Source organism: Rhamphochromis sp. 'chilingali', assembly GCF_963969265.1.
Source record: "Rhamphochromis sp. 'chilingali' genome assembly, chromosome: 10".
In the NCBI taxonomy this organism is placed as follows: domain Eukaryota; kingdom Metazoa; phylum Chordata; class Actinopteri; order Cichliformes; family Cichlidae; genus Rhamphochromis; species Rhamphochromis sp. 'chilingali'.
This window is the reverse complement of record NC_137937.1, coordinates 36328581-36400511: the sequence shown is the minus strand read 5'-3', so window position 1 is coordinate 36400511 and position 71931 is coordinate 36328581. Positions and strand designations below refer to the sequence as shown.

The 71931-nt window shown below is 41.6% G+C and overlaps 1 long non-coding RNA gene across 1 annotated transcript; it reads left to right on the top strand.

Moving 5' to 3' along the window:
• Positions 1-36880: 36880 nt before the first annotated feature.
• LOC308403479 lies at positions 36881-70642 on the top strand. Its single transcript, XR_013972913.1, has 3 exons — positions 36881-37215; positions 60008-60055; positions 70595-70642. It is a non-coding gene; the product is annotated as an uncharacterized lncRNA (long non-coding RNA).
• The last annotated feature ends 1289 nt before the right edge of the window (positions 70643-71931 follow it).

The window sequence follows — 71931 nt, the reverse complement described above, 5'->3', positions numbered from 1 at the left end:
ACTAACAACCAACCACACAACCAAAAAAAAAAAAGAGTCCACCAAACAAACAAACCCAACCAACCAACAGCTGAACACACTAATGAGCAAACTTGAACAATCATCCAACCAAACCAGACTAACAACCAAGCAACACTCAGGACCCACGCTTACATAAATGTGGGTGCTGATCTTTTAAATGTAAATTATATTTCTTCCAATAACTTTTAAACATGTATTGTTTCAGGAAACAGATCCTAAGCACAGCGGGATGGTGGCGCGGTGGTTATCACCACTGATGACTTCCTCTACCATCTGGCTGGGGCCTCCCTGTGTGGAGTCGTTGGTTGTCTCTCTGTTTGTGGGGTTTTTGCTCACAGACCAAAGACATGCGGTTGTTGGGGTTAGGATAACTGGTGATTTTAAAATTAACTACAGGTGTGAATGGTTGTCTTTTCCTCTGTGTTAGCCCTGCATCATACTGGCGTACAGTGGTCCCTCGCTATATCGCGGTTCACCTGTCGTGGTCTTGCTGTTTCGCTGATTTCTTTTGTGTACAATTTTGCATGCTTTCTTTCTTTTTTGTTTGTTTGTTTTTTTACAGCGCATTGTGTCCTCGTCCTGACTGGCTGTAGACCACTGTCAATCAGTCTCGTGCCGTATGTCCTGTACAGTACGGAATGCGTTCAGCTTGTCAAATTTACCTAAATCTTCGATCGCTAGCAGTGTGACTCTGAAGCGCTGTGCTGTATGTTTGTACGTTTTCTCCCCAACAAACACAACAATGTCGATGACACGTCGTCACCTGCGTGTGCCTTTGGTTTCATTCTCTAGTACTGGACTCATTTTTCTACAAAGGTTTGAACATTGAGAGTTTAAACAAGAGAGAAAAGTGTGAAAATGTTCACGCCTGTCTGAGAAAAGTGTATAAATGTGTGTAGTGAGGAGTTTTACAGCCTTAAAACAGCTACAATAATTGTAAAAAATAAAGCTGGCTACTTCGCAGATTTCACTTATCGTGGGTTATTTTTGGGACGTAACTCCCGCGATAAACGAAGGACCGCTGTATAACACACCTGTCACCCTGAGGCATAGGGGGATAGGCTCCACCTATCCCTACCTACCCCCCAACCCCCCCATGACCCTGATAAGGATACGTGGGAGAGGATGGAAGAATGGATATTCTATTAAATAGTAAAAAATGAGTTCCTGTAAATACAATAAAGGTCAGCGTGACCAGGATGCTGCTGCCGTGTATTGTAGCCCATGTGATATATTTTAGTGTCATTGTTAATTTTCTAATCCCTTTAATCACTGCAGGATGGTTTTTGGATCCCTGACCCACAGGATGGAAATGTCTGTCCTGCAATGCTTGCATATCAAAAATGTTGATACATAAAGTATATAAGTCACAGAGCAGCCAAGAAGCAGACAGTTATGTAACAGTGGATTTACAGTGGATGGCTTAACTCAGTACTCCAGAGACCAGACTTTAGATTAAGTCAACTTATTTTGCCAGCATGCGGTGGAACATTTGAGTTGCTGCACATCTTTATACACTATGGAACAAAAAATGTGCAGTGTGACTCTTTCTTGATGTGTCCTTTCGGGTAATCAAACAGAAGTGCATTTTTAACTTTGCTGCTGACCACTTACAAAGCTCTTGTCCATCACTACAACAGATTATTTTGCTTCATGCCAGCTGCCACGTAAAACTGGAGGTAAACACGCTGCACAGGCTCTTAACCCCGCTAAGCTCCTTTTGCCATGACGGGGTATTTTTAGGACATGCTGCCTCTCAGAAAGAAGCGATTTTGTGAAATCGGTGAATCACTGATGAACACATAGGATAGTGAGAATTCATCATGTAGTCTGATTGATGAAATATTACTGATTCTGCTTGTTGTTTTTACCCTTTAGCTACCTACAGTATTGACTTTTAGGATGTTTCACACATTGATCATGTTATGTAGCAGCCTGAAGTAGAAGATGAAAGGATAAGCACACAACTACTGTGCAGTCTATTTCTTTGCTGGTCTAAATTCTACCAACACACATTTAGAGAGTACAAACGCTTCTGAATGTTGTGCTCATGAGCAGCGGCACATGCTGGCAGGGCTAGAGAGTATCTGGCCTGTTCACATTTGCTCTTTTCATGCTACCATCAATGGTAGAGACCATTTAACTATACACACAAAGCACCAGCAAAATACCACAGACCCCAAAACAAGAGATAAAAAAAACAACAAATAATTAAAGGTAAATAAAAGAAAGAAAGTGCTAAAATAAAGCTGACAAATAATCATAGACAACCAAATTGCTGTTTCCAGCGAATATAATGAGCAAACTTTGAATGACTATCTCAGACCACAAGACCAGCTTGTACAATCAAAGAATAACACAACGGCTCTGGAAGTCGCCAGACAACAAAATAAAGAAATAAAAGGAATCATCAAACCCCAGGGATCTCCAGCCTTGCTACCCTTTCCTCAGTTTCTGACATTCATCCAAAGCCATTTCCCATGAGAGGAACCCAGGTGGGGGCCCATCTGCTCAGCAGCCACCTCTGTGATAGCCCATCACTCTCCCCTTCTCATTTCCCGCTCTTCATCCCATCCTCCTGACCCCTTTCCCTCCTTTCCTCTCCCCGTCTTGCCATCCCCATCTGAGCGTTCACATGCCATTACTGAGATATTACCGAGTCTGGGATATTGTTGTCGTCGGACTATTCGCTGTCTCGTCCCCTACAAGCCAACCAGACACGAGACTTGATAGCTTAATCAGTTTTGACAGGACTAGTGGCTGCCATCACAACCCCTGCTGTCTGGCTTTGCAGCTCATCACCTCAACTTAATAAACCCTGTCAGGTGTAAGAGGCCTGCTGACGTTCACCTTCCTTCAAAGACCCCGTTATGACCACACTCCATTCATTACCCTGGAAAAAAAAATATGACTTAGGCCATGTCAACACTGATGAGGATAAGTTTGAAATTCTGTGTAAAGGTTTATTTGATCCAGAGTAATATTTACTAAGAGGCTGTCATATACAATGTCAAAAAAATGTATCAAATCTATGTGCAATTATCAAATAATAAAAGCAAAAATAAGGTAAGGGGGACCAGATTCGGGCCATAAGACCTGTGTGTACTGAACAGAATTGCTATGTGAAACTAGCATGAGATGAATAAAGAACAAAATGCAGCACAGCCGTGGGGAATAACTGACCCATCTGCCCATATGCTCAAAGAATAAACTGAACAGATCAACTTACTGGAGAACAGAGTGCCCTGGTTGTTTTCTAGTATTAGAAAGTACTTTACAAAAGTCTTAACAAACCTCTCATTTTTTTGCATTTTGCTTCAGAAGAGCCAGAATTTCTTAGAACCTTTGAAATGGTCTTTATCAACAGTTCTCCAGGCTTTCTGAAGTCTGATCAAAGCTTCTTTTAGACACACGTTTTCACTTATTTTCAGTCAGGTCTGTGTACCTGACTATTTTGAGACATATTTTCATCATTTCTGACAATTTGGCAAAGAAATGCCTGCAGATTGAATATATTTTAGGTACTTTTTACCTGTAGACTGTCACAAAAACAAGTATAGAATAGAATAGAATAGAATAGAATAGAATAGAATAAACCTTTATTATGCTACAGATGAGAAATTTCTGTGTTACAGAGCTCTTACAGCAAGGGGAAATAAAATATAAAAGGAAGACGCAAAGTGGTCCTATAAACATAAGCAGTGTTTATAGGACATTCTGAAGGAAGAGAAACAGGGAGAAAAAGCTGACATTAGACAAGAGCTGGATTGTAATTTTAGTAAACTTTCATTCCAAGTATTGACTTTTTTCAGGCTTGTTAGAATTATACAAACTCTTTTAGTGTATTTAAATAATTTTCCATTAGCAGCAACATATAAAGAAATGAGGGATGACTCAAGACTTTTTTTATTATTCTCATGTTTGTCTGGCCGGAGTCATAGGTAGACTCAGAAATGAAAGGTCAGTGAGTTTATTTACAGCGTTGGTGCAGACAGTGTTATATACAAAGTGTTTCTGAGGTGCTCAGTTCAGAAGTCCCATATGTACAAAATCCAATAGAAGAAAGGTTCATGGAATCCAAATCCCCGATACGCTGAGTCTCTCGAACAGAATCTCTTAACACCGCCAAGCAACAAACACTCTTGAAACTCGCTGGTCCATCCTTAACACAGGAAGAGGAATATTAGAAATCTTCAGTGAGTAAAGCAGCGAGGTAAAGACTACCATGGCGAAGACTGGAGGTCTGGTCCAGGTTAAATAGCAAGCAGCTGATTGCCAGATGATCCGCATGTGATTGATTGAAAAGAAAGGGGAGAGAGAGAAACACTGGAGACACACAGGAGGACCATGATAATTATTGTACTTGTGCCTCATATCCAGTAAGCTGTCTGGTGACTCATGCAAATTCAGAGGAAGTACCAGTTATATGAAACATTTATTCACATCCAGATGTTAAAACAGGTTCCAACAAGGACACTAAACAACTCACTGTAGGAGTCTTTTGCAGTGGGTAATGATCCTGTTATGAATTCAGTATCCTGTAGACACTGCGCTGAGACACGGCTGCACATTTATCACAAAACAAGAAGATTTTAAGCCTCTACATCATCTCTATGGGTCGATAGAGATAAAGATTGTTGTCTGTTACAACTCATCATTTTAAATTGTATTAATGATTAAAGTTAGTAAAGGTTGTGGACACCTTGTGATTGTAGTGTTCATACCAAAATAATGAATAATGGAATTATTTATTTAGAATAAAGGACGTTTACCTTTGTAGCATTGCAATTACAACCTCCTCTTCTTACATTCTAATTAGAGTTTTAATGATTACTGTGTAATGAAGTTGTGATCATGTTTAATACAGCCTGTACATGGGATGACCACATGTTCCGCTTTAAGTGGGAACACCTGGTCAAGTGTTTTCATCACTTGTCCTACATATTGAGAATATATCCCATATACTGATTGGCTGTAGGTCAACACAGATGAGTCTCACAGGAAATATGTGTCTCAAAAAAGGGATGTGGAAACTCAAAGATGATTTCCAGACAGAAAAGCACGCTCTCACATCATAGGAAAAAAAATTCATAGGATCCTTGTTGCCAAACCTTTTACCTGGAGATGCTGTGAGTGTTTATTGATTTATACTTGGGGAAGAACCCTAATGTGACTCACAAAGAGCCTCTTTATTCAGTTCAATTCAATTCAGTTTTATTTATACAGCACCAAATCACATCAAGGCGATCGCCTCAAGGTGCTTTATATTATAAGGTAGACCCTACAATCATATGACCCCCTATGAGCAAGCATTTGGGCGACAGTGGGAAAGAAAAACTCCCTTTTAACAGGAAGAAACCTCCAGCAGAACCAGGCTCAGGGAGGGGCGGGGCCATCTGCTGCGACTGATTGGGGTGAGAGAAGGAAGACAGGATAAAGACATGCTGTGGAAGAGAGACAGAGATTAATAACAAGTATGATTCAATGCAAAGAGGTCTGTTAATACATAGTGAGTGAGGAAGGTGACTGGAAAGGAAAAATGCAATGCAATGCATCATGGGAATCCTCCAGCAGCCTAGACCTATTGCAGCATAACTACAGGAGGATTCAGGGTCACCTGGTCCAGCCCTAACTATATGCTTTAGCAAAAAGGAAAGTTTTAAGCCTAATCTTAAAGCAGAGATAGTGTCTGTCTCCTGAATCCAAAGATTCATTAAGATAAGATGGGGCCTGATTATTTAAGACCTTGTATGTGAGGAGCAGGATTTTGAATTCAATTCTGGATTGACGTCCCACGTTTAGCTGTTGGGGTGCAGTCACCCTTACTATGCTTTTATCTAAAATACCCCAAAGATTTTCATTAGATAAAAAATACTCTCTTTTGAAATATCCTGACAATACTCTCTATTAAAAATACTAAAATTCTTATTTTTCTTTCTTTGAGAATATTTAAAAATATTCTTACTTAGCAAGATATAACTGGTGTTAGCCCTCATAAAGTCTGTAGATGTACCTTGCTGTCCATAACGCTCGTGTTAGCTAATAACTCAACATTTTTGTCACTTCAAAAAACAAAACACCAACATGGCCATGTCCACAGTGTTTGACAAATCAGTGGGTGTGTTCCTTTAAGACTTGTTGTAATCACAAAAAGTGGTCAGCTGAGGGCTTCAAGTGATGTTCAGCAGTTTTACAGCAGGTGACAAGATGAGAGGTGACAGATAGTGCTGCAGACATGCAGTATTCCTCAGGGTACTTTCACCATCAGCACCATTAGTGTCTGAAGTGATGATGAACTGAGGTGTTTCTCGAGAAATTAAAGCAACATTTCACTTTGGTACATTTTCATTGCTTGACAAACATTTTTACAGCAGTTATGAGGAAGTTGGCCTCTGACAAGGCCTCAAGGCCTCTTTTAATCACAAGCTCTCAGGCCTTTGTCTCTTCCAACAGCCAGCGTTGGTAATTATAGTTAGGAACAAGGATCCTTCATATCCTACAGAACAAATGCCATTAATTTAGGTTTTACAATGCTCATACCTATGAAAAATGTTGTGAAAATAACTTTATCTAAATGGACTAAACCTCAAAATATGAGCACTATCAGGATTGGAATGTACCAGTACTTTTATTTAATTTAAAAGCTTTAGGTTATGAGTTAGATATTTACAGTTTTACTGTATAATTGTCATAATACCAAATATATTTGGACTCACAGTCAAACCCAAAGACCAGAGACCTGTTTACAGGACTTAAGGAGATAGCTTAACAAAAAGCAGGTTCTCTACAGGAAAGGATTGGGAAGTGGGGAAGATAAATTGCTGCATTTGTGAAGGACATAACATCAGATTACAAATTAAGAAAAGCTAGAGAACACAAGAAATTGTGATCAGGAATACACTGATCTGATTCTTGGATCAGATACCGGCACAATCTTGACTGAGAAGCTTGGATCGGATATTAATGACAATGGGCCAATCTGTGAGCCCGATCTATTCATTTCAGTTCTGTGTTGCTCTGTAATCCTTACAGCACGAGTCATCAGTAGTGCATACAATAGTGCATACACAGGTTGTATCTAATACTGTGCAGGAGAGCTAACAGCAAAAGGGATTTGGAGTTATTTCACATGTGCGGCTGCAACAGTGTCCAGTTGGGCAGAGTGTAAACGAGTTATCCACGACTCTTTGTAACAGTGAAAATATTATTTTAGCTCTAAGATAATGCAACTACACATAACCACTGTAAATCTGGGAAATGTTTTTGTGTTTCACATGTCTGAAAGAAAGAAATATCAGCCAATATGTCAGATTTTAAATGACCAAATGTATGAGTGTCAGTTTTAAAAATCCTGTATCAGAAGTTTTTATATCGCACTTAACGTAACTCCAGAACATTCTCCACTCCAGGGACAAATATACCATTGCTGTGGAGCCTAAAGTCCAGCTCATCACTCACAGCTTTGCAGCTGATGGCTGGTCACTCAGTATGTTGTCTCTAATGTATTCTGAGCTTTAGAAAAGTCAGAGTGAGTGCGAAACAAACACAAAAGACCATTTTATGCTTATTATGTCTCATTAAGTAGGCAAGAGAACTGAAAAGGTTTATTGTATTATGCAGACCTGAATAATATAATTGCATCATTTCTTCTTTGACTCACTTCGGTCTAAATTGCAGCTCTGTATTTCTGTCCAGTCATTAATCTCCTCATTTATGTTCTGGTGATGTGTCGGTGCAGAGCGGCGGCGCCAGCGTGGGAGTCTTTCATTCCTCATCGTGTCACTTTCTAATATGAAGTGTCAGAGCTGTCAAGGTGTGATTATGAATCCCTGCCGTTAATCGGAGACTGAAAGTGAGAAATGGAATAAAAGACTTGGTCCCAGAATCAGTAAAGACTGCTGATCAGTTAATAAATGAGTTTTCTTTCAAAGGCACACAGTGGAGAGCGGTATTGATCTTCTCACATAAATGTTTATTTCAAACTATAAAAGCATCCCTTTAGGAAACAATGAACAGTCCTTAGCATTCAGGTTTATCACGGCTACCAAATGAAGGAGAACAAAAAAACTAATGTTAAAACAGATCAAAGTCTTATCTCTGATCCAGATACTGAAAAAGCAAAAACGCACTTTCTACCAGTGAAGAAGTCATGTTGAAAGAGAGCTGGTGCTGCAGGCATCCGGCCTTTATTTACAGCCTGCTGAGTTTACAGTTCGTGCAGCACCGGCTCGGTGCAGAGGACATTATTGATGTGTCTATCCGTGAAATGGCAGCGGATTGGTGGTGGAGGTCAATTCCATTACACCTGGCTTGTGTAGTGTCAACATGGCTCAGTCTGAGGCAGATGCTGTGGGAGATTATTTGGCGTTGAGATGAGAAAGGCATGCTCCTTTGATCAGAGCTGGGCGAGCGGCAGAGAAATTGAACTCATCACTCTGACCTGCATCCAGCTTCATGGAAGAACGGGCATGACTCGGTTATTACGTTGGACTTCAGGTGGCACTTGAGCTTGTCAAGCAGGCTTTTGTCATTGCGATGCTTACATTAATCGTTGCAGTCATGGTCTTTTTGGCTGTAGATGAATCTGACAGCAGCGTGGAGGTGATGGTGGTGACACTGGGCACTGGCCTGTTTACTGATGAAGTGCCAGTCTTATTACAGCCACCAAAGAGGTTATGTGATTGGGTCAGTTTGCCTTTTTAAAGCAGGACTGCAGAAGATTCGAGAAGCGATGGATTTAAATCAGTCTTACTAGAGGTAGGGCTCGGACCGATTTATAGATGTGGATCAAGGAATTTTTGGGAAGATTCTTTATTATTATGATTAGGGCTGACACAAACGATTATTTTGATAGTCGACTAGTCACCGATTATTTTTGCGATTAGTCGACTAATCAGATCATGCATCCATTGGACGTAAAACGTACAGCTTATTGCACCAGCAGCATCTGCTCTTATATAACTATCATTAGCTTACAGCTTGAAGTGTTTAAGGTATGTGCTAACTAAAAATAAAGACAAGATGATAGTTTATTAAATTTTAATGACATCTGCAGATTGTTTCGGTGAAGTTTAATAAACTCAGCCGTCTGCTCCTTGCTATCTAAAATATAACAGGACACTGGAGTATATTCTCGAGCATCTCACACTTCTGATAATCAGCTTTATTCAGCTGTGTGAAAACTATAACTTTAATCTCAGCCAAACCGATTTACTCAGGAACAAATAAAATACTAAAAAAAGCCAAACAATAACATTGTTAAGTTATCTAAGTGACTTATATATATTTAACCTGAGTAGTGAAAGATGGCGGTGGGTTTGAAAACGATTTGCCGGGAGTCCGGTGTTCTCACGGCTCTAGCTAGTGAGCCTAGCTCCCGGCTAGCTATCGAGCTAGTGGGTAACTGACGTCTCCGAAAACGTCGGAGCGCTTTTGAAAATATGTGGTGTCTTGATAAACTGAGCCAATATTTGAGGTTTACACAGCTACATTCTCGCCTGAAAATATGTTAAACGTTTATTTTGTGACCCAGAAAGAATAATAAGAGTAATATTAAAACTAACTAGCTGCCGCCATTGTTGACAACTACGCTGGGCTGCGCTATGAATTATGGGACACAGCTTCTTCTTCTTCGGGGTTTAACGGCAGCTGGCATCCTTGTCCATGCAGTGCTGCCATCTTCTGTTTCAGTCCATTATGACACTCTTAAATCCTACTACTTATTCCTGCGTCTTTTGGGATGTTACAAAGCTTCAAACGACGCGTCGACTATTAAATCAGTCGTGGACGATTTTAATAGTCGACGTAATCGTGGCAGCCCTAGTTATGATAGGACAAAGCTGAATATTTTTAATATTTTGCAGCACACCTTGGAGATATTGGGCCTGTTCTCGTCCACGATGTTTATACTCTTTGAATGGGTTTAAACTCCCTAATGTAAGTATGTAAACGATAATATTTTAATTCCATTGCTACAGACTTCCAAGACAACATCTTTTTCTTTTCCACCCATGCTATTAAGTTTATTGGGCGACAAGGTCTCTCCATCGATCGTGATTTCCAGCGAGCTCTTTGGCTTCATGCCAACAGATGCCTTTGAGGTCGTCAAGGAAGGTCTGGCGCCAGAATACTTTTTTGGGTTGTGGCTGTTGTTCATGTGGATGATGTGTCCAGCAAGTTTAAGGTGGTAGTGTGCGATAGTCACGCTGAGGCGAGGAAGGTTGCTTTGTCGCAGCACCATTTCATTGGTGACGTGATCAAAGTACCAGATCTTCATTATCCTTTGAAGGCAGCGTTGATGGAAGACGTCCACCTTCCTGGTAATACTGGCTGACACTTTCCACGTTTCAGAAGCGTACATTGCCATTGGGATGATGATTGAGGCATGCAGACGAAGCTTGATGTTGATCGAGATTGACCAGCTATTTCACATTTAAGATAAGAGATAAGATAAGACTTTATTGATCCCACAACGGGGAAATTTTTGCGTCACCTCAGCTCAGGTACAGATATATGAAGGAAATACAAAAATACAAATAAGTACAATCAATGAAAAAAAGTAAGATTTGTTGGAATACCACTGAGGCTTTGCCAGTGCGGCTCTTCACATCGGCGTCTGCATCTCTGCCCCAAACGATGACGCTGCTGAGGTAATGCGAACCTCTCAACCACCTCGAGGTCTTGCCCACCGGTCTTGATCTTAGGCATACCGGCCTGGTCGCCGACGTGCATGGTTTTTGATTTCTCAGCACTGATGGGAAGTCTGACTTTTCACGCTTCTCTGGCCGTTCTCGCCCAGCAGGGATATCCGCAAAATCAAGGTCGGTGATTCGACTGTTCCTGTCCAATTTGATGCCTGCATCTGACTTGACCGGGGCTTTCTTCATGATGAAGTTGAGTGCCATTAGATCACAGGTGTCGAACTCCAGGTCTCGAGGGCCTTTAGATGTGATCCAACACAGCTGATTTAAATGGCTAAATTACCTCCTCAACATGTCTTGAAGTTCTCCAGAAGCCTGGAAATGAACTAATCATTTGATTCAGGTGTATTGAAACAGGGTGATATCTAAAACCTGCAGGACAGGCGTAGAGTTCGACACCCCTGTATTAGATACATGAAGGGTGAGACTTGCCTGACACCAGTCTCGATGGCGAAGAGTTCGGTGTGGCCGTCTTGATGCAGCAGTTGGGGTGGCAGTGCAGTGACTTGAAGACTGAGATGAATTTTCGTGGGACACGGTACAGGTGGAGGATGCTCCAAAGCGAAGACAACATCAACCCATAAAAGTGCATTTCATAATTATCGGATAGAGAGGAGTCAGAAGCAGAACGCACAAGACCAAAACCAAGCTCTCAGAATCGTTATTGTTTTCTTTTGATCTTTTTTTACAAGGCAGAGGAGAAGTGTTTTTGAATTGATTCTGGTCCTTTTTTCATAACTCTTTATGGATGTACAGGTGGAGGGGGTGGACAAAGATTCCCAAAGATGAAGGAGGTGAAGAGTAGACAGGTAAGTTTAAGGTTAATTTGTACGTTTCCAGGAAACCAGCAGAGTTTTCTCGAATCACAGTTCGTTTTTTTATGCTTTTTTCAGCTGGACAAGAACAAGGTCAGGAAGGCTTAAAGGTAAGATAATCACTGGAGTTGAGTCTGATTACCACATTACCACAAGGGCAAAAAAATCTAGCAAGGAGTGAAAGTATCAGCTAGCCTTTTATTTTCAAAAGGTGATGAGTTAATGGAAAACAGGTGCGCACACTGGCTCAGCGACAGGAACACCCCACTCAGGGGCGAGGTCAGGCACCAAGTAGTCTGTGATGGTTCTCCAGACCATCACAGACTACAGACTACAGGACCACCAAACCCTCCCCCGCATCCTCTGATGTCTCCTTCCTCAACGAGCTCAACAACTTTTATGCTCGTTTTGAGCGAGGGAACCCCACAACCACAACCAAAGCAGACATGACGCCAGACCACCAACCTATGACTCTCTCCCCCACCGATGTAGGAGCGGTGCTGAGCAGGATCAATGTCCACAAGGCTGCAGGCCCTGATGGCATCCCCGGGCGTGTTCTCAGAGCGTGTTCTGGGGAGCTTGCAGGAGTGCTCACAGACATATTCAATCTGTCCTTGGCCCACGCTGTGGTACCGGCCTGCTTCAAATCCACCTCCATCGTCCCGATACCCAAAAACTCCAACCCATCTTGCCTCAATGATTACCGCCCAGTAGCACTCACCCCCATCATCACTAAGTGCTTAGAGCGACTGGTCCTAGCACACTTCAAATCCTGTCTCCCCCCCACCCTGGACCCCCACCAATTCGCATACCGCCGGAACAGGAGCACAGAGGATGCAGTCTCCATCGCACTGCACTCTGTCCTCTCACACCTGGACAACAACAACACCTACGCCAGAATGCTGTTTATAGACTTCAGTTCAGCATTCAATACAATCCACCCCTCACAACTCATCAGGAAACTGACAGACCTGGGTATCAGTTCCCTCATCTGCAAATGGTTACTGGACTTCCTGACCAACCGCCCCCAACATGTCCGGCTGGATAACCGCTGCTCATCTACCATCACAATGAACACCGGTGTACCACAAGGCTGTGTGATGAGCCCTTTCCTCTACTCCCTCTTCACCCACGACTGCAGACCTGCTGATGGTTCCAACACCATCATTAAGTTTGCAGATGACACCACGGTGATTGGCCTCATCAGTGACAACGATGAGGCCGCCTACAGGGAGGAGGTGGATCGTCTGGCTGAGTGGTGCGACAGAAACAACCTGCTGCTTAACACCGAGAAGACCAAGGAGCTCATCGTGGACTACAGGAGGAATGCTGACCCACATCCACCCATCCACATTAAGGGGACGGCTGTGGAGCGTGTGAGCAGCTTCAAGTTCCTGGGAGTCCACATCTCCGAGGATCTCACCTGGACGACCAACTGCTCCAAGCTGGTCAAGAAGGCTCACCAGCGCCTCTTCTTCTTGAGGACTCTGAGGAAGAACCACCTGTCCTCAGACATCCTGGTGAACTTCTATCGCTGCACCATCGAGAGCATCCTGACCAACTGTATAACAGTCTGGTACGGGAACTGCTCTGCCTCGGACCGGAAGGCGTTGCAGAGGGTCGTGAAAACTGCCCAGCGCATCGCCGGAGCACCACTTCCTGCCATAAAAGACATCTACAGGAAGCGGTGTCTGAAAAGGGCTGGGAAAATCATCAAAGACCCCAGTCACCCATCACATGGACTCTTCACCCTCCTGCCCTCTGGGAGGCGCCACAGGAGCCTCCGGACTAAGACCACCAGGTACCGGAACAGCTTCTTCCCCACAGCTGTCAGACTCCTGAACTCTGCCTCCTGACATCTGACCCACGTTAAACTCATGGACTGAACATACACACACCCACAATGGACAACTGTACCCTCAAACACAATAATAACATGGACTGAACCACCACTCACAACCACTAGCACTTTATATAGCCTCTGTAGGAATTATATCTCACTTATCTTAACTGCACTACTGTATAGCTCTGTGTAAATAATCATTCTGTACATTCGATAATCTTTAATCCTACAACTGTTTACAACTTGCATAGTTCCCATTTCTGTATAGCTGTATATCCCAGATTCTGTAAAGTTATTTATTTCATATTCTGTATAGTTTTTCATATTTATATCCTGTTCATATCCTGTACATAGCTTGTACTCACTACAGCCTGTACATACTTATAGTTATAGAATATTCACAACATACTTCATACCGTGTACATTATAACATACCATAATAGACCCATTTCTGTAATATACTCACATATCTATATTATTGCTAATATATATTGTAATATATCTATATCACTAAAGCACTTCTGGATGGATGCAAACTGCATTTCGTTGCCCTGTACCTGTGCATGTGCAATGACAATAAAGTTGAATTCTATTCTATTCTATTCTATTCTATTCAAGGCCTACCCAACTCCACCTGAGAGCACAGAGAGAGAGGAAGCTGGAGAGCCAGCCTTGTAGAAACATGGCAGCCTGTAAATGTTAAGACACTGAGAGAAAAGGTTCAGGCTGAAGCTGAATGTTATAATTGGCTGTTAACATTTTCTAAAAGCAAACTTTTCTGTACCAAAGGCAAAACGGAGGACACAAAAAGCACGTTGTAAACATCTCATACAACAGCAATTATTTCTAAGTTTTCATTTAAAAAAAATGTCAGTTTGCTTTATTCGCTTATACAACAATTTGTTTATGTTTTCTGCAAAATTAAAACGTATAACTTGGACTGGAGACCTGCAGGGAGTTCCACACTAAGGAAACAGGGGAGGCAATGAGCCTTAACTTCAAACCCTATTACACAGGAGTCTTTGCTAACGCACACTACAGCCACTGGCTGTTGCAGAGCTCGCCCAAATGGAAAATGAGACTTGAGAAATTTGCCCTATTTTCCTTCTTCCTCCCTCGATACGCTGGAAGTAATTAATATGGAAAGAAAATAAACGTAATGAGATAAAATTTCAAAATCCCACAGAGACCATTTCATGATCTGTGTAAAGGAGATTTAATGATTTTTGCTCTGTGATGTGAAAGAAAGGAACGGAAGAAAGCGTCTAGAAATAGATGTTTTCAATAAATGTTTTGTGTCAGATAGTGTAGACAGAGCCCATGAGGCTCCTGTTGGATCACTGTGGACGTCCACATCTGTTGCAGTTCCTTCAGCATCTGTTACATTTCTATCTTCTCACTTGGCTCTTTGCTGTTGTTGCTGCCAGCTCTGGTTTTTGCATTGCCTTCTTACCTGCACTGATTGATTTCTAACCCATGATCGCCCTGTACACTACTGTCGCCACATGGTTGCGCCTGCTCGCTGTCCCACCTTGCATTTGGACTTTCCCAAGAGCACATTGACACAGCTTGATTCCTGTCTGCTGTGGTACACTCCCCCCTTCATGAATCTGTTCTTGTGCTGCCATGATGAAAGCCCCTGATCTATCCTTCTGGCCAGTTTTCTCTAGCTACTGGTAATCTTTTTTAATCTCAGCCACTTTCTCGAGCTGTCATTGGTGTCTCTTCTTCCTCATCATCTCTTCTTCTGTCTGAGGCTGTTCGTCCTGGGATACCATCTTCCTGATGTATTCAGGGAAGCTCCTTGTTTCATCCATGGACAGTGACTCTGACACTCACTAATAAAGCTCTCATTTTGTTATGCATAGAGTGCCAAGCTGCTGGAATTTGGATGTGAGCCTTATATTCCATATATTCCATAACATCACTGGCTCTCATGGGTATCTCATGACTAGTAGGGCGTGCATGTAGATGACTGGGGTCCTATAGCAGATTTGAATATGGATTGATCTGTGCATGAAGCGCTTTTCTTTTTCCCCAGTGCAACTTTTAAAAGTTCTTCCTGTCCCTCAGACTATTTTTAATTCTGCTAGATTTCTTTCTGCTAAACTTTGATCATTTCTGTCACTGTGACTAACATTCCTGCTTCCTGATCATGGCTCACCTGGACTGATACTCCTCAACTGAACATCCTTCTGTAACAAATAGATCCATATGACTTTCCTTCTGTGTACAGCAGCCACTTATCTGTCATGACAGTGTGAATTGGATTCCACCCAAAAGAAACAATTCAACAGTACAAATAAAACAGTATGACTTCCACTGTGGGATACAACTCAAACATTATTGATGGAGTACTCATCCATGTCATCTCACACCTGCAACACATCAGCTTTTAAATGGCTAAGCTTTCCTGTTTGCCTGTTGTTTCTTTACAAATCTAGATAATAGAAAACCTAGCATCGGGACTACAAGCAGACAACAAATGGACATTTGTAGGCTTCTAGTACCAAACGTCTTGTTCCTCGTCCTGCATATTAATATGGAGATATCTAATTGTTGAAATGAAAGGCATGCTGATGTGTACAAATGAAAAAAACAAGGTCATACCACTTGTTCAGTAATCCACAGAAACCAAAAACCCATTAGCAGTGCTCCTTCCTGTCTCTAGCAAACAAAGGGGTGAAAATATTGTGCCTGTAGGCTGGCAAAGCTTTCATAATATTGCATGTGCTCGTGTGTGTTCCACATGTACTGTGTTCAGCTCTTTTCCATCAGTCATAATTCAGTAACTGCATACAGTGATGATGTATAGAAATTAAACCTAGTTCGTGACACTGTGTGACATAAAGCAAGCACAATGTCTCGTAACAATTTTCTTGTCTCCACAATATTTTGTACGGTACAAATTCAGCAAATATATGTACGTGTACAAAAACAGGGCTGAGGCAGATCATGCTGCAACAGCTCATTTATTATAAGCACACAAACGGTTTTAGCAACAAACCAACACTAAGCCTAGAAAGTGTGTGTGGATGGATTTCATGCACTTGCACAACAAATGACTGACCGAGAGCAAGCATAATTAAGCAAGTGTATTTGAGGTTTAATTAGCTTTCTCATGGGTGTAGTGCTTTGTATCTCATTGGCAAGTTCCACAGGAAACAAAGCAAACATATCCAGTCATAAAGAAAGTCTGCACTGCAGAAGCTCCATCTTTTTTCTCCGCGTTATGTTACAGGATTTTGATGTCTTGTGTACTTGCACATGCATCCTTACAGTTTTTGTGCGTTATGGAGCCAGTGGACTTTATCTTAGAGCATCTGACTGCGATATTCTGATCAGTGCATACAATGAATAAAAGAAAAAGTAAACTGGGAACATTGTAGTAAAATCAGGGTCTGTAATCAAGAATCTTGTGAAAAATGTGAAACCACTCACAAAGATGTAAAAAATATTTGCAATAAGGCATCAGTTCACCTGGGGCGGCAAAACCTGATACAAAGATGCTTCTGCATGAAGTGAGATCCTTGTGAAAACTTCATGCATATACCTAACAAACAGACATAGACAAGATAGAAGATGAGAAGCTAAACTGAGGACAGGCAGGCAGGCAGCACAGTGCATGCTTCCATGTGTACAGTAAAAAGAAAGAAACTAATGTCATCTTTCCACAAAGCTCTTTATTCTCTGTTATACTCATCGTATTATCATGTAATTATTGTACAGTGTATTTCACACATGCATGTTTATCCTCTGTGACCACAAAGTCAAGACAAAATTCATTATTTTTAAAAAATACTGTTCATTTCCTTTTCCTGCTCCTCCTCTCTTCCCTTCTCCCCCCGTCTTCTCTCCCTCTTCTCCCTCTTTCTGCAAAGTAGGTCACCATCACATTGACTCCACTTCCAATCTATCATTTGTGGAGTAGCATGTAATTGCTCTTTAATCTTGACACCACTCATGCAGCAAGTTGAGTCGTAGCTGTGTGCGAGTTTCACAGTGTGTGTGTGTGTGTGTGTGTGTGTCTTGTATGCAAAGACATCTGACGTAGGGTCTACTAATGAAAGGTTAATCCCTCTCAAATATCCAAGCCTTGCACGCTCCTCTGATGGGTAAGATCAGATCATCTGGGTGGCGAGGGCCAGCCGGTGAACAGGCTGTGAAAAGGGCAGCGAGCGCAGGGTAAGACAGGATCAGGAGAGAGGACGTTATCATTAAAGAGCATCAGTGAAGGGTTTTAGCGGCACACAGAGTGACTTTCTATGCCACACTACGCCAAGACAGTGAAGCTAAGAGGATAGACTTACATCATATGTCTGGGTTCAGATACGATTACTGCTGTGAATGTTCAGTGAACTTTGCTGAAAAGCTCTTGCCTGAAATAAAACCTATTTTTTAATACGCTGGAGAACCTGCAAAAGATTACTGAGAGATCTCAGTGGACTTTATCTTTCAGTGTGAGGACAATTATATCAGTGTGCCCTCATAAGAATGACATCATCTGACAAAACAGGCATTTGGATTATGAAGGTTTACTCAGATTTGTGCACACGCACTGTTTGGGATGATGCCCAGTGTGTCCTTTGGCGTGAGGGTTTTGACCCAGCAGCTGCCCCAGTACTGGACACAGGACAGCTAATGGCCACTTCACATAATAAAATACACAACTCTATAGGGTTAAACGAATGTGTGCAGCTTGTACAAGAACAGGTTTGACTTCTGTGGATGGTTTCCCACTTCATAACAACTGTATTCATTGTATATGTTGTCCATAATGGATGTTAGATTGGCTAATATCCTTCTCCTCCTCTATGTGATCTAGAGCACCAGCCAGGACAGAACCAGGCTTCGCCAGTCTATAAAGTCATTTGCGGTCTCTGCTCTTGCTGCCACCTCCCCGGCAGACAACTGTATAAAAGACTGTGGAAGCTATCACTGTGTCATAAAATATCCTTAGCAATGTCGTGCACACCCCAGAAGACCTCAACCCGTCCAGCAGATGACTGGGCTGACTTTGACCCTTCTTGTAACTGTTGTGACTGTTTTTTGTTCCAGTTTATTATTAAGAAGATGGCTCAGGATTCTGTATCTGTCCACCACCTCGATGTCCGGACCGTGTTCACCTGTGCAATCAGTGTTGGCTTTCTCGTCAAGCCAACCAACATCAACTGATGCAGGTGGTTGAGTTCACACCAGATGACAAAGTCAGTGATGATCTTGTCATCCCAGCTCTGATGCCTGACAAGCTCTCCTAGGTGAATGTGCTTGCTTCCATCTGCAGGTGGATCACTGACTTCCTGTCTGACAGGAAGTAGCATGTGAGACTGGCTATGCATGTCACAGACTTTCAGTGCATCAGCATCAGTTGCCTTCAGGGCTCTGTACTTTATCCCCTGCTCTTCTCCCTTTACACCAACTGCTGCATCTCTAGACACCAGTCTGTCAAACTCCAGAACTTTGCAGATGACGCCACACTCACCAGGCTCATCTCAGGTGGAGATGAATTTGGCTATGGGAGGGACGTTGACAACGTGGTGACCAGGTGCAGTGACAACAGCACTGTGACAAAACAGTGTTAGTGGACTTCAGGTTAATACCTGCCCCACCAGTTCCCATCTTCCTGCATGCCTGCCTAGTGGAGCCATCATCTTCCAGGACCTAATGTGGTAGCTAAACATCTGCTCCCTTATTGAGAAGGCACATCCGAGGATCTACTTCCTGTGTCTGTTGCCAAAGAATTCATGTTGATGTTTAAATATTAATGTTGAATGCTAAAAGTGTGACGCTTAAGGATAAAGATCATACGTGAGAAGTTGGGAAGAAGATCATGTCTATATAGCCACAACTTCCAGGCCAAAGGACACCTTGGGTGTTTCTCTGAGACATAATCAGCTTTTATAAACAGAATCTTTTGAGCCTGTTTTGTTTTCCCCAAATTCCTGAATGCACAGTAGGAAGAAAAATCCAATGTTAGTCAAACATCTTTTAAATAAGATCTTAAATTGTCTTGAAACACAGCAGATTCAGAAATGTGATCAAATCACTGTCAGGTGTCAGGTCTGAAGTGCCTCAGGGAATTACTATCAAAACATTATTCTTTATCACATTCACACAGGACCATTTTAATAAACGCTGCTCTTATCCATCCTTGGTTTTGTCTGCTTCTTCATAGTAAGCACCTCTCCCACAGAGGCCTCTAAAACGGCCTCTGCAGCTTTTAGGTATATTGTAAGCAGCATTGAATAAATGGCTGTTGTGTCTTAAACTCATCTCACTGTGTGACACTGACAAGAAGCTTGTTTCGAAGCCAAATACTCCTAAAGGAAATAAACTTCCACAGAGTTCACAAGTGAAGCTGCTACTGATTTATCCTCAACAGGAATGCTGCGATAAGAGTGGAAGCGAGGTCTTTTGTTTAATAACTGTGCCAGATCTAATTGGCTGGCTGTGTTCAAAGTGGATGTCAGAGATAAAAGTGATGAGAAATGGACAGTACCGGTCAGCCACGAGAGACTGAGCAAACACAAACACACTCCCCAATGAATTAATGTGAAAGGTGATGCAGAGTGCAGAAGACTTGGCTTTCGGAGAACATCACATGGGTTTACGAATTAAGCCTCTATATTCAAATTAGAAGCAAATGAGACCACATCGACACAATTAGGATCCCCATCACAGAGTGAAACTCCACAAGTGTGACCTGCATTTTATTTTTGGAAATGTTTTTCTTTGATCCACAAGAGGTGAAAGAGGTGCTAGCAATAAATGTGACAGAAACTCTCCGAAAGTTAGTTTGAATTGTTACGTTTCGGTGTTGTCAGTGTGTTGTTTTTGGCATGATTGTTATGTGTTTCCTGTTTTACTTTGAAAGTCTGTGTTATCTTAGTCTTTTCAGTTTACGTTTCCCTGTCTCGTCAGTTCTGAGTTGCCCCAGCTGTGTTTCCCTCCTGTTGTCCATTTTCCTGATTGCTCCCTATAGGTATTTAAACCCTGTGTTTCAGTGTGTCATGGTCGCGATCTCCCCCGTGTTGTAAATAGTTTGGTGTTTTGTTGTAAGTAAATAGTTTGTTGTAAATAGATTTGTCAATACTTTCGTTTCGGGATTTTGGGTGGTGAGCTTTAGTGGGGTTTTTTGTGTGTTTTTTTTTCTTTATTTTTACTTTTTTTTTGTGTTGCACTCCGGTTGCCTAGGCCGGGGTGTAACATATGGGGGCTCGTCCACTCGCTGGAGGGTCCGAGGACCGCTTCGGCCTTCGTCTGTCTTCGCTGGATGGTCGGTGGGACCGCTCCAGCCTCCGTCGTCTGCTGGAGGGTCCGAGGGACTGCTCCAGCCTTCATCCGCCTTCGCTGGAGGGTCCGGGGGACCGCTCCAGCCTTCTGCAGCTGGTGGGCTGCGTGTCTGTTTTTGCAGCTAGTGAGCTGCTCGTCTGTCTTCGCTGGAGGACCCGTGGGACCGCTCCAGCCTTTCGTCTGTCTTCGCTGGAGGATCCGTAAGACCGCTCCAGCCTTCGTCGTCGCTGGAGGGTCCGTGGGACTGCTCCAGCCTTCGTCGTCTGCTGGAGGGTCCGTGGGACCGCTCCAGCCTTCATCGGCTTCGTCTGTCTGGACCAAACTTTTCACTTGGTGTTAAATGTTTGATTTTTGGGTGGGGGGAACTGTTACGTTTCGGTGTTGTCAGTGTGTTGTTTTTGGCATGATTGTTATGTGTTTCCTGTTTTACTTTGAAAGTCTGTGTTATCTTAGTCTTTTCAGTTTACGTTTCCCTGTCTCGTCAGTTCTGAGTTGCCCCAGCTGTGTTTCCCTCTTGTTGTCCATTTTCCTGATTGCTCCCTATAGGTATTTAAACCCTGTGTTTCAGTGTGTCATGGTCGCGATCTCCCCCGTGTTGTAAATAGTTTGGTGTTTTGTTGTAAGTAAATAGTTTGTTGTAAATAGATTTGTCAATACTTTCGTTTCGGGATTTTGGGTGGTGAGCTTTAGTGGGGTTTTTTGTGTGTTTTTTTTTTTTCTTTATTTTTACTTTTTTTTTGTGTTGCACTCCGGTTGCCTAGGCCGGGGTGTAACAGAATTCATTTCCCACAGTTTTTTTTTTTTTAATTTGAATTATTTAGATATAAGAACAGAGATAGCAGCAGATACTTGTCAGGAATAAAAGCTTTCCATTAAGGTTACAAGGAAACAGAAAATGTTGCAGGTTGCTGCTGTGTTGCTCACATAATATGCAACGAGGCAGAAACAAGGCTAAAAGAAAAGCAAAATATTTGCTCAAATCAGTAAAAGGTACTTGGAATAAAAAGCTACTCAGCTAAATGACTTACAGTCCTACACACTCTCACTGGTTACCAATTAGCAGCAAGTTGAAGCTAAATAAATAAATGAGTAATTTTAGCTGCACTTAATTAAAATAGTGTTAAATTATTTTCATGGACTGACATTAGAGATTAATGTGTGTTAGTTTTTTGAAGCACCAAATGAATTAGCATGATTATAACCTGGATCTTGATCACTAGATGCATCGGAAAAGATGAAAAACACAGAAAATTAAAGGAGTAATTAAAGGACGCTACTAGCAGCTCATTAGCTTAGTTTGACATGCAAACAAATTTAAAAAGAAATAAAGAAACAAAAACTCGAAACAACAACACATACAAGACACACAGTTAATAACTTTGTGCAATTTTTAGGCGGGACATCTCACCACGGTGTTATCACCAAACATATTAATACATATCTGTAAATCCTCTCACCACTAGGGATGGGTACAGTTTAGGTTTCATCCGATACCGGTGCCAAACCGGTACTTTTGAAACGGTGCCGGTGCTTAAACAGTGCTTGAACCGATGCTTAAAGAATGGAGAACACAAACTTTGTCCAAAAACCTCTTATGTTTTTATTTTTAGCAGTCTCTTTTTTTGTGCAAAATGATAACCAAGTTAGCCTTTTCTGTTGATACAACATACCTCCTTTGGTTGGAACCGGTGCTTAAAGAATGGAGAACACAAACTTTATCCAAAAACCTCTCATGTTTAGCTATTTTTTGGTAAAAAGATAACAATGTTAGTCTTTTCTGTATCTATAGGGCATATATGGTATCACTCTTGGCTGGAAGCAGTGCTTAAACAATGGAAAAACACAAACCTCTCATGTTTAGCTGTTTCCCACTTTTTCTTTGGTCATTTTAGCCTTTTTGGCCAGGGTGAAGGGAGCATCTGCCATCAAACAAGAAGACAGCCGCATGTAACTACGACAGTGTTTGCTAGTTCACCTTACATGCATTAATGTAATAACGTGGTTAGCCTACTCAACGTAAATTACACACGAACAACATTAAGCTACTCACGCAGAGAAGAACGGCTGCTGCTGCCATTATCATCCTCATCATTTCTCTCGATGTGAGGTCTCGCAGCAAGCTATCAAATACGGTGCATTTCTGGGCTTTTAAAAAAACGCTATACATCGCCAGGTGTTTCATCGGATTCGAGGTGTTACCTCCTCTGCACAGTATCACCTGAAAGCACTTGTTGCAGGCTGCTGAGTTTGCATCTTTTGCTGTGAAGTACAGCCAGACTTTTGACCGCTTCGCCTTGGGCATTTTTAATCTGTAGCTCTGCTCTGAAAGAACGTACGTACCTGGACCCGCCTACTATCCTTGGAAAGGTAAAAAGATTGGCTAGAATCCAAAGTGTGTGACATCTCAGGAATAAAAAACAACAAAATAAAGCACCAAAATGTGCGCTGCTTTTCGGTCTGGTTACTACCGTCTATGTCTGAACCGGTGCCCATCCCTACTCACCACACAAGGAGGTAGTATGCAAGAACCTCTGTATAGAAAAGCATAAAGTCAAGCAAGACTCTTTTCCAGCACCCGCTGAGTTTTGATGGGCCTTTGAGGAAAAAAAAAACATTTCCCAAGAAACAACTTCCTGTTGTTGTAGTTAATGGCATACGGTTCATGCTAGTTGATGCTGACAACATGATGACATATATTTCAAAATAACAGTAAAGGGTCTGTGTCCGAATTATAGCATTTTTGCTGTTTGGTGTGCTTTTTTATGTGATTTCTACAAACCATTAGTGGAAGGAAACAGCAGTCTGGGCCATGCTGAATGCTAATGGTATGTTTGTCTGGTAATATGGTCTGCTGTATGGTACTGCCTCTCCAGTTCTCCTGACTAAGAGCCAGGTGTGTGTGTCTGTGTTGCAGATTGCATCTATCCAGTTACCAGATGTAGTTGGTTAACTACTGGATCAAAAACATCCAGGAACTAGTGGGTTACGCTGTGGTGGTTACTGCCATCTTTTATATACAGTTTATGGTGAAAGTAGAACATCACTGGAGAATATTGTGGCGACGCTGTGGAGCAGTGTGAAGTTTCTGTTCTAGAGGCACAGCTTACATATTCATGTCATTTTCCACAATAATGTTATGTTTATATTTCTGTTCGGGAAATGTTTCATGACTCTGCCACTTTTGCCATTTTCCACGACAAAGCCAGGCACTTCAAAAAAGCCACATTTGTTCTTTTGTTTTTTTCAGTCTGCCCATTAGGTAGATAATTAGTTCTAATTTAGAAACATTACAGCAGTACAGGCAAATGGAATTCAATTATTGTAATGCCTTTCTTTCTAAATATTTTCTTTCCAGGGGCTTTTCACCTTAATTAGGGAGACACTGTAGAGAAGACACACAGCAAAGGGCCTCAGGTCAGAGCTGAACCCGGCTGCTGCATTCAGCCTCGAGGCATGTAGTCACCTGTGCAACCTGCATGCTAAATCCACACGCACTGCTTTACTATATTATTTTATAAGGTATTAAACCAAAAATCGAGCTGCATCTATCATGTTAAAATCTCACCTCAAGATATAGACTTGAATCTTATAACTTCAATTTGTACAGTTGTACAAATAACTCACAACCTGAGGTGACAGTTGCCAACGCAGACTAACGTCCACAGTGTTTTATCTGTTGTGTGAAAAATCAGATGTGTCACGCCTCATTACGCCGCCTAGTCAAATGCAATTGACCTGCATGGTGTTTAAAAAGAGAGAAAAAAAGAAGTCTCCTCAGAGAAGTGGGAGGAAGAAACAAGATGAAGCCATGATGGGAAGTGATTATGCTGAAGACAGCTCACTGCAGCATTGTTGACCCTCTTCAGTTAGATTATGTCTCTTGCTTCATTCAGCTCTGGGTTTATATGTGTGAAACTGATTGATTGTAGGTGGGAGGATGGAGGTAATAATGCCTGGAGACGGATGAAGTGTTAAAAAAGCAAAAACCTTTATTTTTCTCTTCTTACAAATAATATATCATGAATGTTTTTGGGGTGGATAAGATGCTTTTTGTGCCATTTTTCTTCATTTCATTTTTTTTTTTTTTTGAAAACATCTGGACATTTATTCTAAATAACACACAAAAATCTTACAGATCCAATGAATATCATTTGCCACTGATAAGATTATTTGAATTCTACAAGTCTCCTTTTAATTTGGTTTATTTTTGGATTTTGCAGTTACATTTAAATTACCTTTTTGTTATATTATATTTAAACTGAAAATGATTAGTTTCCCCAAAAATCTGCTCTCATTTGAGGCAGACGCTGTCATTGGCAGGGAAAACAATATAGTGACGCGATGGCTACTGTGAGACCAAATGTAGGTATCACCGGTCCCTGTGGTTTTCATTAGTTTCTGCCAGCGTATTTTCTCCTCCCTCATTCTGTTTCCCGTCTCTGGCGTCATGTTTAGTGTCGGTCCTGGTGTTTGTTATTTGTCCTTTGCTCGTGAGTTTCACCGGAGATTAGTTTTCTCCTGTGTCGTGGTTTATTTCCTTCTTTTGTGACTGTTTGCGCTCATTCTTCTGACCTGTGGTTAATTGCTCCCATCTGTATCTTTCTACAAGTGGTCCTTTGTGTTTTTACTGTATAGTTTTTGTCCCTTATGCTTCATTTCCTATATACCTGTCTTGATTATCTATTTTTTTGGACTACGATAAAGGCTTACATTTTGTTTTTCTTTAACCTTCTTCTGTGTCCTGACTTGGATGTGGTTGGAGGTCTTATGTTGAGTTTTTCTGTTAATAGATTTCTTTTTATTCATTAATCTCAGCTGGTTTTGTTTCATATCTATTGTCAGGATCATGCAGTAGTGTGAATGATGGAGTGACTGAAGAACATTTGATGTTTGTGTTACGGTCGAACGCTGGTGGCCACGAAGACTTGAGCGAAAATCCACAAAACCAAACAGAAGTGAGAATTCAGTGTTTACGCCAGTATCTGACATTTCCATTTCCCTTTCCTTTCTGACACGAGATAGCTGAAAGCATAAATCTCACATCAGATGTGTTGGGAGATGAAATGTATGTGTCTGCATCTGTGTGTGTATGTAAGCTCTAATAACAGTCTTCTTGCGTCCAGCCAGTCCTGATAACATTCGGTTTGACGTGTTTCGTGATTTGTGTATGTGCCTGTGTTCATGCTTGTCATTCAGCAGGCCAGCGGGGAATAGGATGTAGAGGAGGGATCCATCTGGTTTCACTCGATGCATGGAATGAATCAAAATTCATTCCACTACCCGAAAAATTGCCTGTATCTCACGCACAGGGAGACACCAGCCCAGGATGGGAATTTTTAATCAAGACCCAAGATCCCTTCGATGCAAATTTCATGAAAAGGGAAAGTGTGTGTGCGTGATACAGTGTTTCCTTGATTTCATCTCTAAAATACAACATCTGAGGTCCTGATCAGCCTTTCTTCTTCTCACAGATATCAGAAAATGTCAAATGGTACATAATAAACAATAGAAATAAATCAAATAAAACATCCATTCAGCATTTTGAATTTGATTTAAGCATCTTTCATGTCTCTAACATCCTGATGATCAGTTAGGTTGTTGTGCATGCCGGATAGTTTTACTTGTTGTCTTCCTTCACACCTTCCTCACTGGTTGAGCAGTTCTCATGTCATGGTTCCACGTCTTTGACTCGTGATTCTTATTTCTGGATTTAAGAGATGACTTAAGTTCAAGCTCTTTATTGTTTAGTCTTGATTTTAGTATTTTCTAGTGCTTTTAAGTTTTCTTATCTATATTTCTTGTTCATGGTTTCTTGTTCAGAAGACCCTTATGAAGAGAACATCGAGGGAACAGTTTACCCTGCCCGGGATAGGGTTACCGGGGCCCCGCCCTGGAGCCAGGCCCGGGGAGGGTGCCCGAGGGCGAGTGTCTGGTGGCCGGGCCTTAGTCCATGGGGCCCATGGCACAGCCCGAAGAGGAGACATGGGCCCATCCTCCCGCAGGCCCACCACCCGCAGGAGGCGCCATAGGGGTTGGGTGCATTGTGTGCCGGGTGGCGGCCAGGAGCGGAGGCCCTGGCGGACTGACCCCCGGCTGCCAAGACTGGCAATAGGGACATGGAATGTCACCTCTCTGGTGGGGAAGGAGCCTGAGTTAGTGCGTGAGGTTGAGAGGTACCGGCTAGATATAGTCGGGCTCACCTCTACGCATGGCTTGAGCTCTGGAACCAGTCTCCTGGAGAGGGGCTGGACTCTGTCTCAGTCTGGAGTTCAAACCTTGTTTGAATATGTTAGTCCCGTCCATGTGTTTGTCCTCAGCATCTCTAGTGGAACTCAGTTCTGTCTCCCCAGTCATGTCCCTGCTTAGTTCTGTCAATTTCATGTCTCAGTCCTGGTCTCTGTGCTTGCTACTTCCTGTTTTATTGTGATAGTTCCTAGTCCTGTGTGCGTTGCCTCTCTTGTCTCATTAGTCAGATTTGTGTCCCTTGGTGTTTCCCATCTCTCCTGTGTGTGGATATTATTTGAGTCCTCCCTTGTATCATGTTTTCCCTGTTGATTTGAACGTGTGGTTTTATTTTCTTTGGCTCACTTTATTTTGTAGTTTGTTCTTTGATACCTTTTAGTTTATCCCTCATGTTTCTGATTCCTCCTTTTGGTCCAGCTCTGCTATCCGCAGGTCGCCTTGACAGTGACCTTTTGGTTTTTCTCTGTCACTCTTGTTTTATTCAACTGCTTTTTACAAACATTTGGATCCTTCTCTGCACTTTTAGCTTTTATAAAAGCCCTCATGTTTTCTTCACTGTCCTTCTTAATGCATATTAAACACACTATTGATATTGATGTTTTTTTTGTGAATGATGTGACTGGACATTTAAAAATGGTTGTGTTACAGCGCCTTGAGCTTTTCTCTGTGCATCCTGTGGGAGAATATTTTGGCTTTAACCATAAAAATATGCAGTTTCAGGCATTGCAGTTTTGAAGAGCCCAAACTGCCCAGTCTGGACTTCTAGAAATTCTAAGGTGTGATCAAAATGGTCCAAAAAATCCTCTCGTAAAGAAAGAACTATAACCCATACCTGATTTAAATTTGGCTGCTATTCTGCCCGTGTGCAGTGCTGCCCTGCTTCCATCAACCTTTGCAATTTTCACTTGCAGATGTTTATGTGCAAATGAGTGAACAGATGCTCTACGCTGGACAGAAAGAACCAATAATCCTTCCTTTTTAAATGGCCACATATATCTTTGATACTGTACTGTAGGACATAATTACTGTACAGGTATCATCGTTGGGCTTTCTTTCGTGCTGCTGAAAGAAACCATGATTAGTAGCAGTACTCTACCCCAGCCTCCTCCCAGCTCCCACAGACTTTCACATATTACTGTCAGTTGACACAGGAGGCCAGGATTTTGCCATTTAAATATAAACATATCTCTTCAGGGATCTGCAGTCATCAACTTGGCTTCAGAGAGAGCAGCGCTGGCACTTGGCTTTGGGGTGCGAGTCAAAAACTAAGAGAGAGGAAGCACATTCTCTGCAGTCTGGGTGAATTAGGGCTCATTTGCTAATGGTGACGCTCAGTTCCCCCCTGGCCAGCTGATGGATAAATCACACCCTGTACTGCAGTGCAGAGAGTGCAGCCGGTCACGGTGGCTGGTCTCCTCTCCTCTGTCTCTGTCTATATTTCTTCTCTATTATTTTCTGCTGTCTCTTTCGTCTTGGTACACTCAGGAGTTGTGAAGTAGTTTACAGGGTTAATGATGGAGCGGCAGCTTGGCACGTTGCATTAATGCTGAAGAAAAAAAAACTCCATTAGAGGCTCCTCTGTGAACGGCTGGGTCTTTGATGCAACATTAAGCTGCTGCTGCAGTGAACAGAAGGAGGGCTGTGTGAGAGAGCAAAGGCAGTGTCAGTGTGTCAGGGTGTGTGCATGTGTGAGCACACTTGTCATACTGATCATTGTCTTCATTAGGCCTCTATTTCATATTTATTACAATTTTATTTTTGTTTTACAAACTAGCTCCTATTTTCACCGCTGCAGCACTGATTTCTGTTATTTCTATATGAATGTTTTACAAATCAGCTGCTCTGTGGAAGGAAAGGGTGGAGAGCCAGGATATTCATGTCTGCAAGCCATTTATTCTCTTTGTGAGACAAGACAAGCAGTTCTGCTTAATTATCCAAACTAGCTACAAATAATGTAAACTGTTATTACATTTTTAAAAATATCAACAAATTTTAGCTCTTTGAAATAACACCTACTAGTGTAAAAATAATCACGGTTCCATAGCAAAGACTCCACCATAGTTATGAGGCAGACCACCAGCATGGATGTTGTTTCCACCACCAAATTGGTTCAGTCAGATCTTGTTTTTGTGAACCTAAAAATATTGATCCCAGCATTGTGCTCCGGTACCATAGCGGCTCAGTGTTTCCTGTCTGTGTGGAGCCTTCTCTGGGAGTTCTGCTTTCTCTATTTGCCAAAAAAATAACACACGAGAGTAATGTTGTACTCTGGTGTTTAACTCCCTGCTAAAATGAAAGTTAATGCATTGAAATTAAAAGAGCAAATGGGATCTATTCCATGGAGAAAGACCAACATAGTAAGAAGATCATCCTTCTGCTCTTAGATTATAACCAATATATGTATGGTATGTGTATTACTCTGTGCAGAGGGTGCTAAGCTCAGAACAATAAAGTCAGAGACAAAAGGTATTCAGTCCAAGTCAGTTCAAATGGGATTTATGTAGCAGCAAATCACAAAAACAGTCATCTCAAGGTGCTTTATGCTGTAAGGTAAAGATCCTACAATAATACAGAGAAAAGCCCAAATACCATATGACCCCCTATGAGCAAGTGCTTTGGTGAAAGTGGGAAGGAAAAACTCCCCTTTAACAGGAAAAAACCCTCAGACTCAGGGAGGGCAGCCTTCTGTCACTACTGGTTGGGGGTGAGGGCACAGCACAAAAGCCATGCAACGTGGTGTATAAACATAGAGAGTGAAGAGACCAGAGTTAAAAGAAACACTCAGTGCATCATGGGCCTATTGCCGCGTAACTAAGGGAGGGTTCAGGGTCACTTGATCTCTAAGCTTAGTACCATCCAGTTCTTGAAACTGAAGCCTTTTACCCACATTCTTTCTAATGGCCAGCAGGTGGCGACGCCTCTAGTTGCACAAAATAAGTGTCTAACTGCAAATTAGTTAGAAAATGAAATTATTGGTCATTGATTTTATGACATCCACAAACACTTCCCAGATGAGTTTATGGTCACAGCTACATTTTACTAGTACTAAACTAAATACTAAAATAATAGAGTCTCTCCCTTATGTCCATAAGGCAAAGGGAAAAATGTTCAGGATGAGAATATAAAACAGGGCTTCCCTAACCAATGAGATGTCGGCTTGTATAAAGCTGCAAAAGATGTGGTGAAGCTGCAGCTATAACATCATTACTGTGTGTCTTATTTCCAAGTGCATCCACTTCCTTTGTCACACCAGCTCTTGGCATTTTAATCCTAGCTTGTAAAAGAATAATATATAAAAACCCTAAACTGTTCAGAAAACACAGAGAGGGTAATTTTTCTTCAAACAAGACTCGTCCAAACTTAAAGATATTTATTTATTTATTTTATAAACACAATTCATCACGTCAGTTTAAGTGGGAAGACTCAGTTTGCCTTAAGAGACACAGAAACCCGAATTTACGCACTTTCTTTTATTTAAATACACGTACCTTTTGTTAAAAGAAAAGAGCATTAGAGCCTGTGAGAATTAACACCATCCATTCACATTAGATACACGCTCACATTAAAGTTAATTTATTTTGAAGCTCTGTGTCAAATAAGCAATGTGCACTGACATTAATACACAGCCAAATGCAAGGCACATTAACATGAATAATGGAACAAGTAGATAACTAAATAAAAAAAGGAAATTGGTTTGGGGGTTGGGAGGGCAACTGAATGTACATTACAGGAGAGGATAGAGCTTCAGGCCCCCGTTTGTGTTTATGTGTAGACTCAGCTTGTGTCTTTGTTCTTATTTGCTCAGTGCCGGCACTGCAAGGCTGTAAAACCACAAGTCCTGCAGCATCAACACATTTCACTGACTATAATTAGCATTAAACTCATTTCACACATATATAGCTAGATGTTTAACTCAGCCGGCTACTCACAGGGGACACATAAAACTCCTCAGTCCTAATGACAAATCTTACCTCATGAGCTGCGTTACCATCATGGATGATAAATTTAACAAGCTGCACTATGGGGGTGTCAGAAAAGGCGATCTTATCATTTAAAATCATTTAAAATTTACAAAAGCTGCGCAGTCACACAGACCAAGGAGCGACATTTGCTGATCAAGGGACAAATGTGACATTACTGATTGGTGGGTAAGAAGGTTTCTGGCAGTCACTGGTGTGAATTAAGTTGGTCGCAAAGACCTACAAGGTGCTCCAAAGAAAACCTCCCTGTAATTACTTTGGTCGCTAGCAAGTTGCTTTGGTTGCTGTTTGCATGGAAAATGCAGACTTGCCTGCGAGCACTTAAACTACTGCACAAAACTGTGAAGTTCAAGAAAAAACAACAGGAATGGAGCAGTTCAATTTCAGAAAAAGTTGATTTCTGAAGTAAGACAGCTTTTAATTTAAACGCAAACATTCTACGTTTCTGATTTAACCTGCAGTTTTTCCAGTTTCATTCCAGCTCAGAGAGTAAATGGTGAGTGTTTGGGCAGATGCAGCAATCTGCTGGCTTTTAGTGGCAATACTCTTCATGAACACTTTAGTTTGGACTCCACATCTGGATCTGAGTATGAGTGCACCAAAACCGCATGCAAGAAATGAAAAAGATGCATCACCCCTTGAAACTTTGAGCAAGCATATCACTGATGGTTGAGAAGGATTTTCTCAGAAGAGAACTTCTGACATGCTTGAAGCACGTCCGCTGCATTTTCCCTTCACCACAGAAGAAAACACAAACAAAGCAGGAGACGTGTCAAAGGCAGTACTCCAGAGAGTATTGCCTGCCAACACATGCACAGAAACACACACACACATATGAACATGTATTTGTTTATCCCAGCAGGGGCCATGCTCTGAAGCTGTGCAGCTCATGTAGTTTCTCTGCACCCCACAGCCGTAACAACATATGGAGCTACGTTTGCCAGCCAACGCGGAGCATATCATTAAACAGCATTATTAACATCACGTACAGCAGTGGGGTGTCAATGAGCGCCACGGTTCACGCAGGCTGATTGCGCCATTTGTTTCATGCTGTCGCTTCGGTGCTTTTGTGTTGGAGGTTAGCTGATGAATCCGCCTTACTCATCTCAAAAATGGACTAATTGGTTTTTGGTGTGTGGGAGGTTTGTATGTGTGTGTGTTTGTGTACTGTAGTGTTGTTCAGCCAAGGCAGCAGGTGGAACAGCAGGTAGTCACATCAAAGTCATTTGAATCACACGAATGCAAACCTGCCATTTTATTGGCTGATTTTGACTTTGTTGATATCAACAATGCCAGTTTGAACTGCTGTAATTACATTGTAATGAGTCCAATTTTTAAATTACTATCTCTAGAATGTGTAGCAAAACATTTGGCCATATCTGCACATCAGTCTTGCTCCAAACAATAGCTGCTGATACCTCAATGTCATTATAATTCATCCAGTTTGTTTTTAGAAGTTCACAGCGCATTGTATTATTTTTGTTATCCCCCATTTGTCTCCAGATCTTTGGCATGGTCTTCCAGAATAATCTTACAGGTTCATAATGTCTTTTCATTAATCAGTGAGTAATGTCACTCTTTTATAATTCCAAAGAAATTTGCTGGAAAACGTGAAAGTTCTTTTTAAGCTGTTTGGATTCGTTTCTCGATTTTGGAAATGAATGATTTAAAACAAACTAAAACCTCCAGGTGAGCAGAGTCCCGTTGTGTCCTGTATGTGCTTTTTCACTAAAATTATCATCTGCTCTCTTCTCCTACACCGAGACGTTCTGACAAGTTACCACTTAAGTGGTGCTTAAATGACGAGTTTAAATGAGAACAGAGTGAACCCTGTCCCCAGCATGTGCAGTATGTATGTTTAGACTGGATTGTAATCTATGTGGAAATGTCCGAGTCATTTGGCTCAGTGCTAACGGTCCCTTAATGGGTGGCTGAGATTGCCTCTAGACAGATCTGATAGATGAAGGCTATTACAGGGCCACCAATTACTTCAGTGTTATGGAGACAGAAACAGTAACACAATGCAGAGAGTGTGAAGAAAGACAAAAATCTTAATCACAGTCAGTGTAATTGGAAAAAATGACGGCACTAATTGGAGCGTAATTTTCCTTAGTGACGCTGCTACAAGGTGAGCAGGACCTCGTTACAGGAAATACAAATGGACAAGAAAGCAAGCGGTAGGGTACACATGGAGCACTCTGCAGCTGTGCAGGCAGACGACTGAACTAGACCACACCTGCTTTTAAATAGAAAACAGTCTGTGCAAATCAAACTTTGTGTATAGAAGGAGTTCAAATATCTAAACAAAACACTTTTCTTCTTTTCTTGTTTTTAAATTAGAAGGAAATTAATAAGAACAAATTAAGACTTTAAAAGGAGGGTGTCGTGTTTTGTGATTTATGATCCAAATAGATACTCTGGAGGTAGACTGTATTTAACAAAGTGTTTACAAAATCCATGATACAAAAAGCCCAGAAAGCAAGGCAAACACAAATCCACAAAAACACATGAGCAGGAGCACAGAGGGAGGATTACACACACTCTGACAAAAAAAGGGGGAAGACATCACTATGAATGTACACAGAGCTAGTTGAAAGTGGACACAGCTGGAAAAAACACAGGTGCATAGAATCAAGGAGATGATTCAAGGGGAAATTAAACTAAATCCAAGACACAGACGACAGCTATTAAACAGTCAAATCAATAGGCAAACAGAGAAACAGACACAATAAGGTTTAACATCTACTGACACAGTAGATGGAAACTGAAACCACTCTGGGAACAAAATCACTACAAACACGAACTGGAGTATACATCAGAACGAAAATGTAAACAATAAACAAGCTAAAAACTACAGACGTTCCTGTCCACTAATTTCCTAGTCGACTAACCGACTAAAACTAAGAAACACTGGGATATTAAGTTACATTTGAGAACTGTTTAATGAAAAAAACTAATAACAAAGGCATTTCAAACCGTTATGTTCTTCAATAATAAACCGTGCCGCTTGAACGTGCGGCACATCGCATTATTCACTCGTTACACTCAAGAAAGACAACGAAGAAGAAAAAACAAACCGATGTTAAACATGATATGAAAACATGTTACTGCAAAAGATGCTCACATATTACTAAAATATGACAAATCAACTGAAAAACGGATAAAGTGCGACTGAAAAGTGTGGCCCGTTGTGCCGTGCATTATGAACGATACACGCTGAAAACCACAATAAAAGTTAAAATCTAAAGTAACAAATAAAAGGCATTTTCTTCTGCTTAGCTGACGTTGGGTCGTGGGGGCAGCAGCAGGGAGGCTCAGACCTCCGTCTCGCCACCTCCTCCAGTTTATCCGGGGAAACATCAAGCTTTTCCCAGGCCAGCCGATAGATGTAATCTCTCCAGCGTGTCCCGGATCTAAAAACCAAAAACCACTAAGAATACCAAATAATCAGTCATTTAGAATCCAAATCTAGATCCGAAGGAACAACGTGAACACCCTGGATCCAAGGAAGTTGACCCTTGGATCCTTGGACCCAGGAGGATGAGGGTGAGCTTCAGGACTGAAGAGCTACAACAGTGTTATTGGATTTATTATGAGACCAGAAATGTCACTTGATCACTTGAGTGAGCAGTGAGGACACATTACAGAAGGCATCACCATTGAGTTCTTAGGTTTTGATCTCAGACAGCATTTCAAAAGTCCCCTCAAATAAACTCTGATGATAACTCAGGGCATTTCGTCTGGTTGCCCTTGTGAAACACCGTAGAGCCACAACACTCAGCTCCATAATTAGACAGAGGACATTGTACTTCCACAGGCTCCACAGAGACTTTGTTCATGCATCCCATCATAACGAGACATCCATTACACTGAGGGCTTGCACTAAGGGTCACTATAAGACAAAAAATGAACATTCTGAACTGTTAAGCTACTTGCCTGGAAATAATCCCTGCTCTGTGGAACTTTACCTGTCTATCCTTGTCGGCTTAACATGATAAACTCTCAACTTTGACCTCTCAACTGCAAACCAAACACATAAAAACCTCAGACTACAGAGGACAAACCTTGAGAGATGTGAAATGGGGGTGGAGGAGCAAAGGAAAAATGTTTGACAGAATAAGAGCATACCTGCAGTGCGCGAGCGTGCTAAGAGCAGACGCCTGCTGCATTTAAGAGAAGCCCCGCTTTCTCAAGGTGATTTAAGCGAGAGACTGACATTTATTCTAAGAAAAAGATGAATTTCAAGTGACGTTCTCTCACTTGGTAAAGAATATTTGCTATGTGACCTTTGCCTTTCTTGCCGTGGTTTACAGAATAAGATGTCCTCTTTGTGGCACATGATCCTGGCTCTGTGTCCTCCTGTTTTCTCTCCTCATTCACTCCTGTGAGGATCAAGTGTAAAACGACCATAAATATAAGCCCAAGTATTTATTGTCATATTAATGCTGAAACTTTAATGACCCTGGACTTGAATCATCTCTTTAGATGCACCTGAAACTGTGAAAAAATAAATAAAAAATTGAAAATAATAATAATTCTGAGTTTTTGATGAATATTACAAAACTCATTTTAGCAGTAGGAGACAAACATATGCATGAAACTGAGGGGAAATAATCTGGGAATGCTAAACTCTCTCCTCCTGCTCACAGCATCTTCAGTTGGTCCTGTGGTTTTTACAATCTAGTTCCCACGAGCCTGTTAATAGTCACTAAACAGTCTGCAACACGCTGACCTACAACCACTGGTGATGGTTTAATTTGATAATTTTGCATGTTTGATAGACTGCTAGCATTACAAATGATTTGTTAACCCCTAATGGAAAAATGCAGTGAGGTAAGGCTGTGATGTTTTATAGAAATACTCCAGTGATTGATGAAAGACAAAAACATTGACATTTTAAACCATTTCCACTCTACGGTTATACTTTCCATCCATCCATCCATCTTCTGCTTATCCAGTTCAGGGTTGTGTTGTGAGCCAGGGTACACCCAGACATGTGGTATTTTATGTCTAATACCTTATATTAGTAAATAGACTGTAGTGAACATGATTATACACAAAATAAAGAAATGTCCTTTTTTGAATGAACTTTTAATTGTATCCACATTATAATCAATCCTGTTCTTTTTGGTCACTTAAACTATGTTTATAGAACTTCAATGTTATACTTCGTACAATTTTATCTCTCCTCTTGTCTGTCACTGAAACTGATTGGAGCTTCTACTTTGTGATGGGAATGTTCTTTCTGACTCAGAGTGACTCCATACCATTCATGAGAGATATGTTTGATCTATTTTTGACTGATTAACAAGTCATTTAGAGTAGTTTAAATTCTCACAATCATTTTTGGCAAATACTTTTTGGACTCGTCAACACGGACTTGGTCGTGCACTCACATCTCCAACCTGGCTGCACAAACTAAGGACCAGCCAGAATGACTCCAAATGCCAACAGCTGTGACCTGACTTTGGGCGTGCCACGCATGCCTCGGTGTTTTTTAAGTCAATTTTCTACACTGCATTTGTTTCTGAACACATTCTGACTTGCTGTACCACTTGAAAAAACAACAACAAAGAAACCGGGAAACGCCTTTGGACACAGTGCAGAAAATAATTACTTGGAAAGTTGACCAGATGTTTCTGGAGTACTTCGGGAGATTTGGATTCTTCCTTTGAAACAGATTTTTTTTAATGTTTTAGCTGTGATGTAGATTCCAAGCTCAAACTTGGGCAGTGGCAGCCTTTGAAATATCGACTATAACCATCATGGATCAGTCTTTAACAGTTATTGATTTGAAACACGTTAAACCAAACCGAAGTGAGACAAACTGCTGATCTAACCTTCATTTCATCTCTCAGCTCGAGTTTTCCTGAACTGGGGAAAACCCCGGTCCATGAAAACCACCTGACGGCTCGTTGGCCCGCCCACACCCCCTCAGTCCTGCCCCACCTGCAGCTTTCCACACAGCTGCTTGCTGATGGTGAGTCCACTCACCGACACTGAAAGAGGATCTTGGAGACGAAAGCTAAAAGGCTCTAAGCTCCACATCCAGCGGCTGCCCTGCGCTGTAAGCTGTCAAGCGGAATTTAGCCCCTCTCATCCAGCGGTACGTCTCGGACTGCTGTAGGTGAAGAAGCGAGGGATGCTCGCAGGGTCCTTGAACGCCACAAATAAGTTCACAAAGCGGGCAGAAAGAGGACTCGCATGTTGATTCGTTTCGGGAATATTTGAGTGGCACACTTTTCATCTCTATGGCAAAGTTCTTGGCTGAATTACTGGGATGCACACTTCCCGACAAGGGCACCCCTCCTTTGTTCGAGGTAAGGAGGCTTTAATGACTTAAACCTCTATGATCATTGTGTTTTCTTGAACGATTAAATGTAATGCTTAAATGTAATTGGAAGAGTGACAATGAGTTTGCATTCGTGGATACAAATGTAGGGCACAGACTCAGTGGCACTCCGTGGATTCTCTATGGCAACAAGAGGCCGAGGCTTTGTTCATCAGAATGATTGACAGTTGCTATGCCGTAAAATACTTCATTAACAGTGGTCCCTGCGGGTTTTACGCCGCTCTGCATTCCACACACACCTCTTTCTTTCAGTGACAGTGCGAATTGCCCAGTGTGGATTAATACGCATCATTTGCGCCTTTACGCTCATGGATGGATACTGTAGTAGTCCCAGAATATCAGCTCATGAGTGTCATACAAATAATTTTTTCTGCGATTTTACTTATGAAAATAATTTTACAAGAGTATGATTATTGACACAGTGGCGAATGTGGTGCCATGAAGGGGTGTCTTGTACGAAATGGCTTAGACTCGATTGCATTTGGGTCAGTGTGCCACACGCTGTGTGCACGCTGACACACACACACACACACACACACACACACACACACACACACACACACACACACACACACCTGTGCTGTACTTGCTTGGCTGAGTTTTGCTCCTTTTCACTGCTGTTGTCATTATTTTGTAGAAAGAAAAGTTGTTGGTTATTCAATTCAATTCAATTTTATTTATATAGCGCCAAATCACAACAAAAGTCGCCTCAAGGCGCTTCATAGATACAGAGAAAAACCCAACAATCATATGACCCCCTATGAGCAAGCACTTTGGCGACAGTGGGAAGGAAAAACTTCCTTTTAACAGGAAGAAACCTCCGGCAGAACCAGGCTCAGGGAGGGGCGGGGCCATCTGCTGCGACCGGTTGGGGTGAGAGAAGGAAGACAGGATAAAGACATGCTGTGGAAGAGAGACAGAGATTAATAACAGATATGATTCAATGCAGAGAGGTCTGTTAATACATAGTGAGTGAGAAAGGTGACTGGAAAGGAAAAACTCAATGCATCATGGGAATCCCCCCGGCAGCCTACATCTATTGCAGCATAACTACGGGAGGATTCAGGGTCACCTGGTCCAGCCCTAACTATATGCTTTAGCAAAAAGGAAAGTTTTAAGCCTAATCTTGAAAGTAGAGATAGTGTCTGTCTCCCGAATCCAAACTGGAAGCTGGTTCCACAGAAGAGGGGCCTGAAAACTGAAGGCTCTCCCTCCCATTCTACTTTTAAATACTCTAGGAACAACAAGTAGGCCTGCAGAGCGAGAGCGAAGTGCTCTAATAGGGTGATACAGTAAGATGGGGCCTGATTATCCAAGACCTTGTATGTGAGGAGCAGGATTTTGAATTCAATTCTGGATTTAACAGGAAGCCAATGAAGGGAAGCCAAAACAGGAGAAATCTGCTCTCTCTTTCTAGTCCCTGTCAGGACTCTTGCTGCAGCATTTTGGATTAGCTGAAGGCTTTTCAGTGAGTTTTTAGGACATCCTGATAATAATGAATTACAGTCGTCCAGCCTGGAAGTAATAAATGCATGAACTAGTTTTTCAGCGTCACTCTGAGACAGGATATTTCTAACTTTAGAGATGTTGCACAAATGGAAGAAAGCAGTCTTACATATTTGTTTAATATGTGCGTTGAAGGACATGTCCTGGTCAAAAATGACTCCAAGGTTCCTCACCGCGTTACTGGAGGCCAAGGTAATGCCATCCAGAGTAAGAATCTGGTTAGATACCATATTTCTAAGCTTTTCAGGGCCGAGTACAATAACCTCAGTTTTATCTGAATTAAGAAGCAGAAAGTTAGCGGCCATCCAGGTCTTTATGTCTTTAAGACATTCCTGCAGTTTAACTAATTTTTGTGTGTCATCTGGCTTCATGGACAGATAGAGCTGGGTGTCATCAGCATAGCAGTGAAAATGTATGCTATGTCTTCTAATGATGCTGCCTAAGGGAAGCATGTATAATGTAAACAGAATTGGTCCTAGCACTGAACCCTGTGGAACTCCATAATTAACCTAACTAGTGGTTATTAGTCACTAGTTGCCATGTGCAGATCAAGGATGCACCGATCCACCGTGTTCCAGTTGCAGTTTGATAGCTTGGATTTTAACATCTGTCGGATCTGAATACCAATCCGATACCAGTGTTCATTTATTAACAAGTCTCTCCTCAACTGTTGGGAAGAGACTGGGACTCATTATTTTTATGTTAACAATGCAAAATATAATGTGACACATTTCCTGAATTCATTGTAAGATAGTAAATGAGATGGTCTTAAATACAATTAAAACAATGCACAAATGTATTTATGTTATTTACAAAGTTTATTTGCAGTGATGCCATTTCAGCTCAGTGTGAGAGATTATTATTTACAGTCAGGCTGTAAACAGGAGACACACAGGAGCACCTGTGAGCTGCTCACACACACCTTTCATTACCGTTCAAGTTGACTTGATCACACTGAAGTCAGAAACTACTGCCATGTTGTCATCTTCCTCTGAACTATGCAAACTCTCTAACTCATGACCTGCTGTCACTTTAGTGATCATTATAATTTCATCTTAGTTTTTATCGTTGCAAAATATTTTGTTTTGCTTGAGTCTTTATTAGTTTCACTGTTAGCTTTAGCCTTTTTAAATATTATTACACTGCTCATAAAAATTAAACGAACATTTTAAAATCACAGATCTGAAAGAAAACGGCTACTGAAGCTGGGCTGATGGTTTCCATGTGGGGAAAACCACATCAGGGACATTGACGTAGAGTATGGCACATGGGTCCCATAAAGATTAATCACAAACAAATGATCAGTGCAGACACAGCAGTACATTTGTTGAACCCTAAATAAAAGATACCCCAAAGCATGACGCTTCTGTTTAATATACCAGTCTCTGGATACTTGACAAAGGATGTGTTAGCCCACTGAAACAGAATTTCCAGCTCTGTAACGATTATGTCATTTTGTTTTCTATGTTACAGATTGTTGTGTGCATGAATGGTAACACCAGTTCAGATTGCATGATGTTATTTAATAATGTAATACTTGTGTCTGATTCGACTGATGAAAATGTTTTCAAAGGAAATACAATTCATCTCAGTAGATGCGATTTGTGTCTTTGGGACCTGACGGTTACTGCATCATACAAGCTCTAAATTAATAACAATTTCTGATTCTCGTCCCGCACGCACACACGTCAACTGTAATCCACAACCGCCATGGGATTGCTAATCCATCGGGCATCATCTCAATCTGTCTAACATGAACTGTGTAAGAAAAAATATTAAAGTAATCCCAGAAATGTGTCAGGGGATCGTCAGCGTGACTTCTGGGAAAATGAAATGATGACCTCTGTACGGCTTTACAGGGGACAAAGATTAGATCCATGGACGGTTATATAAAGCCTTATTTCTAATTTCACCTTTATACCATGAATTTGTTGAATACATGCACTGTAGACTGTTCCTATCAGGCAGCATGCACTTACTGCTTTACAATCTGAAGAGCTCTAGTTGGACGGCATGAAGCGGTGGAGAAGCACGGTGTAGGGAATGTGAGGTATGAATATGAAGTGCATTCATACAGTTTTAGGAATGAGCCTGGGGTCTCTGTGCCTTCATGCTTAAGCATCCTTGGGCAAGATCCTGAACACCAAGTTTCTCTCTGATGGGTCAAATGTGTGAATGTTTGATAAAAAGCACTTAAGCACAGCAAAAAGTGTGACCAGGTGAATGAGGCATGTTGTAAAGCACTTTATAAGAACCAGTCCATATGTCATCTATAAAAATCAAAAGCCTTACCTGCCAAACCAAAACCCACTATGACTGTTTGAGCTCAGTTTATGGTCACCACATTGGCTGTTATGCTGGTGCTTTAGGTGTGGCTGAAGTGCTGCAGTATGCTTCTGGACAATAGCTACTGATACCCAGAACAAACCTCCACATCAGGGCTGGTGTATGAGTAGAAGAATCAAAAAAGGAAGGTTTTCCTCAGACGGCCTCGCTCTTCATGCGGCTACAGCATCTCCCTGTCAGTGTCTGGTTATGTCTGTGTTCCTGCACTGAAAAGCGAAATTGTAAAAGAGTGACCTGCTTGTGCGCTTGTGTTACCAACACAGCTACGTCTCTCCTGCCAAGTTACACTGGCGAGCATAAACAGGACACTACACTGTGTGCTCGGCAATCCGCTCACAGATCTCAGACATCGGCTGTTTGAAGCTGACCTGTATGTTGTGTTAAGGTTCATTTCTACTGAACAGTTTTTGAGTTGAAGACTCCACTGCTTCTAAACCCAAAGGCAGTGTGTCAGTTATCTGGTTTTTTTTTTTTCTTCCAAAATTCACAGGGTTGTACAAAGTGAATTTAACACCCCGGGGTAAGACTGTTAGTGCAGACCTGCCCTGTGACGTCCTGAGGTGTCTGAAGAAGAAATTTCTGTAGAAATGACCTGAAGTGTGACACGCCGACACACTCTTTGCTCACACACCTGCTCACCTCAGTGAATAACTTCCACACTTCCTGTCCATTTCCTAGAAATAAAGCTGAAAAACCCACGTTGTGACCCTGCAGCACAACAGAGCTTCCACTCAGAGATCGGAGCAGAAAGAGGTCGCAGCCGCATTAGACGATCAAATCAAGGCTTTTAATACTTTTTTTTTTTTTTTTTACCCCACTGACATAAAAATACAGTGAAATTTTTAGTTTGTGTAATTAAAGCAAAGAAAAAAATATTCTCAAAGCAGGTGATGTCAGTCAAAGAGGGCTAAAAATCTCACACAAGCTACAAATTTCAGGGCTCGCAAAATCGCTAGCCCCACGTCCCGGGGCTAGCGATTTTTCCAGTCGGGCTACCAAAATCTATCTCTGCTCTGCCCGTCGGCCTATCGTAGGAAGGAAAAATATATGTCAATGCTTTTGGCATCAGTGAGCCACTGTCAATATGTGACATATTGAAATCGCGTTTGAATTTGCGCTTGTTTTTTGCTTTCACTTTGCAATCGTGCGAACTGTGTATAGAGAGCGACAGCACTGATTGGTGAGTGATGATAATTTGTGCACCAACTCCTCTGACATCGTCTTATCAATCGTTAGCTTACTATGCAAACATGACAAGTGAAATCTCCCGCAGCTTACACATGTGAGAGGTTGATCGCGCAGAGAATCGCTGAGCTTATGTGAGTGCGTGTGTAAAAGCAGCAGGATATATATTTTAGTTCTGCTGAGCCAAATAAGACAGGTCAGGGTGAAGAAGTGACAGCCAAAGAAAAGCTTACCACAAAACGGAGAAGTTATGACAAATCAGACTATAAGGCAAAAAGAAAGTGCAGCTTTATGGTTTCATGGACAAAAGAATTTCTGTAGCTGCAATATGACGAGCTAAATAACCAGGGCTGCACATAAGTGGTCCGCAGGTGCGCATTCGCTGTCAAAATAAAAAACGCGCACAAGATAAGAAGTTAATATTATATAATTATACAATATTATACTTTAATGTATAATATTGTAAAGGAAACAAAACATCAATCAAAAAATTGCTCTTTTTTTATTCGGGCTACTTAAATTTATTTTGGGCTACCAAAAACTGAAGAGTCCCTGCCCGAAGGGCTACCAGGGAATTTGAAATTTTGCGAGCCCTGAATTTGATTCCATAAGTGCACGTGGCACCAGGATGCTCTAGGCCGTAGGTCGATGATCGATTTTGTAATCGTATCAGCAGACCTGCGACCATATGTTCTGGACACTCGGGTAAAGAGAGGGGCTGAGCTGTCAACTGATCACCACCTGGTGGTGAGTTGGATCAGGTGGCGGGGGAAGACGCTGGACAGACCTGGTGCACCTAAACGCATAGTGAGGGTGTGCTGGGAACGTCTAGCAGAGGCCCCAGTCCGCGAGATCTTCAACGCACACCTCCGGCAGAGCTTCAACAGCATTCTGAGGGAGACTGGGGACATTGAGTCCGAATGGACCATGTTCAGCGTCTCCATTGCCGAAGCTGCTGCATTGAGCTGCGGCCGCAAGGTGGTTGGTGCCTGCCGTGGTGGTAATCCCCGAACCAAATGGTGGACACCAGAGGTGAAGGGAGCCACCAGGCTGAAGAAGGAGTCCTATCGGGCTTGGTTAGCCTGTGGGACTCCGGAGGCAGCCGACAGGTATCGACAGGCCAAGCGGAATGCGGCTCGGGCAGCGGCTGAAGCAAAAACTCGGGTGTGGGAGGAGTTCGGAGAGGCCATGGAAAAAGACTTTCGGGCTGCCTCGAAGAGATTCTGGCAAACCGTCAGACGTCTCAGGAGGGGAAAGCGGTGCTCTACCTGCACTGTGTATAGTGCTGGCGGAGCGCTGCTGACGTCGACTGAGAAAATTGTCAGGCGGTGGAAGGAATACTTCGAGGACCTCCTTAATCCCACTGACACGTCTTCCGAGGAGGAAGCAGAGTCTGGGGATGAGGGGAATGACCCGCCAATTTCCGGGGGCGAGGTCACTGAGGCAGTTAAACAACTCCTTGGTGGCAGAGCCCCTGGTGTTGATGAGGTCCGCCCCGAGTTCCTGAAGGCTCTGGACATTGTAGGGCTGTCCTGGTTGACACGCCTCTGCAATGTTGCGTGGAGATCAGGGGCAGTACCTGTGGACTGGCAGACCGGGGTGGTGGTCCCCATCTTCAAGAAAGGGGACCGGAGGGTGTGTTCCAACTACAGGGGGATCACACTCCTCAGCCTCCCTGGGAAAGTCTATGCCAGGGTGCTGGAAAGGAGAGTTCGTCCGTTAGTCGAACCTCGGATACAGGAGGAACAATGCGGTTTTCGTCCTGGTCGCGGAACACTGGACCAGCTCTTTATCCTCTCCAGGATACTTGAGGGTGCATGGGAGTTTGCCCAACCAGTCTACATGTGTTTTGTGGATTTGGAGAAGGCATTCGACCGTGTCCCTCGGGGTGTCCTGTGGGAGGTGTTGCGGGAATATGGGGTGTCTGGCCCATTGCTACGGGCCATTCGATCCCTATACAACCGTTGCAAGAGCTTGGTTCGCATTGCCGGCAATAAGTCGGACTTGTTCCCGGTGGGTGATGGGCTCCGCCAGGGCTGCCCTTTGTCTCCGGTTCTGTTCATAATTTTTATGGACAGGATTTCTAGGCGCAGCCAAGTGGCGGAGGGCTTTCGCTTTGGTGGCCTCAGAATCTCATCTCTGATTTTTGCAGATGATGTGGTTCTGTTGGCTTCATCGGGTGAGGGCCTCCAGCTCGCACTGGAGCGGTTCGCAGCCGAGTGTGAAGCAGCGGGAATGAGGATCAGCACCTCCAAATCTGAGGCCATGGTTCTCAGCCGGAAAAGGGTGGAGTGCCCACTCCGGGTCGGGGATGAGTTCCTGCCCCAAGTGGAGGAGTTCAAGTATCTCGGGGTCTTGTTCGCGAGTGACGGGAGAAGGGAGCCGGAGATCGACAGACGGATTGGGGCTGCAGCTGCAGTAATGCGGACGCTGCACCGGTCCGTCGTGGTGAAGAGGGAGCTGAGTGTAAAAGCGAAGCTCTCAATTTACCGGTCGATCTACGTCCCTACCCTCACCTATGGCCACGAGCTGTGGGTAGTGACCGAAAGAACGAGATCGCGGATACAAGCGGCAGAAATGAGCTTCCTCCGAAGGGTGGCTGGCCTCTCCCTTAGAGATAGGGTGAGAAGTTCGGCCATCCGGGAGGGGCTCAGAGTAGAGCAGCTGCTGCTCCACATCGAAAGGAGCCAGCTGAGGTGGTTCGGGCATCTGACAAGGATGCCCCCTGGGCGCCTCCTGGGCGAGGTGTTCCAGGCATGTCCCACCGGGAGGAGGCCCCGGGGCAGACCCAGGACACGCTGGAGAGATTATATCTCTCGGCTTGCCTGGGAACGCCTTGGTATTCCCCCGGATAAGCTGGAGGAGGTGGCTGGGGAGAGGGAGGTCTGGGCCTCTCTGCTTAGGCTGCTGCCCCCGCGACCCGGCCCCGGACAAAGCGGATGAAAATGGATGGATGGATGAATTTGATTCTTGGAAAATAGTCGAGCAAGATATTTTTTTATAGAAGAACGTAAGCACATTGTGAGTATAAATACTTTATTCATGGCTTCCAGAGCAATATCAACTGATAGGCTGAAAGTAAATGATGAAGACGTAAAGTTCTCCTCTTTTTTTTCTGTACTTGTTTTAAGAAATGACATCACATATTTTATTATGTAACACTTTGTGCTTGTGGAGTTATGTTTAGTTATTCACAGATTAGTAACGAAATCAGGCTGCAGCTGTTTAAAGTCTGACAGATGCTCTTTAATGTGGTTAATTAGCTGCTAAAGGCTAACTGAACATTAGTGAATATGTGACTCAGCGAATATGTTTCTATACTCAGAATAGATGCTATCTTTATTGGCTGATGTTAAGTTTCACATTTTCACAGAAAGTTTAGAAAAAATAAGTATTTTTTTTTTAACCCTAAAAATAAAGTATTTGGTCTTTTTTCCCTTTAAATTCCCTTTTTTTTTTTTTCAGGCCCCTCTTCTGTGGAACCAGCTTCCAGTTTGGATTCAGGAGACAGACACTATCTCTACTTTCAAGATTAGGCTTAAAACTTTCCTTTTTGCTAAAGCATATAGTTAGGGCTGGACCAGGTGACCCTGAATCCTCCCTTAGTTATGCTGCAATAGACGTAGGCTGCCGGGGGATTCCCATGATGCATTGAGTTTTTCCTTTCCAGTCACCTTTCTCGCTCACTATGTATTAATAGACCTCTCTGCATTGAATCATATCTGTTATTAACCTCTGTCTCTCTTCCACAGCATGTCTTTTATCCTGTCTTCCTTCTCTCACCCCAACCGGTCGCAGCAGATGGCCCCGCCCCTCCCTGAGCCTGGTTCTGCCGGAGGTTTCTTCCTGTTAAAAGGGAGTTTTTCCTTCCCACTGTCGCCAAAGTGCTTGCTCATAGGGGGTCATATGATTGTTGGGTTTTTCTCTGTATCTATGAAGCGCCTTGGGGCAACTTTTGTTGTGATTTGGCGCTATATAAATAAAATTGAATTGAATTAAATTGCTTTATTTCTGCAAACTTTGCCTTCATTATTATTTTACCTTGTACTTCTTCAGTGCATTTGTGAGATTTCGTACTTTATTCTTTGTCTCACAGTTACCACGTCGTCATTCACTCACGTAAGAGATGTTTCTGCTGCCAGGCTTCCTCTCTCTTTTCTCTCTCTCTGGCTTTCTTTATTCTCTGCAGCCTTTCAGCATAAAGCTTTATTCTTGCTAGGCAGCTTGTTTTTAAAGCAGAATTCATCTTTCAAAGGGTAAAGAAAAAGATTAACATCACTGTACTCTCAGGGCCTCGCTGTGGGTTTGAGAAGATGTCAAGACGTATAAATCCAGAGAAATACGAAGAAGTGGTTTTAAGAAGAGGAAAGTTTGTGGAAAAATACACAGTGTGAGGGGCAAGATTGCATCAGTGAACACATGAAGGGTTCAAAGTACATCTACTATATGGTCAGTGTTTTTAAAGAAAGGGTGGGGGGTGTCTCACTCACAAGTGTAGTAAGTTAGCAAAAAATGGGAAGAGTGCATGCAGATTAGATTCACCTAATTATCAACTATGGTTATAAAATTCACAAAGGTTTAGCTACTGAATTAGCGAGATACAGCATGGCATAACTGGCTGATTTTGAGACAAGCGGTCGTGGTGGATGACTGGATGAATGTGAGATTTTTCTTTCATTCACAAAGGGAGCTCATCCATCTGAGACAGAACTTATACAAGCCGTGTTCAGCTGATAGACTGGTCCAGTTAAGGTTAGCTTGTTGCAGTGGGGAGATGGCAGTAGACGGGTAAAAATCCTAACAGAAGATGAGAAATGCTTCTCCAGGTATTCACATGCTGTGTGTCGCTAGGTGGTTCACTAACTTTGGCCAAGCAAGTTCAACATACCAGTGATGTAAATTCATCATCAGACGGTGAGTACCAGGGTCGTTCCTGTACCTGCACAGGGTAAAGGAGTGACGACTCAGCCTTGGTGTGCAGCTGTCTGCGTCCACAATACATTATAATCAAGGCTTTATTCTAACATCAGTGCTCAGGTTGTGTGTGTGATTAAAAATGCTGCCAAGTAGTAATATAAGGCATTAAAATGTTGAAGAGTGCCATATAGCTAATCATTTTGAAGGACATCTGTTTTTTAGTTTGTGAAAGGTTGTCTTTAAAAACAGTCCTATTACCATCATTGCACCAAAGTCTAAGAGATCTTACAAGAAAGGTGGCACTGTTTTCTGGACCATTTCTGGTCGGGAGATGAAGTTTTGTCAAGCTCTTACTGGTGAGACCACATTTGAAAAAAACAAACCAAAGGTTACTTTGCTATCCTCCTGAATCTGCTGTGATACACAGGCCTCAGACACACGATTGACCACTTAGCTGAGGTCATGGACCCCTGGAGAGCAGCGTGCAGTCACTGAGGCTAAGATAGAAGATGCTCAATGTCCACTAAATGCAGAGCTGCCTCTCATCAGTGTGTAGTTCTCAGTCTGCATGTGGATCAATACAGGATGAAAGAGATGCAGATGAGGCGAGTAAACTCTTTAGGATTGCAATGGTTAATTAGATGATTAGTATTAATTATTATTTAGGAAAAACCTGCTGATGTCAGCTGTCCATTAACAGCTGGAGGAAACTCCCATGTCACTGGTTTCCATATGCAGCACCTTACCTATAACTGTCTGAGGAGAGATTCAGGCTAAAATAGTAGTAATAATAGTGCCAACTTCATTGTGTGGCAGCATAAGAGGCCTGTCAGTTGCAGCAATTACATCTTATAATACACTTTTTAAAGGGTATAATAGCCCCTTAACTGAACAGTAATATTCTAAATGGCTGCCAATATGTCAAATTAGCATTTGAGGGCCGAGATTTTGAGGAGAATTTGTAGGATGATTTTTCTTTTCCTCTCTTAATTGATTTCGGTACAGTTTTCTTGGAGCTGGTAACAATCAGCTTTTAGTGGGAGTATATCTTCCAGATGGGCTTCATCATGGCAGGCAGTGCTTGATCAAAAATAGCTGTGGATAATAGGAAAGCTGGTCGCTCTTATGTTTGGCACATTGGGAGGAAACGCAGCTGAAGGCTCTCTGATAACAGTCTTCATCAAACACAGTCGTTCCTCTGGCACGCAGGAAAAGACCTCGCTGATTAGCAGCTGGGTTTGACTGACGTGGCGCTATAAAGCTATCTTCAGCTGAATTACTGTCTTCTGCAGTGAGTTGACCTTATTGACCAGACTCGCATATAAGGAAACAAAGATGTGCATATACACTTTAACTGTTATTTAACCAGGAAGTGAAGTGTTGAGATGAAGAATCTCTGCTGCAAGTGCGTGGGCCTAAAACCCACCACAGTTTTTGGATGGCAGGAGAAACTTGGATTGTTGGAGTCTTGGAGAGAATCTGCACGGGCACGAGGACAACGTGACAAATAATGAGTAAAGTAATCAGATTACTATTGCAAAAAGTAATTTGATTACTGTTACTTTCCCATAAGCACACTGCGTTACTGCGTTACTAAACCGTGATTTTGCTTGTGAGAGTGTCTCATGACAATGACTTACGAGCTTGCGACGTCCGTGGCAGCAACAGACGTGTGAGTGCGGGAGAGAGTACGACCATGCTGCGTTTAAAGCGTGGAAGTACTCACATTACTTTGAGTTTGATTCCGTAAAAAGGGACAAAGACATTAGCGTCCGCTGTTCACTCTGCGTGTCTTTCTACAGCGAGAAATTAAACTTCAAATCTGCACGCTGCCACGGGAATGTGACATTCACCTTTCTGCTGGAGTTTTCATGTTCTCCCCGTGACTGTGTGCTCTCCATCGGTGCTTTGTCTTCCTCCCGCTGTGATGCTTGTTAGTGTAACTGATGATACTAAATTGTGTGTAGGTGTGAACGTGAGCACACGTGAATGGTGTCTGTATCTCCTCGTTAGCCCTGCCATTGGTGACCTATACTCCATCTTACAACCAGTGACAGGTGAAATAGGCTCCAGCACAGCTGCAACTCTGAGCTGGATAAGAGGAAGAAAATGTCTGAATGAGCCCATAAACTTACCCAGAGAGTGTGTACAGAGGTCAGGATCAAGGTCTGGATGTTTTCCCATAGACGTGAAAAAAATCGTCCCCATTGGCTTCACTTTTCAGACCTGGAAGCTATATTCATCTTTCATATTATGTCCTATGACCGGGTCACAGGTGTGGGGCCAGTGGCTGGTACTCTTTTTCACAATCCAGGTGAAGACTGTTGATAGAACAGGTTGTAAACGAGTTCATGTGCTATTGGTAAAAATCATCAGCAACGACTGCTCGGAGTCTTCACGGTTGTGTGAGCAGCTTTTAGTATTTTAAGTGATGTTTGTGATTTATTGCTGTTGATTGTGGAGTTTCTCCTGCTTTGTTGAAAACACTTGCCATTGTGACTTTGTTTTGGGACGCAGCATCAGTTCTGCGCTTCCCCCACATGATGCATGTCTGTCTTTGTGCATAAGGAACTTTCACTGTGATGCACTTTAGTAATGACACTGCAGTGAAACACGATATCTGCCTCACGTCTCACTAAGTGAGTCTGTGCTGATGACTTATCCTTTATGTCTCCATTTTCACTTTTTGTTATGGTTGTGTTAAAACCGTGATTTCCTTTAAGCGATGGTGTCACGTGCACAGTCAGTCCAAACACATTATATACTCCTTGCAAATGCGTTTCAAATGACTTTGCGCACGGGAATGTTTTAGGCCTCTTATCGAAGCAAAGCGAGCTGAGAAAACATGATCTGATCCAAACTATAAAACCTGACAGCCACTTAAAAGTTTTCTGTCCTCTCCCGGCATCTGCATTTCATAAACAGTGACATTCAGAAGGAGGCAAAGTTCAGACTGAACCCAAATGAGCGTGGCTTTTCCACAAATGTGATATTGTAACACATTAAGAAGGTTTTAGTCAACCAGAGCTGGGAACTGGTGGCAGACTGATTTTAGGCTTTTAGTTTTTAAGCATCATTCAGGCTAAAAACTAGAAGTAAAGATAAATCCACCAACAGTAAAAGCTTTTTTTTAACTAAAGGGTTAAAATGTGGAATGGTTAAAAAGAAAATACTGATGGCAGAACATCAACTCAGTTCCATTTGCTTTTAGTAAATGAAAGCTGAGTAAAGGCTGCCCAGTATCTTTAGACCGATGTTAATGGTTGTCATAGTGATGGAGGCTTTTTAAAGTTTTTATATTTAGGATTACCTTGGATCTCTTGAATTATGAGGCTTGGGAGCCTATCAAAGACAAAAGCTGAATCACCTCCCAACAAAGTATTAATATTATTATTCCTCAAAGGAGTGAGTAACAGTGCATACTGCTCGACGACACAGTCAGCATCAGTGTAGCACAACTAACCGTACCCATCTGAAGCTGTCTCACAAAATTGAACCCATTAATTTCTGTTCATGAACATTAATTTTTCTTCTTTTTTCTGCTCTGTTCATTTTGCCCCATTATTTTTTCATTGACCTGAACATGATTTTCACACCTTTCTTATATTTATTTATCTGTGTCCATGTAGATAAAGTGAAGATTTCTAATGTCTGCAGGTGGGCAAAGCAGGACACATGATTTACGCGTCACTTTTAAAGCACATGTGAGTCTGGCTCTAAGTTCTACTGGAACTTCAACATTATGCACTCCACACTGTATATAAATGCCACTTGTTTTGCACATATTCAACTCTGTATATTTTATATATTTTATTATTATTATTATTATTATTATTATTATTTATTTTTTTTTATTTTTTATTTTTTTACTATTTAATTTGTAAAAATGTGTATACACACACACACACACACACACACACACACACACACACACACACACACACACACACACACAGGAAAATATTTAGTATACACATCCAGAAATGCATACACTATTATATATTGTACATATATTTATTAGTTTCAGGTTGGCCATTCTTGTATTTTGCTCGTTTGTGTTGTTGTGTTTGCACATCTCTGTTGCTTGTGGGGCTCGCACACAAGAATTTCACTCGCATGTGCTGTGCCAGTGTGCCTGCACATGTGATGTGACAATAAAAGTGATTTGATTTGATTTTGATTTGAAGTTAATGAGCAGAAATGTTGAACCCTAGTAGGAAGACGTTTGCATGCTTGGACCAACAGGTAGGAAGCTTGTGGCTGTTCCAAAGTCGAGGCTTAAAGCTAATGATGTGGAACAGCATTTCCTGATGAGCTCAGGCTCTCTTGATTTCATGTGAGGTTGTTTTCGTCTAATCTCTTTAGTCTGTTTCATTCTGTCTTTTATTTGGTTGTAATAAGGCAGAGTATCAAAGTGCTGGTTTCATAGTCTGACCATCAGAGCAGCACGTACGTTACATACAGTACTGTCTACAGCACGTGTAGCAGAGGAGCATCATAGCTGAGCAGATGATGGGGTGGTGTTTTCAAGATGAGCTCCTAGGGCAGTGGTTCTCAAACGTTTCACAATGAGCACCACCTCATAAAATATGTCTCTTAGAGTACCACCCTTATAACTGACATTAAAGTACAGTAGTATAGGCCTATTTAACACCACATACAGTTTACACGAGACAATTTTATTTCTTATATGAATGTTATTTATTTTCACTGTCATAAACAGGATGTGGCGAGTGATAATAACAACTGTACTGCATTAAAACATTCACAGCAGGTGGGATATCCAATCTTTAAGTGATGACGTATGAACCCTGTTTCTGGGTCCAAACTACTCTGCGTTTATTAAGGCTGTTGTGTTTTTAACATGTTTTAATGCTTTATATCTTCTATTTAATCTGAACAAGCCCCTAAAAACAGTCAGTGATCACTGTCGGCCTCTCTTGGTTTATATTAGCATTCATCCTCCAGCTACACTGTGCTTATATTATGCTAACCATAGCTGTGTAGCTAGCAACCATGTAGCACATTATTATATACCAGCTAGTCCAACTTCAGTAACCCTACAAACGTCACTGCGGTTTAGTTTCCTGTCTTCATTTATGTTGGAAGTGATAGCAGAGCTGGATGTTTTAATTTTTCAGAAATCCCTAAATCAGAACACGCTATATTATTTAATCTTAATTTTTTTTGGAGACTTCCTGCATACCATTAGAGGGAGCCCACGTACCACCAGTGGTGCGCGTACCACAGTTTGAGAACCACTGTTCTAGGGTAATAAACAGCAACTACCAAAATTGTTGTCGACCCCAAAAGATCCCACATAAGACACACTCGAGTTTAAATCACAGTGATTTCAATCTGTAGTGGGCACTATTAACCAGCCAGTTGTCACTTGAACATTCAGATTAATATAAAAATCGGAGACATTCCTGGTTTGTTTTAAAACATAAGTAAATGAGCTGTATCTTTTATAGCAATGTGAGAGTTCCTAAAACGTTCACAGAGTGGGTTGTTCCCCCCACTTTCCATTATGTCCACCGTATGCTGTTATTCTAGCATCACTTTCCAGTTTCCAGTAACCACATGATTCATATCCAACATCATGCTTTTAAAGACTTGTCAGAAATAATTACTGTCATGGAATTAAACATTAAACAAATCCATGCAACTGAATCTCAGCAGAGGAAGCTTTAGACTTCACTGACAGGGAACGCAATCTTTTGAACACATTAACACACACAGCTGTGCAGCTCACTCCCACTATAATTATATACTGGACAGTAATAGCAGATAAATCTGCATACTGCAAGAGATGTGGATGTTTTTGCAACTGATGGTGTGACCACAAGGGGGCGATGTGTAACATATAACCAAGTGCTGCTTGCTGCTTAATTAATGCCAGCGTGTGGTCCAGAAAGAGTGAAGGCAGGACTGTGGTAGTGACTCGCAGACAAAACAAGCATTAAATCCACGACTGCATTACCTGTTTATTGATCCGGGAAAGAAAAGGAACACATTCATATGAGAACAGAGTGGATTATTGTACTCATTAAATAATGAGTGGGGTGCAGCATCAGCAGAAGGCAAATTACAACTGAAAACATGGTCTGTGTTTAAACTCGGATGGTACAGAATACATATTTTACGGTAGAGAAAGGAATTAATGAGCCTGCTGATGGTTGGGAGAAGATGAAATGATGCAGATTCACACTATCACATGGACAACTGGCCATTTATTCACTTTGTTTGGTAATATTGTAGAATAAACTAAGGATGTGAAGCTACACAGCTGTAACAGCTACACAATATAAAAGAGAGAGTGTTCATTGGTTGGGATTATGTTATCTGGCTCAGGGCAAATCTCTTTTTGATCAGTCGGTCAGAAATCTAGGCCTTTGTCAGATCGGGTGGGGGAACCTGCACAAAAACAGGCTGCTTATATCAGCGTGGACACGAGAGGAGAGACAATAAGGAGACGAGGAAAGGAAGGGAAGGGCAGAGGGGAGGAAATACTGAGTCAGGGAATGGAGAGACGAGGAGTTTCACACGGCAGTTTTGGGCGTCACCAGCTGCCACTCATTCTATAAGCAGTCTGTCACTGCTGCTGGTCGCTGGGCTGATGGGGGCAAAGTGCCTTGCTCAGTGGTCCTGCAGTCTGTGATTTCAGTTCACCTGGAAGGGGTTTGATCTTGAGATCCTCATTGTGTGATATTCTCTTGTCTTTCCAGACCTCTGCAATGCTGCCCTTTCAAGCTTGGTTTTAGTAAATACAAATGAAGTATGATACCTTCACACTTCCCGCTATGTAAAAATATTCATTTAACTTCAGTAGATTCAGTAGACCTTTCTTTAGGGTTACGGTTCATTTGATTGGACCTGGGCATTAACAGCTAATAGGTTAACTGTAGAAAAGGTTGTATTTATTGTTTATGTCCTAGAAATGAGAAAGCCTGGGGTAGGGAAACCACAGCTGAGGTGTAATGTTAACAAGACTCCCTCATCCCTGTTTCTCTGACAACAAAGATTAGTGGCAATCAGCAATTTTACAACAGAATACCTGCATGAATATTCTGTCAGTGGTTTGATGCAACATTTTATACACAGCTAAACACACGCTACATGTCTGCGAAGCTTCTCAAAGGCACATTTTCAGATTGATATTCATGTAATCAGATTCATTTCAGTTTCATGTTTCCTACTCTGCTGAGAATTAATTGAAACGATACTGGGCTGAACCTTGATGTGGACTGGCAAGCTGTCCAGAGATTACCCTGTCTCCCACCCTGCATGAGCCAAGATGGGTTCCAACACCACCAAAATTGCTGTAAAAGCTGAGTTCAGTTGTACATTTGCAGCACGTCCCATGAATCAAACTGCAGTAGCAGAAACTTGATGGGCTCGGTGAAGGTTTGAGTTAGCTTTGATGTTCTTAATCAGTTCAGTAGCTGAACTTTCAAAGAGAAAAGTTGGTGGATGACAAATGAAATCCCATATGCAGAAATTATTCCCTAAAAACTGCGACGAGCGCTACACTTTTCTTTCTTTAACAGCTGCATTGTAAACATGAGGCAACTTGATGAGGTGAAGCAAAATTCATTTTGGAGGAAACTCTTTGGTAGATTCCTCTGCCAGTGTAGCATGCATCTTAACTCTGTGCAAATATGCTTTTGGCTGCTGTTTGATTCCAGGAGAATCATTCACATGAATAGCAATGAGATACTCTGGATGCACTCTGCATTCAGGAAGAGGATACCCCCTGCCATTCATATGCACACAACAGCGTCTCATACAAGGCCTCATCGGCAGTCTCGCACACAGAACCATTTACCAAAACAGCTACTGCATACATATGCACTTATACATCTCTAGATGGGCACAATAGCAGAGGGGGGGTCTCTCGTCAATATGTGCATGTTAATATAACCTCAAGCCTCCGTGCACGCAGTGAGAAAATTTAAATGCTGTGCAAAGTGAGATTCAAGGCTGAGAGGAGTGTTGTGGGGAAAAAAATTTTTTTGTGACTAGTCAAAATCTGGGCAGCACGGTGGCACGGTGGTTAGCACTGTTGCCGCACAGCAAGAAGGTCCTGAGTTCAATTCCACCATCAGGCCGGGGTCTTTCTGTGTGGAGTTTGCATGTTCTCCCCGTGTTTGCGTGGGTTCCCTCCGGGTACTCCGGCTTCCTCCCACCGTCCAAAGACATGCAGCTTGAGGGGATAGGTTAATTGGATAATCCAAATTGCCATTGTGTGAATGTGCGAGTGAATGTGAGTGCGAATGGTTGTCTGTCCCTGTGTGTTGGCCCTGCGACAGACTGGCGACCTGTCCAGGGTGTACCCCGCCTCTCGCCCTATGACAGCTGGGATAGGCTCCAGCGCCCCCCGCGACCCTGAAAAGGATAAGCGGAAGCGAATGGATGGATAGTCAAAATCTGCAAACAGATATGACACTAAAACCATGAACATGCAAGAGTGTGTGAGTGTTTGAGGTTTATTTGCTCTAATGAGCACAAGCCCAATAGTACAAGCTTCGATAAACTGTCTTTCTACTCAGCAGTTAAGCTTTTTTGGCTCTGGATAACTCCGAGGTGTGTATGTAAGATACTGTTACACAAGCGGCAAGAAAATGCCTTGAAAATTGGTGCAAGGAACTCATGAAAGAAGCAGAATGTAGCAAAGAGGCCTGTACTATGAAGCAGAATTTCAGATTAGAGATCAACAGGTATGAAATCACCTTCTAGTGACCAATCAGCTCTCCAGAAAATAGTGTCACTATTCCTGGAAGATTGCTCAGACATCTGTGCACAGCTGGACTTTATATCAAACTTAAATTAAGCATACTGTTGAATTCTGATTTTGAATTTATTCTATACTCTCAGACTGTTCAACACCACTGAGTCTGCAGCTGGGAACATAAAAACTAAAATGGTCTGTAAACATTAATTTAATTAAATACTTGTTTATAACCCATTAGTGTCTTAATGATGGAGTTGTGATATCCATGAATCTGTTCACTTACACAGTCGGCTTTCCTTCCTCCCCTCTCTCAGATAGGCTGTACTTCATTAGTACAGTGGTTCTTTTTCAGTCTTACTGATCAGAGCACTTAAACTGCACATTAAATTTACAGTGCTTTTCCTCTCACATGCACTCATACGGCTGCGTCATCTGCTGCTGCTGGGTTGCTTTCAGTCTGCATTATGTGTTTAACCTCCTCATATTTTTCCCATAGTTTCATCTTCCTTCAAAAAATCAGCCACATTCTTACCACTGCATTTAGCAATAACTGTGATTGGGTGGCTGCTGCCACCTCTTTCATGTAAACGTGCAGGGGAAGCTGTGGGTTAACGCAGCGAGTTGATAGGCTGGAATGCAATCATAGTAAAGAGCCCAGGTGTTTTATGTGGGCTGGGGAACATAAGAAAAAACAGCATAATTTACAAGATGGTTACTGTATTTGGTTTGACTTGAAACGATCGATTTGAGCCCATAAAGCCATCAGTGTTTACTGAGGTCACAAAACAAGGAAGCCGAGGGGCGTATAGATTAATATGCAAAATATGGTGTAATGTGACCAAAGCATTGCAGCTCTAGAGCGCAGACCGCTGTTACCTTGACATCAGACTTAGCTAATTTGACAGTGAAGCGTTTTTTTTGTTTGTTTTGTTTTTGTTTTTTTTTATCTTTCTTTCTCAAGCAGTAGTGTTGTTGGTTTCAGCTGACAGATGCCCTCCTCACCCTGACTATGCCTTCATGCCAAGCACGTGGACACAGCTCTCACTGTGGTTATACAAGGTGATGGTCTAGCAGCAGGCCTGGAGCCCCATGCTCCCATAATACACCCCGCAGCTGGAAGCTGGTCGTGAGTCTTCTCCAAGTCTACAAGACACACGTGATAGACGGACTACCCATAAAGCCCACAAAACTGCAACCCCCCCACACTCGCCACCTGATCTCACTCCAGCTGATAGTTCACAGTTGGCAATCCAGCAAAAACCTCAGAAGATGGATGAGACATCTCAAGCTAAAATGTCAGAACCAGAACGTCGCACTGTGCTTGTGATCAGACGGAGAGAACGCAAGGCGATTTTCCCCGTCTTGTCCTTCTGTTTTCATTTTCCTCTCCGTCCCGCCTCTTCACCTCGTCCCTCTGCTTTCATCAAAAAGACATTCAATCATAGGTGCCGCGTCTCTCTCTTCTATGCAGCGTAATATTTCTCTAAAGGTCACGGCAATCATCTGCAGGAGTAAAACAAAAAGGGAAAAGTGTCAGGTATTGGAAACCAAGAATAAAACCCGTTTCATTTGTTTCAGCCTCGGAATAATCGGATTTTCTTTGTCTGACTGTCTCATATTTGTATAATGACTAAATGTAGAGCTCAGTTTTTTTCTGTTCATTAGACTAAGTCTGCCTCAAGAAGCAGAATCAGAATACAGTTGATTTTTCACATGGGATTATTATTTTTAGACTCGTTTGTTGTATTTTCAGTTTAACTACTTGGTTAGATTTAGGAAGAAAACATAGTTTATGTATGTCTCAGTTTAACTTTTTTGTGATTTGTGTGTCCACAACAGAGGACATAAATGAGTAGGCTGGGTCTCAGGGGGATATCTGCAGGGGTATCGTTTAGCCACCTTTACCCTTCTCACTCACCAATCGCCTCTCTAACCACGCTCTCACACCTTCTCTCTCAAATGTCCCCACAATCTCCAGACGGTGTAGCTTGTAAAACAAAAGCCAGCTCCTTCTCTGGAAGGTTTACTGCTGCTTCCTGGTTTCAGTCTTTCTGGATCAAACGATGTCTTTGTTGGTTAGAAGGTGCGTGTGTGCCTGTGTGAGCGTGGGCTTTTTGTGGCTCTGGGTATGAAACAATAAGTTCTTACATCAAATCATCTGAGGTTTGATTGTGAGAGGTTGGTTTTGTGTATTTAAGGAAAAGCGAGACTCTATATCAAACAATATCTTTGCTGCAGCAGAGAAAAGGCTTTCTGTGTGCATGTGGGTAGTGGTGTTTATGGAAGTCTGACTGTGTGTGTTTCACATAAAAAAATCTCAATCTCTAGATCAAATAATGTCTGTCAGTGTTCACAGTGCGTGTATGTGTGCGCTTGTGTGTGTTTGAGGGGCGTGTGTGTGTGTGTGTGTTTCTCTGCATGTGGGAATTCATTATCGTGCTCCTGAGTTTTTTTCCTTTGTAAATAACTCCTTTGGGAGCTTCATGTCGAGCCTTTTAAACACTCATTAGGATTCCTTGTTCTGTCGTCCCCTCTGTGAGAAACTCTATGTTCACTTTTAAATACCACTAATGGCTACATTTGTCTTAATGCCTGCAGTTTAAATGCACTCATTTACATTTTGCACTTGCAGCATTTAGCCGACAGCCGGGAGGGAATAAACCCAGTTGCCTTCTCGAGTCTTTTTTTTTAAAGCTTTGTTCGCTTTTTAAGCTTTCTTGTCGGGATCACGAGTCTAACTGTAATATTACTGGCACTCTGCTAGTGGTCACTAGAATGAGTGAAAGCTGATGCCAGCGCCTGAAGGGCAACAGTATGAATACCATACATGCAGAAACAGTGTTTCAAAGTGTATCGAATATCAGTGGGAGAAGTTTGTTTTTATTAAATGAATGCACATCACTGATAAGTAAGAATTGTGATATGCAACAAAAATCTGAAATTGAAACATTGATGCCAAATGTGAAGTTGGCTGATTTTGCAAACTTCTTTTACACCTTTCAAGGTGTAAACCATCCAGATTACTTGCTTTAAATACAAAGTCAGCCATTACTGGATAAAAGCTTAAATTCTTGTAAATATGCAGGATGTTTTTGCTTTTTTTTTTTTTTTTTTTTTTTTTTTACATCCCTTATTATCTCACTGTTTCTAATATTGGTGTTCGGTGTGTTAAATGATGCACAATATTTATGGAACCTGTGTTGTGTTTAACTCTGGATGCCAAGACGAGATAAAAACTTGTTTTTATGCACGTGTGGGCAGGGCCTCAGTCTCATAGCAAACCAGTTCTTTTCATGTGGTTTTGGAAATTTACTCCTACAACTTCAATGTTGGCATTATGGATGGGCCTTCTTAGCTTAGTTGGGCTGATGTACATTAAAGTCATAGCAATGAAAAACTTTAATTTCCACATTGCGTCATTCCAAGTTATTACTGCTGCCCAGCTTGCTGTTTGGTTAATAGTAGCTTAGTGCATCTGCAGCAATCACAGAAGCATGACTGAAGAGGACACTGGCTTGTGTTTGGGCCAGCGCAAGTCCGACTTTGGGAATCACCTTCATGTATTTTTGAAACTGAAAGGAGATCATTCATCAGCATTCATGGCTGTGTATTGTGTGGGTGCATAAAACCCAATGGGTTCTCATGGTGCTGAAACATGAAGTGAACAGAGAAATTACATGTATTAATTCTGTTTGCGGTATAAATAATACTTTATTTATTAATATAAGTGCAAAGGGCCATAAAAAATATGACCTAGGGCCATGATTGGCCCCTGGGCCAGACTTTGGACATGCCTGGTGTCATGAATGTGGATCTGTTTTGTGTTGTCCTTTGCTTCTGTGTAAAATATTGAAAAGGCTTTCAGGTATTTTAAATCAAAAAAGGCAAATACTGTACGCAGAAACACAATTTACTTTTTAATTTTATTGTTAAACCATTTTAGCTTTGTTAAAGTCTGCATATAGCAAACTAAATAGAAGAACATGCTGTGGTTTAGTGATATAAAACAATATTTTGTTTGATCCTTTCTTGAGATTCATCATCATATTTTTGTCTCATCCCCTCCCTGCAGTGTCGAAGCCAGCCCCATCTTGGAATGAGGCCTTCCTCCAAACAGCGGGTAGGTAAACACATGAAACGCTTAAATCACTTATTGTTTGTGGTTTGTTTCTCCATGTTCCTCATGCTGTGGGAATAGGGAGTGCACACACACACAGAGCTGACTGTACAAAACATGCCACCGAGTTGGCTCAGCCAACACAAAACAACACGTGCTGATAACTTTGCTGTAAACATCACATGATAAAAACCATCCGAGCACGTACAGATTTACATGGAGCAGTGTTGTATTTTACTACAATCATATCTGTTCTATCAAAAGCATTATGAAAATTTCCCAAAAAATGTTAACATCACAAAGTGTAATTTATTTGGACTGCAGCTCTGTGGGGAAGTGCTCCAGATGAAACCCAAAGTTTGCTCTTGATATTTAAAAGTTCTTTGATGACTTCTGTGGTTAATGGAGACTCTGTTAACTGCCAGATATCTTTGAAGATGGTGTAACACACACTTACACACATGCATAGTGTGTCTTTGCGAGAGTGAACACCGATGGCCTCTGCTTTGATCTTTCTTCTCTGTTTGACTGCAGCCCACCCCTCCTTTTTCCATCTTATTATTCTCCATATCATCCTCTCTTTATCTCTTCTATCAACGTTAAATTCAGAAACCTTTAATTAGCACAAATGAGTCTTTTTCATTTCTGTTACATCTGTACAAATCAGCGTGTACTGTTTAACCAGACAAATTAGTCATGTGATTCGTACAGCATGTAAATAACAATCTAGCCACTTGAGCACATTAATGGCCTAATTCTCTCCTTCATTCTTCTTCGTGTGCTTCCCAGTTAATCACAAGCTGTCTGAGAATGCCGCCAAACACATCTTTCATCTCGCACTCTCTCCTAATTCCCTTTGTCAGTCTAGTGAGTATGAAACAAACCTGAATGAGTCTGTAATCTGGTGGTTTGTGTTTCACCGTGTGCCCCCGTGAGGTGACTGGGCATTCAGGGCTTTGTTGGTTTCACTTGCAGTTACCTCATCCAGGATCAAAGCAGAAGAAAGACATTGTGCATCGATCATTTGAGAAGTATGAAGTCAGCACTCTGATTTATTTTTATTCGGCCAGAAACTGAAAAGTCTCTGGAGTGGCTGTGACATATTATTCTTTTATGGTGGCTTTTTTACGTCCAAGAATGATTGTGAGTACACGCGCAGATGACAGCCCAGTGACAACCTACATCCACTGCTTAAGATTGTCACGCCATTTGCAGAAAAAGTGGTTAATCATACTTTAATAACAATTTTGACAGAAGTCATACTTGCATGAGCAGAACATCCACATGGAATAATTAAATCCCTGTTAAGAAAGTTGCCGTTCATAATGCACATTGGTTTGGGTTTTTAAGTTTTCTCAGATTTTTAGTAAAAATTACCTCTTTTTTTTCTTCTCCAAAATAAGTAAAAATAGAAGACTACTGCACTGTCATGTCTGTATGCCAAAAAGCTCAAGCTTAGCAAATAAAAAAGGGTATAATGCACCACTACATATACATGTGTGCAGAGCTTGCACATTTATCATGTTCCAGCATGAGTTTCCACCAGAGTACTGTGAAATATTCAAGCACATGCATGGTAGGCTTGTTGGTATTTCTAAATTGACAGAGAGTGTAAACTAGATAAAACGCTTAAAGTCCACCTAAAGCAGAGGTCCCTAACCGGTACCGGTCAGGGAGTCGTTTGGTACCGGGCTGCGAGAGTTGAGGCTCGGGTGTGAAACTTATGGTTTTCAGGGTTTTTATAGTTAACTCTGTTTCCCTGGGTGTTTTCCCGTGTTGTGGTCGTGTGTCTTATTTTGAAAGAAATATTTACGCGTTACCATAGCGACCAGAGAGCATTAAGGGACAGAGAGGAGGATGTTACTCTCAGTGTTGTTGGCGCATTTCAGGAGGACGCTGCTAATTAAGTTACACAGTGAATTCACATTAATTATGATATTTACAAAATACCACCCTTTTTGTCTTGGTCGTATCATTTTCTTTGGTTGTATTTATCCGCGACACCTTTTGCAGACTCTCCCATTGGTTGATCTTTATCTATAAATCTCTGCTTGGGCTGGTTCCATCTTATTTATGTGTTTATATGTGTAAAAACCACAACCAATACAGCCTTTGTTCTCACAATATCATACAATTGATTGTCCCAAAAATCAGAACAGAATTGGGGAAAAAGGCTTTTAAATACGCTGCCCCTGCTTCCTGGAATAATCTGCAGAAGGAACTGAAATGATCAGAATTGGTTACCTTGGGAGAGTTTAAGTCTGTCTTAAAGGAACGAGAGAACAACTCTTTTACTCAGTGTGATTGTTTTTAATGTACTCTTAATTTGATCTGTTATTGTATATTTTACACATGTTGGTATGGGATGTTGTATTTGTTTTAAATGTTATATACTTATGTGGTATGTGGCTTTTGTTGCCATGATGCCAGGTCTCTCTTGGAAATGAGATTTTTACCTGGATAAATAAAGGACTAATAAAGGCCGGTCTGTGAAAATATGTCTGACATTAAACCGGTCCGTGGCACAAAAGTGCAGTGCAGTGTTTCACAGAAATGTGAAGGAACATGTTGTGAAATTGTGGAAAGTTTCTTGTACATGAACACGAATATATTTCTAGATCTTGCAAGAAATAGTTTTAAGCTAGGCTTTCATACCACCTGTCAAATAAAAAAGGAAGTGCAGATCAAAGAAGGCAAAGTTTTGACGTTATACTGTATGCGTGAAATTGAAGTGAATTGGCATATGAATATATATGTAAGGAATGTTTTACTGCAGGCCTTAGGTTTAAGGTTTAAGCAGTGATTTTATGGACTTGGACGCAGGCATCAGAAGCCACAAGTAGTTATTCAAGTTGTAGTTCTTTGAAATCCACCTGAAGGGAACACGTGTAGGTGGTGCATTGTGAAGTATCTGTGGATGAGTCTGCTCTGGCACATTCATCTGCTCAGTGTTATACTCACAGTTTGATAATCAAATTCACATTACTTGGATCCAGGTGGATCCAACACTGGTAAAGTAATATGCACAACAAATGAAAGTGAAAACGAAACCCCCCCATAAAAGTAATTAAAGGTGTTGTTAGTAGCCCACAGGAAATCGTTTCATTTAGGAGTTTATGAACTTAAACATGACTTGCAGATATTAACAAGCTCAGACCTGCTGTGACACTTTGGTACGCTTTGGAGGGGAAATGGGGAGGAGGTGTGACATTTCAGCTCTTACACAACGTTTAGAACCAGTTTTCAGTACAGATCGGGTTAAAGACTTGGGGCAGTGGGTACAGAACTGCTACTGTTACACTCTGCAGACCAATGACTTCACATGCTTCACAACAAATTTCCCACGTGTGGGACTAATAAAGGTTATCTTATCTTATGCTTAGTAGTAAACACAAACAAATGGAAAAAGGACAAACTTTTATGAACCCACAGAATTTAAGGCAGCAGGGAGAGAGAAAGTATTTCATGGGAAATGACCATTTCACACCAGTTTACTGGGTTCACATCACAAGACAAGTCCCAGTACAGCCTGCGGTGTTTATCAGTCAGAAACACGTGTAAAGAGTATCAGCTACATTTGCAGTGTTTGAAGCACAAGAGTGCAAACTTTATACAAACTTTATACTTTTTTCAAAAATCATCACGTTTGAGTAGTGTTGTGGAAAATATGCAGAAATATTTTAAGCATCTGTATAGTGGTGTATTTTTGCACTAAGGGAAGAAGGCAAGCTGGCAGAAGCAATGTGATGCAATGTTGTGCTGGGAAACCTTGTATGTTACTTTGACATGATCATGTACACTTTTTCATGGTACTCTGTGATGGCTGTGGCATCTTTCAGAAGGATAATGCAGATTAAGGAAGAGTTTGAGAAGCACAATGACTTTGAGTTGTTGACTTGGTCTCCAAATCCCCCAGATTTCAATCTAATTAAGCATCTGTGGGATGTGCTGGACAAACAAGTCTGATCCGTGGAGGCCGCGCTTTGCAGCTTACAGAACTTTAAGTATCTGTTGCTAACATGTTGGTGCAGATACCACAGCACACCTACAGGGGTCTAGTGCCTCGATGGGTCAGGGCTGCTTTGCAGGAATAGGGGGGCCAACACAATTCCCTGGTCATTTAAATCTGTCATTTAATGACTTTACAGTTAAAAAAACATAAAAAGATTAGCAATCTTTTTGCATGCATTTTATAGTCTCTGCGCTGTGAAGTGCCTTTTTTTTAACCATGTGACTGAGTGCTCGAAATAGGCCTATAGCTCTTTAAGCTAAAGAATTCATCCTGCCATTTCTAACGGTATCAATAAACGCGAGGGACCCAGTTCCATTTGGACCCTGTAATGCTGCTTTCGCTATGTTGCTTTATATCATGAGCCTTGCTGTTCCTTCACTATACGTTCATCTTTGGAAAACACACCCAAGATTACTTTGGTGTCATCAGCATAAAGAAACTCATTCTAGAGCTGCTCGGGGCTTTAAAAAGGTGATACTCTGGCCTTATCCCATCTTTAGCTTCCAGCTACTGCAGATTGGAAGGGAAGCTAGCATAGAGTTGGGTATGAAAAAACATAAATTGGATATGGTTTTAATCTCCCCCAAACCAAACAAAGGTCCCTTCATGTAAGTCGACTTTCCTTTTTGGCTGATGATTGAAAAATTATCTTAGATATATGTAGCAGCAAGCTGGCTAACCTAATTTTGCTAATTAGCAAAGTACTGTCTATACTGAGTAGAATGTGTTCTACTCCGAGATGCATTGTCTTTCACATTGCAGGTTATTTAAATTATTAAACCATTATTTGGCTACTTTTATGTTAGGTTTACTTTTTCAGTGTTTTTTGTTTCCTGGAAGTCTGAATTGGGGAGTAACTCCAAAGGACTGACCTGCTTTCCTTCGTAGCTGAAAAAATCTACTTCCTATAGAGGTCTTATTTTACTTTAGCTTCCTCTCATGCCCACAGCGTGCATGCCATCACTGCAATAAAGCTTACAAGATTACTCTCAACTTTAAACACTGTCTATTCATCTTTGGTTTCATTTTATATCATAGACTAAATATTTTTTGTTGCAATTAGGTTTCAGCTGAAAGAACTGATCCTCGGTCTGATTTAAGTTGTTAAAGGCTGAACAACATAACATGAATCAATTCAATTGGTACCAGGGACAGTTTAATTTATTAAGATGTGATTTAAACAACAAAAGATTCAGTGGTGACTTTTACTTGAGTACTGATGTTGTTGAATCCTTTTCTGGACTTTCCAACATTGGTTTTTCTTTTTAGTTCAATGTTAATGATTTTTATTTTTTTCATGTAGTTCAGCAAAAACAAATCTGATTGAAGTGCAGTGTTTTCACCTGAACGTCATCTGTTGTGTGACTTTAAGTGGATTATGTTTTATTCATCTGTAGAGATTTTGTGATGAATGTTAATGAAAATGTGTGCCTTTTATTTAGATTTAAATTTGCTCTAGTGCACTTGTGTGTGTATATATAGGATTTATAATATATATAATATTTTTTATTAAAGCCTACATGGCAGTTGAAGCAGTCGATCACAGACCTGTATCAAAATAACACAACAGGCTATATTTATGCAATCGCTCAGCGTCTGTGGCCTGATTCTCTCATGACCTGATTCATGGTGAGTGACAGACTGAGTCACAAGCCCTAAGAAGTCTTTTTAAACTAGGGCAGGGGCAGCTGTCCAGAAGTTACATAAACTTTGACCAACTTTTGTAACAAATCACTCACACGGCAGAAATTAGTTAATGTATCAAGCAACCGAGAACTGAAAATGTGACGACATAAAAAAGATCAGCTGAGATGAGTTCAGCAGCTGCTTTATTGTAGTGCAAGATACCGAGCTTTTTTTGCAGATTTTTTTTTTAGCGTGTTCACTTGAGCTAATCTGTGCTGGCAGAAGTTGCCTGATCCTTTTTGTGATTGTTGGTGTTACATAAGGTGAAGTTTCTTTGCAGTGAAATGTCCTCCTGTCCAAACACTGAACTACATCTGCTTGGCTTCCAAGCTTATACAACACCTGTCAGAACGCAGCAGCTTCCTTTTATGGACATTTACTTTTTGCAACAGCTGTTAACATTTGACTAATATCACCAGACCTGTTGTCACTGTAGTCTGATCTATTTTCTACAACAACCAGTCGAATATGATAATAAATCAAATGTAAAAAGTATTAGATTTGATTTGTGTACTTGTCAGAGTGATAGACCTAACATAAAACAAAAAAACAACATTGGCATAGAAAACAATGCAAAAAAAGAAAAGAAAAAAGAAATCAGTAAAATAAGCAAAATCATAAAAATAGTTTGCCAAGATGGTAAAAGACATTGACCCATTGGTATACCGCAACATTAGCAAGTGTCTTTGTCTTTAGTCAGAAGTGACTATTCTTAGATTGGAGAATGGTAAACGAACACGTTGTAGCAGGTTGTAAACATCTATATTTCATAAATGAAGTTGGGAATTTTAGCGTCTGAGTTAAATGGAAAGTTGGTATTAGAAGAACCGCAGTTTCTGTGGAGGTCTGACAGATGTATTATTTTTAAAATTTCTATCTATCTTTCATGAGTTAGTTTAACAACATTTGACAGGAGAGCAGCAGGAGAATGCAAGTGTACTTTGTGGGACTAATCATTTAGGATGGGCAGTAGAGGTCAGCTGGGTCAAAAGCTCCAGGTCTCTGGTTGATAATAAACATACAAGTCCACATTTAGCAGGTCACTTCTAGTTCAGGCAACCCTGTAATCAAGATAAAAGCTCAGCTTTCCTTTTTCCTTTGGTCTCATCTTCACCTGCTTTGTAGAAGAAGTCACAGGTCAAAGGTAGAAGCACCACTTTGAGGTTTGAGTCTCATAAGCAATTATCTAATGAGTGAGGTGGCAGAACAGGGTTTGATTTTTGTTGGTCTTTGTTGTTTCTTTCTTCCTTTTGTGGTTTGTTTCTCCCATCTTGCTTGCTATCTTCCATCATTCCTCAGCAGAAGCATTAAAACAATCCTGAATGATACTCAGATTTTCACACAGGCTTCTGTTTTGCTTAAATTAAACTTACAGTTGATGTCCTTCTAGAAGACCCCCTCCACACGTGACCACAATCTCTCATTTTACTGTGCAGTCAATTCAGAATTCAATAGTCTGATGTTGTATCCAATTTGTAGGTGTTTTAAATTTGTTTGTACAGGTTAATAAGGAAACGATTGCTTGCATATTAGCATTGCTTCCTCCGCTAACTAACAGGTTAAACTGGCCTTTTATTGATACTTGTTCTGAAAACTTGCCTTTGTTGTAATCCTGTAGATTAACATCTCACTCCAGCGCTCTTCTGCACATCATTACAGATGCTCCGAAACACACATCTGACCACACCCATCGGCAACACCAGATGTGGTCAAAGCTTTTAGCTCTGAAGCGTCCAAGTAAAGATGAGCTAAGTTAGCAGGAATTCAGGGCGTCCTGCTAAAACTTTTATTACGACCATCTGAATGAGAGTGAAACAGTGACATGTGATCAAATCACAACTACAACTCACAAGATGAGGAGATATCCACCCTCACCCTGTGACAAAGTAATCTACTAGTATTATGAGTCTGCATTTAAACAGTTAAACAATGCTGGATGATGTTGAAACAGTTAATTTTTTACCCCGTTTTGCTTTGCATTTTTATCCACAGCTGAACTTCGTCTTAATGTTTATGCAGTTTTAATATGATTTGTAAAGCCATACATTGTTGTTTCCACAGAAACGAGCTTTAATAGACTTGACTTTAATCGGATTTCTCAACATTGAGGCTGTTTAAAAGAAATCTGTGACTATTTTTTAATTGATTCTTTTGAAGAGCGTTCTGTCACGGTCCTGGATCGTTTGACCCAGTGTTTCATTTTATTTTGATATTCGTATTTCATGTTTTGGTTCATTTTGTTGTCTTTAGCTCCTAGGTTGCCTAGTTATAGTTCTTTGTTCATTTAGACTCCTTTGTGTCATCTTCTCCTGTGTTAAAGTTCCCCTTGTTGTTGAGTGTGTCTTATCCATCATGTTTTATGTCTGCGTGGTTCATGTCGTCAAGTTCGGGTCACGTCTGCGTCCCGTCATGTTTCCTGTTTATTTTGAAAGTCTTACACTCCCCCTGTGGTGTCATTATGATTTGTTTGTGTCAGCTGATCACCTCATGTGTGCATTTTGTCTCTTACTGCTCGTTGTCAGGTCATCTGCCTATGTAACCCCCATGTTAATCATAGTCAAGGTCACAGTCACAGTTAAAATAATTACGTTTAGTTCATAGTCTAGTCTTGGTTATTGTTGTTGTTTGATTTATTCATGTATCAGCCAAATAAAGGCTCGCCTTGTTTTGAAACTTGGTCTCCCACCGTGTCTGCTCCTGGGTCCACCTCATCATCACACCGGCGCACCCCGCCGTCACACGTTCACTGCTTTCCCCTACATAATTCCTAAAAAGCACACTGGGCTAATGACTGTTTCCACAATCTGTTCTTTCATTTCAATTAGTCTCTGCACCAACCCATAAATGATTCATAGAACCCACCCTTAGCCTGTCTTCATAACTAATAAGGATAAGTGATATGGAGGAACAGCTACAGTGTTACGTTGGCACAACAAAAGATCAGAAAGGTCTGAGATTACAATCGTCACGTTGAGACAAATGTCCTCAGTAGGGCTGGGCCATATCGTACCGTTAAAAAAAAATGCCTTTTTGCATTTGCACTGTAAAAATTTTAAATAACTTTAATACAAATACATTGATGTTTTTTGTTTTTTTTGCACTAATAAAGTTGTGGAGTTGTAAAGTATTTTGTCTAGTGTCAATTATATCGTCAGTTATATCGTTATCGCAATTTTCAAATGTATATCATGATAAATATTTTTGGACATATCGCCCTGCTCTAGTCCTCAGCCAAAGCAGGACGCCACCTTCACTGAACTGCTGTCTGAGATTGGGAAATTCTCATGCTAACAAACTCTTCTGTACGCTACCTCATATGGTAAAAGGAGCTATCTTCAGAATTAGTGAAACATGTCTCTCGATCCTCTGGCCTGATAATGCAAACGCTCCCAACCTCCAGGATTTGATCAGTTAAATCCCTTTTTCGCTAATATGGCTTAAGAGGATTTTCTCTGTACATTATTATAGCATCAAACAAGTCATTTCCTGCAACTAGATCCTTTCCTGTTTTCTAACTCTACATGATATGGTTGAAACTAGCATTTAGTGCTTAAGGTTTCTTGCAAGAGCACATGCAATCAAACATCAAAGTGACCTTTCCCATTGATTTCCTGTTTCTGTGTCACAGGGAAACAGGTTGGCTAATAGGGCTGTGTTATGCAACAGCATGCAGCTGTAGGCTTTTACCCAGAAATCCTGCCAGTGTTCAACTTGAGGAGATTAAGGTTGAGTGAATGCCCACCCTGATAGTAAATGGGGACTGCAGGGCCATTTTTAGTTATTTTTCACTTTGATTGAAAAACAAAAAAGGAAGGTTTCAAACTTTGAGTGTTCGTTTCTACCCAGGGCTCTGTGGCATTCTACTTCAGTGTGTTTAAGGCGTACAGGAATACCTATTACAAATGAAATGGTGGCATAATGTGTTTTTTTTCTAGCACGGGGTTTTCTTTATTTGTAAAATTCACATTTTTGGATGCAAATTACAAGAGAGCTCAATCAGCAGACTGTAAAATCACTCGTGTTTGCTCTCCATAATTCCTCAATGTAAACAGAAAGGAAATATTTATCTATTGTCTCATCTCGTTGCGTGTGAATGCCAGGACAAACACGGTTAATTATATCCTTGGCTAGGAGAGCTCGCCTGTTCCTTGTAATCCACATGTTTGTGTGTGTGTGTGTGTGTGTGTGTGTGTGTGTGTGTGTGTGTGTGTGTGTGTGTGTGTGTGTGTGTGTGTGTGTGTGGATTATAACTGCTTGAAGGAACACCCTGAGTTGTGGCTCTCCTTGTTCAGCATCGGGTCATCATCTGACTTGCAAAGGAAAGCACTTTATTCTGCTCTGTTGGCTCTTTCTGTATTTAAAGCTGCGGGTTTAATTAGCCCGTACGTGCCGCCCACATTCAGATCCACATTAAACGCAGATGACTACCATTACTCTCAGCAAAGGCACCTGTCCCACTATAATAAATTTGGATTTTTTATTAGCATCATTATTTTCCCCCGTGTCCTCAGTTTGCTCCGGCTACGATACCTGCAGCTCAGCAGGTTTGAGCTCACGCTGCTTTGTGCCAAGGATTTATTTGTTTTACCTTGTTCCCTCAGTTGTGTCGGGCAGATGTGTTTGAGACTACAAAGACCGTTATTTAGAAGGCTAATATGACTTATAGTGTTGAAGAAGACCAGTCACTACAAAGTGTTCCCATTGTGGATTAAAGACTTAATAATAATAATAATATTTCATTAATAAACTGAGCTACAAGACCAGGAGTAGCATAAACACAAAGTTTATTCAAAAAGTTCCCATGAAAGTGAAAAAACAAACATAATTCTCTTTCTTTTTTCCAGCCAAGCTTTTTTGGGACATTATCTAAGGAGAGAGCAGTGCTGGACAACAGACTAGTAAGTCACCTTTATATCATCTTCAAGCAGCTAAATGATGATGCCTGCAAAGGAGGGTGTGTGTGTGTGTGTGTGTGTGTGTGTGTGTGTGTGTGTGTGTGTGTGTGTGTGGGTGGGTGTTTTCTTTAAACTGAAAATTCCTGATTTAAAAAATTCCCAAAAAGCAGCAGCAGATGTCTGAGTGTGTGTGTGCATACGTGTGCCTGTGTGTGCCTTGTTTAAAACATTGTTTCAGAGCTGCCTTGCCCTCTAAATATGATGGAATATGTTTTTTTCCCCCAAATTATTACATTTTAAAAAATCAAGTTATTCAAGCAGTCCCGTGTCTGGCAGATGGCAAGAATCTTGTCTCTTTGTTGATGATACCGTGTTTTTTGGAAATACAAAGACTTCCTTGATCTCAGTCTTGTCGTGTAATGCAAATTGCAATTGCAAATACCTCAGAAAACCAATTAAGCTGCAACAAAAGAAATGATTACGGCGCGCAGTTGTTTGCCTGGCTATATCTATCAGGGAGGGGAGTCTGTGGTGTCCTGTGCCAACTGGCACATGAGTTATTTAATTACTTAGCTCAGTGGCACCAAATGAAGCCAACAGATTTATGGATTCATCCATTACCCATCTATCAGAAAACAATAAAAGCTTCCCTTTCTGCCCTGTGTACAAAGCGCCCATGTGCAGTGTGACCATCAAGCAGCATCCCCCTGCTCTGTCTGGAGGCCTTTCTCGGCCTTTAAGTAATGGGCTGCAGCAGGTGGGTGGGCGGTCTACTGTTGATTCACAGGTATTGGAGGGCCTGATCATGAAAAACTGTTTAAATCCTTTGATACTGTGAAGAGTCAAAGCTGGTCCAATGCCAGACTGGATTATTGATGTTTGGTGGCACTTGGTTTGGGGGAATGTGGCCAAGTCTTTCAGCTGCTCCGAGGAACAAAGAACTCTTCAGTCTTCATTCAGATCCTGGTTCAAGTTTTTTCTTTTTTCTTTCCCAGGTTGAACAAATATGTTAATGTCCCTGTAACATAACTGCTGTGGTTAAATGAGCTTTTGGGGAGGACAAAAGTACGAGACTAACTTATTTTTTTGGTGCTCTGTAGATCAGTGATGACACTGAGCTTTGTTGCATTGTGTCACATTTGTGATCTATCTTAGCCTTGGTCAGTAAAGTCCTCAAAGTCTGTTAGATGCTACTGTGTTGATTCTAGAGTCTGTGTTGCGATTGTTGTACATTTTATATTCTTTTAGGATGAACTGTTTATTTCTTTTTGCTCCAGGGTGCATGA